Source organism: Plecotus auritus (genome assembly GCF_963455305.1).
Source record: "Plecotus auritus genome assembly, chromosome: 10".
Lineage (NCBI taxonomy): Eukaryota > Metazoa > Chordata > Mammalia > Chiroptera > Vespertilionidae > Plecotus > Plecotus auritus.
In genome coordinates, this window is record NC_137785.1 from 24,877,127 (window position 1) to 24,948,861 (window position 71,735).

The 71,735-nt window shown below is 46.2% G+C and overlaps 1 protein-coding gene across 1 annotated transcript; it reads left to right on the plus strand.

Annotated features, from left to right (window-relative positions):
• Window positions 1-25,256: 25,256 nt before the first annotated feature.
• Window positions 25,257-48,297, plus strand: IRF8 (interferon regulatory factor 8). Its single transcript, XM_080645015.1, has 9 exons — window positions 25,257-25,361; window positions 28,744-28,918; window positions 33,323-33,506; window positions 35,949-36,037; window positions 37,424-37,529; window positions 38,643-38,690; window positions 43,480-43,866; window positions 45,065-45,180; window positions 45,772-48,297. Exons 2-9 carry the CDS (start codon window positions 28,745-28,747, stop codon window positions 45,946-45,948), a joined length of 1,281 nt encoding a protein of 426 aa, XP_080501141.1. The 5' UTR covers window positions 25,257-25,361; window position 28,744; the 3' UTR covers window positions 45,949-48,297.
• Window positions 48,298-71,735: the final 23,438 nt, after the last annotated feature.

The window sequence follows — 71,735 nt, forward strand, 5'->3', positions numbered from 1 at the left end:
CCCCACTTTCTGTCTTTCAGGAGCCCCCCTTCCCGGTCCTCTGGCCAGAAAGAGAGTTTTTCTTGGGGCTTTTTCTGTTCACACCCCCGTGTTGTTTCAGGATTCAGGCTTCCCTATAGTTAGGTTGGAAATAAGGAGGGAAAAGCTCAGGGAGCTCATCGCCCTAACAGTTGTTCTTTAATTTTTATTTCCTTACAGAATCCACCTGCTATTATTGACCTTTTCAAGCCTCACATGGGGGGAGGGGCTGTGAGACAGGGGGAAAGAGGTGAAGGGATTGAGAAGTACAGACCAGTAGTTACAGAATTGTCATGGACATGTAAAGTACAGTATAGGGAATATAGTAAACGATATTTTAATAACTACTTTGGTGCCAGGTGAGTAGTAGATATATTGAAGGGGAGGGAACACTTTGTAAAGTATATGATTGTCTAACCACTATGCTGTACGCCTGAAACGAATACAAAATAATATTAAAATTGTAAGTGAAAAATATAGTCCTCACATAGTTGCTTCAGGTATCTGTTCAGGCTTTGGTTATAGTCAGGGGAGAGAGGATGGCATGTGTTTACACCATCAGGCTGGATCCAAAGTCCCAAGATATGTATCTAAAGCCACAATAATCCAAATCCTGTTGATAACAGGGCAGGAATAAGCAGACTAAGGAGAAAGAAAGAATGCAGAAATAACTTCCTATCACATGAGAAACATTAGGGGAAGCATTTTAAGTCAGTGGGGGACTAAATGCTGAGACAACTGGCTGGCCATTTGGGATGAAAGTGGGGTTTATACTCTACTTCTCATATCAGAATCAATTCAGGAGAGAATGAAATGTTTACATGTAAATCAAATCATAGAACCACTGGAGGGAAATTTTGGTGAGTGTTTTATAATCTTGAAGTACTAAAGAAAAGGTTTGATAGGTTTGATTTCATAAAAACAAAAAACTGTACAGTAAAACAAAACAAAATACTATTAACGAAGTTAAAAAGACAACCCGAGAAAGCATGCTTGCACCTATGACAAAGAATAAAGGGATATTTAAAAAACCTATAAGATAATAAAGAAAAACATAAATACTCTAATAGTGAGCAAAGACCATAAGCAAGGAATAAAAATAAATAAAATGGCCTGTAATTATAGTGAATGAAACAAATGCTCAACCACACTACTACTCAGGAAAATAAAATAACAACAGCAAGATGCCTTTTGTTTATTAGGTGGGCAAATTGGAGAGCTGCATGGCAATGCTTGAGTTGCTGAGAGTATAGAATAAGGGCACACAATCATGCATGTTGGGGGGAGCATATGATTTCCACAACCTTTCTTGAGGGCAATTTGGGAACATGTTCAAAAACTTCCAGTGCACATTCTTTGATAATCCTAGACCTAGAAATTTATGCTAGGGGGTACCTGGACAAGTTTATGAAGTTATATAGGCTAGAATGATCATCACAATATTATTTAGTGTAGGGAGAAATTGGAAACAACTAAAATGTCCAATATTAGGGGACTGATTAAATAAACTATGGTTTATTCACACATTGGGATATTAATCAGCCTTCTTAAAGTATACATATCCATTCCCAACATCTTGCTGAGTAAAAAAAGAGTAAATATAATTACTTTATTTATGTAAATTTAATCTATCTGATCTTATTTATATATCTATGTCTCAATCTCTCTCTATCTATCTATCTGTCTAGCTATCTATCTATCATCTATCTATCTTATCTATATTTAATCTTTCTACCTATCTACCTACCTATCTATCATTTATTTGTCCCTCTAGTCTATCAACTAATCTACCTATCTATATCCATTATAATAGCAAGGGTTTGGAAAATGTTAACCAAATGATGATGGTGTTTATATTGAGTGGTTAAGTTCCAGGAAATTTTTATTTTTTGTTCTTAATGTTTTCTATATTGTGGAGATTTCCTACAGGTATCTTTTTTTTTAATTTAATAAATCTTTATTGTTCAGATTATTACAATTGTTTCTCCTTTTTCCCCCCATAGCTCCCCTCCACCCGGTTCCCACCCCACCCTCTGCCCTTACCTCCCCCCACTGTCCTCATCCATAGGTGTGTGATTTTTGTCCAGTCTCTTCCTGCACCCCCCATACCCTTTTCCCCCTGAGAATTATCAGTCCACTCCCTTTCTATGCCCCTGATTCTATTATATTCACCAGTTTATTCTGTTCCTCAGATTTTTAATTCACTTGATTTTTAGGTTCACTTGTTGATAGATATGTATTTGTTGTTCATAATTTTTATCTTTACTTTTTTCTTCTTCCTCTTCTCAAAGAATACCTTTCAGCATTTCATATAATACTGGTTTGGTGGTGATGAACTCCTTTAGCTTTTTCTTATCTGTGAAGCTCTTTATCTGACCTTCAATTCTGAATGATAACTTTGCTGGGTAGAGTAATCTTGGTTGTAGGTTCTTGCTATTCATCACTTTGAATATTTCTTGCCACTCCTGTCTGGCCTGCATAGTTTCTGTTGAGAAATCAGCTGATAGTCGTATGGGTGCTCCCTTGTAGGTAACTAAGTGTTTTTCTCTTGCTGCTTTTAATATTCTCTCTTTGTCTTTTGTTCTTGGCATTTTAATTATGATGTGTCTTGGTGTGGTCCTCTTTGGATTCCTTTTGTTTGGGGTTCTGTGCGCTTCCTGGACTTGTAAGTCTATTTCTTTCACCAGGTGGGGGAAGTTTTCAGTCATTATTTCTTCAAATAGGTTTTCAGTATCTTGCTCTCTCTCTTCTTCTGGCACCCCCATAATTCTGATGTTGGTACGCATGAAGTTGTCCCAGAGTCTTCTTACACTATCTTCAACTTTTTGGATTCTTTTTGCTTTTTGCTTTTCTGGTTGAGTGTTTTTTGCTTCTTTGTATTTCAAATCTTTGACTTGATTCTTGCGTTCCTCTAGTCTGCTGTTGGGTCTCTGTATAATATTTTTTATTTCAGTCAGTGTATGTTTAATTTCTAGTTGGTCCTTTTTTATATCTTCAAGGGTCTCGCTAAATTTATCGGCCTTTTCTAGGATATTCTTGAAAAGCCTTATAACCGTGGTTTTGAATTCTATATCCAGTCGTTCGTTTTCCTCCATTTCTTTCGTTTGTGATCTGTTTCTTTGTCTCCGCATTTTCGCTGCTTCCCTGAGTTGGTAGGGTAGCTTTGTGTGCTAGGTTTCCTATATGGCCCAGTGGGTCGGCCTCCCCAGTTAACCTGAGGTGGACCCCTTTGTGGACTGTGTGTACAGCCTTGTTGTAGTTAAGTCTTGATTGTTGTTGGTATCACTGGGCGGAATTGACCTCCAGGCCAGTTGGCTGTGAGGATCAGCTGTGTCTATGCTGGGAGAAGTTCGGTGCTGGAGACAGCCTTATAGGATCAGACTTGCAAAATTGCAAAAGCCTCTGTGCTCAGCTTGGATGGGACAGAGTCTCAGGGCAGAGCAGACAGTCTTGGCTTCCCATCAGCCCTGCCCTTGCGCACGTGCCTCCAGACCTCTGCCTTCCGTGGCTCCCCTGAGTTTCCACCTGACAGTCCAGATTCCCCCCATAAGAGCGTGGGTCCCCAGGGGCTCGCCTGGAACTGGGGTTCAGTGCACTCGGAACTGGGGTTCAGTGCAGTCAGGAGCTTCCGACTCCCTTCTGCTAGGGAAAGCCTGTGGCAATCTCTGCATTCAGTCTTCTCTGCGAGCACTCGCATGCATGCGCACCTCCAGACCCCTGTCCGCCGCAGCTCCCCCGAGTCTCCAAGTCTCTGTGTGCTTTTCTTTCTACCTGACAGTCCAGACTCCCCCTGTATGAGCCTGGGTCCATGGGGTTTCGCCCGGAACTGGGGTTCAGTGCAGTCGGAACTGGGGTTCAGTGCAGTCGGGGGTTTCCTTCCCCCTCCCGCCAGAGAAAGTCAGCCAGGCACTCAGCCGCCCTTCCTCTCTGCGCGTGTGTCTCCGTACCTCAGCCCTTTGCCTCTCCTCTGATTCTCCATGAGCTTTCCTCTTTCCTTCTAGTTGTAGAATTTCCACTCAGCCAGCCTTCCTGTGGTTCTGGATGATGTCCGTTCTGTCTTTTAGTTGTAGTTTTGACATTGTTGTGCGAGGCAGCAGTTTAGGTGCTTACCTATGCCGCCATATTGGTTTCTCCCCCGCTACAGGTATCTTTTATCTTTATAAAAATTAACACAAATTTTAATAGGGAGATATCCCAAAATAAATCAATGGTGAAGTGCAGGGAAACAAGGAATAAGTAAATGAAAACAAGCTATTTACATGGAATTACATGGTAATTGATTTTTATGTTCTGTCTCAACTCCTCAATTTTTTTTTTCATTTTACAGAAAAAGCTAACCCTTTACTTCTCCAACAGAAGGGAGATATATTTACATCCAAATTTATTTATTTATTTCTGCATAAGTTCCAGGAAATAGCTATTTCTTTTTTCCCCTCATCCCACATTATTTGGTTAGCTGCTGATTTAACATTTCAGAATTGGAAAGTTTTTGTTTTTATAAGGTTAACATTTATCAATTAAAAAGTATATCTAACCTATTTTTTCCTGTTGCTAATAATGACTTTCATTTTTTGATGAAAAAGTATACATAATATAAAATGTAGCATTTTAACCATTTTCAGGTGCACAGTTGAGTGGCATTGCGTGCATTCACATTGTTGTGCAACCATCACCACCATCTAGCTGCAGAATTGATCTTCCCAAACTGGAACTCTGTGTCCATCAAACACTAAGACAGATGCATACCACGTTAGCCCTATGAGGTAGTGGCAAGGAAAAACTTCAATATATTACAATATACAAAGGCTTGACGGCAGAGCCATAACTTGTAAACAAATAATTTCGGTTCTCCAATGTAAGAAAAACTATAACCTGCTTGTCAAGACCTTGGAAACTAGAGTGTACACTTTGTTTTTTCCTAACACACAGCTATCTCTTGTTTGGTCATGTGACTCTGAAGGAAGCACATTCTGCTGGGCCAGCCCAGCCTACGCTGGGATGTTCAGGAAGGAGCCCAGTTCCTGCAGCCACAGTCCATGTCAGAGACGTCAGCGTGCTTGGAACAATATTTTTGAGAAGTAACAAAGAGTGTCACATGTTATTACCCCAAACCAGTATAGACCAGATCTCAAAACATGACCCTGGAGATTCCCCCACCAACACCATTCAACCTCCCCCAGCCTCCTCCCCCGAGAACAATCATAGTGGTCTTCAGGGAGGTAGTTTTGCATCCTCGATGACAGGCCTGGCAATTATAATAGCAGTTTTTCTAAGGGAGGAATTTGAAACCAGCATCCTCAACACAATAAATACTAAATTGTAAGTGAATTAAAGTTTTCTAAGAGGAGTGAAGATTGAATATAAATTGAAATGGGACACTAAAAGATTGTAAAGTATGACAGAATGTCTTGGGATTAGTGACAGAGCAAAACTGAATGAACAGTACGTGATTATGAGGGATAGGGCCACATTCTTAAATCGCAGCTTTCAGAATGGTTGCAAATATGCCTCGGTTTCTCCTGGTGTTAAGGATGGCTCCTGGCCCCAGTCACTTCTGGGCAATCCAGGGTATGCTTTTCTACTCCTTGCTAGAGCTCAGGCCCACTGCCCTCTCTGTTCCTGGATGGTGTCCACAGTGGAACGGAGGTGCAGCACGTGCCCCTCAGGGGCAGGCTCACTGGGGGTTTGTTTCAGGTGACTGGAAGGATCTTGGTTTGAACTTACGTAGAAAACCAGCATGTTTTACCACTATTAGTAATTCAAATGCTTATAAAAGGCATTTATAAAAATTGATCATGTTGTATGGGTCATAACCTTTCTTTTCTTTTAAAATGTCTTTAAATATCATGGGGAAGGAGACCAAGAATCCCAAAATTTCCCTAATGATTGCTTTATTACTCCCTGAAAAGACCCAGTTTCCTGGGATTATTGGAGCCAGTTCCCAGAGTATAATTTGAAGGGTGATAAAAGGTCTCTCACTACCCCAAAATACTTCCCTAAATCGATCAGCTGTGGTCTTGTCCCCACCCATAGCCATTTGTTTGGTTTAAGGTATTAGAGGCCTCTGCTGAAAATGCAAACTTTTATTGTTGTTTGGGAGGATAACCCGCTAAGCAGTAAGAGAGAAGAGGGCTTTGGGCTCGGATGACCCTGCGTTCCTATCTGATTCTGCCACTTCCGTACTGTATGACATTGAACTATTAACTTTTCTCTGCAAAATCTCCATTTTCTCATCTGAAATATGGGGTAGCGCCAACCTCACAGGGTTGCTGTGAGGATTAGGTCAGCACTGTCCACTTCAAATACAATGCGATCCACAGCCTGATTTTAAAATGTCTAGAAGCCACAAAGAAACAGGTAAGCCCGGCCGTGTGCTCGGTGGTTGGCCCCGAGAGGTCACTGGTTTCATTACTGGTCAGGGCACATGCCCGGATTTGGGGTTTGATCCCCAGTAGGGGGCGTGCAGGAGGCAGCTGATCAATGTTTCTTTCTTATTGATGTTTCTGTCTCTCTATCCCTCTCCCTTCCTCTCTCTCTCAAATCAATTAAAAAAACCCATATTAAAAAAAAAGAAACAGGTGAAATTCATTTTAATATATTTCATTTACCCTCAAAAGAATCATAAAATTATCAATTCTACATGTAATAAATACAAAATTATTGAGATATTTAAAACAATTTTAAATCTTTATTGTTGAGAGTATTACAGAAGTTGCATTGAGATATTTTACTTTTTTTCTCTCATATTAAGTCTTCAAAATTTGGTGTATTTTACCCCCATAGAGCCTCTCATTTCATACCAGCTACATTTCAAATGCACAGTGGCCACATGTGGCCAGTGGCTGCCATATTAAATAGAGCAGTAGACAGGGCCTGGCATGAAGGGAGTGTTCAGTACCTGGTGCTGTGTGGACTGTTTTTGGCACTTCTTATGTGAATTTGCCAGCTCCAGGTGGCCAACCTGTCAACACTCTCCCAATGGAATGTTACCTGTGTCAGTTTCCTAATGTTATGTAACAAGTTGCCACAAACTTAGTGGTTTCAAAAGCACCCATTTGTCATCTCACCCTTTTGTAGCTCAGAAGTCCAGGTGGACTCAACCAGGTTTTCTGCTCAGGGTCTTACTGACTGCAGTAAAGGTGTTGTAGGGCTACATTCTCACTTGAAGTTTTGACTGGGCAACACTGCTTCTATGCTCATTCAGGTTGTTGGCAGAATTCAGGTCCTTGTGGTTATAGGACTGAAGTTCCTCATTTCCTTGAGGGATATCATAGAGGACTGTGGGGAAGCATGGGACTTGGTTGGAAAGTCTGTAAGGAAGATTATCTGAAAGGTCAGGGGCCTCTTAGGGGGACCTTGCTGAAGGCGGCAGCCCCTGCCTTGACTTTTCCAAACAAGTCTGAGCCCCCGGGTGTTTTGCTGGAATCTCTATGTTTAGTCTTTTACACCCAACCTTGTAGAAGCACATGCTTTCTCAAGGATATTTACCTGGCTGATTGTATCTAGAGGTTAATTTTAGTTCAAGCTGTTGTTATAATAAAAGCCTAATGAGGCAGGCAATCGAGGCTCTTTTGGTGCCTCCTGCCAAACAGCCCCTTAGCCTTCTCTTTCACAAAAATGTGTGTCAGAGTAATCTATTCATCCATCACTCAGGGTCTGCTGGTCAGTCTTTTCTCTTAGAGGCCATCCACATTCCTTCTCATGCTTTCCATGTGGTCCCATTATGCTTTAACTCTCTGACTTTCCTGTCTTGTACCACCTGGAGAAAACTTTGCTTTTAAAGGGCTCATGTGATTAGATTAGATGCACACAGATAATCTTCCTTTTGATCCACTCAAAGTCGACTGATGAGTAACCTACAGTACACCTGCAAAATCCCTTTTGCCATGTAACATAACATGATCAGGGTGTGATATCTCATCACCTTCAGAGTCGCAGGAATTAGGGTGGGGAATCTTGGAGGCCATTTTTGGGTTCTGTTCACCTTGTTACTACAAGTAGGGGTGGATGGAGGCATGAGGCTCTCTTGTCTACCTGGTTTGGATGTCACAGTAAGGTTTAAGGGGCTGTTTGAGGCCATGGCTCTCTGGGTAAAGGCGTCTGTAGATCTTGCACTTCCATTTGATCTAGTGCTCGTTCTGATGATTGCTCCTGGGCGTTCTCTCTTTTTCTCTGAATGAATGATCTTCCCAATATTTGACCAAGGCCAATTGGTGATTGGTCCCCCTGTTAAGTACATAGATAAGAGGATACTGTGATCTAATGCTAACATTTTTTTGTCCTTTTGGCAATTGTAGGGCAATATTACTGTGAATGTTTTGGGAGCAAAACCAATATTTGTCAAAAGGCTTCCCAATTGTGAGGGTTAGATCCCACTGAGGGGAGAGGAAACTGATCCACAGAGGCAGTACAGACTCACTCAAGGCATGGCTCAAACGAGCAGATCCTTGTTGGAGGACCACCTGGGCTTCTTAAAGAGCCTGCGGTCAGTGTGCCCACTCCCTGAAATAAATGGGGTGTGATACTTAGTGCCTTTTATACACAAGTTAAATAGAAGATTCTACCAGAAATGTTTTGTATTCTTTTACCTCTGTTAAAAGTCAGGGCTCTTTTAAACGTTTGGGACTTTACATTTCATGTTAGTCACTTGGCACTGGTGCTAGGCATTGGGTTATAGTCTGAATTTCCCAGGAAAGGAGCCTCAGGACGTACTGTGTCTATGGCAGAAGGCACAAATAAATGGCCATGAGTGACAGATGGCCCCTCCCTGGCCAGATCCATGGCTAGATCCATGGAAGTGGCTAGATATGTGGAAGTCATTGAATTAGCAGGGTTCCTGGGATGTCTTCTGCTATCAGATAGGGATAAGCACCAAGAAATCCTAATGGGACCTCTAGAAGTTTCTCCTAGCTCTTCACTGGGGCCAATGGTTTCTTTTTCAATTCTGTACATTCTATTATATGCATTTCAAAAACATTATTCTTGACAAGGGGCGCAGTAGCCTCACCAGATTGCCAAAGAAGTCTGCCAAAGGAGTTTCCATGGCTGCTCTAACAAATTGCCCAAAACCGGGGGGGCTTAAAAGAACGGAAATCCATCTCTCACACTTATGGAGGCCAGAAGTCTGAAATCAATGCATCAGCAGGCTCTGGAGGGAAATCCGTTCTGTGCTTCTGTCCCACTTTCTGGTGGTTCCCGCCACCTGGAGTGTGACTTGGCTCGGGCTGCCATCTCCACCTCCGTCTGCACGTGACCTTCTTGTGTGTCTCTGTCCTCTTCTTATAAGGACACCCTAAATCCAGGACGATCTCATCTTGAGGTTCTTAACTTAATTACATCTCCAAAGAGCCCTTTTCCAAACAAGGTCACATTCACAGGCGCTGGGCTTTAGGACATGGACATATTTCTTTGGAGCCCATGACACAAAAAGGTTAAGTGCCTTTCCCCACCCCGTGACCTTCCTAGAGGATTACTGATCTTTCCTGTCAAAATCTCATTTTTTCCTGATTTTTTTGCTGCTGTTACTTGCTTGCATTCCTGACTTGCAAATTGAAGATAACAATGCACCCTCCCCCTGCCCAACCCTTTAAAAAACTTCTGAACTAGATGAAGCTATGGCGAGAACTGAAAAGTACTTTTCTTTTCTTTTCTTTTCTTTTTTTTTTTTTTTTTAACTCTCAATCATCTAAGCAGGAAACCACTGAGTGAAGATGACTTAAAATCTCTCCCATGTGCATTCTGCTGGTGATACTTACTAAATGCTTTTGGGCAGGAGGAAACTCCCAAGTGCTTGGGGTGATGCTTCTCAGCTTTGGGCTCATGTTTCATATAATTCAGTTTCAAGGTTGACACCCACGTGCCCCTGTCCCCTGCCACTTCTCCCCAGACGCTGGGAGCCGCTGCTGGGTCAGAGCTGGCTGGAGCTTTGCAGCTGACAGACCACTTTCACCCACATGACTTCATGTGGCTGAAATGCCTGTTCCCCTCCAGCTCACATGGCCGGTTGGTTTCTCTGCTCTTTAGGTCTCAACTTAAATGTCATCTCACAGATGCCTCACCACCCTTTCTGCCCGGAGGTCTCGCGTTTTCTCTTTTGTTCCTGCTTTGTCTTTTACGGATGGCATTAACATAGCAAGGAGACAGGCAACCTCAATGTCTTTGGATGACATAATTTTAAAATTTCCTCCTGTCAAAACCAGAAGAGAGAAGTGGGAAACCTCAGGTGAAAACAGTTGTCAATACTTAGGAGACATGTAGAGTAACATTTTGGTGATTTTAGTCAATTATAATTCTTCCTAAATAGCACAGTAGCTAAAAATTGATCATGATACCGAGCGTGAAATGTTTCCATCCCCAGACCCACTAGCGCTATTTTGTGCTTGTTTTTCTTCACTGCTTTTTATTGAGTTAGAATTCACACACCATAACACGCACCATTTAAGAGTGTACAAGTCAGTGGATTTTAGTACCTTCACAAGGTTGGCCCAAGTGATATTTGGGATGCTTGGCTACTTCAGAGGCAAAGAGTTAAGAGTTAAACACCCTCCCACCCCCCCCCCCCCCCGCCCCTTCCCGGGTATGGAATCTATGTAGTATTTTTTTAAGGTACACAGCATCGAAACCACATTTAAAAAATCCGAGGATATGAACATGAGTATTTTCTGTGCAGAGCCTGTGATGAGCCTGCATGGAGTCTCTGATTCGGAGACGTGTGAGGGATGCCTGTGGGTGAGGCGCTGCCAAGCCAGGACGGCCTCAGGGAGCTGGGAGCCAGGGAAGGAGAAGTGTTTCTCTGGAAACCCCCAGGTTCATGGTCAGGGAACACCAACCACCCACAGAAAACTTTTCTGAATGACATAATGCATTCTTTCATCCTGTCGCCAACCTGATGTGCAGACGCACAGCGGCTCCCTGCCCCGCCCTCTTCCTAAGGGACACCTTCCTCTGTGTCCCAGCCCCACTCAGGAGGTCACCCAGCACTTTATCCCAGTTCTGATGCAGGAAGCCCTTCTCAGCATGGCCCCCGTTCTCTTCCCAGTGTGTACCTTGCTCTCCTCTCTGTAACCTGGACACTAGCCTGCTGTGACTCTGCGGTCCCCTGGCATGCTCAGCGTGTCCACCATCACACTGCTTCTTAGCTGCACCAGGTACCATCAATTCTAAGAAGTAAACCCAGGTTTTCTACCCTCCCAGGGGTCTCTGGAATGATTTCTTCCCCTCCTTGGGTCTTTTCTTCCTGTACAAGTAAAAAACCTTTCTCAGCCAGGTCCATTTCAAATGCTGCTTCCTCCAGGAAGTTTCAGTTGGTGGTGAATTCAGTGCAGGGGATAAGCCCCACTTCCTTCCTGTTTGTTTTTTTTTTCTCTTCCTTTTCTTCTATGCCTGGTTGGTGGACTCTCACGGTATCTTAGTTTCTGCCTGTGTACAATGGGGGTGCCGGGGTTCACCTGCCAGACAGACGGGAAGCTCCAGCAAGAAGCCTGTGGGAAGGAGCTTTGCAGGCTTTTCCGAAGCGCACCACGCAATGCCTTGCTGTCCTTCCCTCTGGGTTCCCACTGCTCGGGTCCTTCCAGGGGTGGGCAAACTTTTTGACTCGAGGGCCACAATGGGTTCTTAAACTGGACCGGAGGGCCGGAACAAAAGCATGGATGGAGTGTTTGTGTGAACTAATATAAATTCAAAATAAAGGAGCGGAGGGGAGAGCAAGAGAACCCTCCGCTCTTTCGGCTCCGCGGGCCGGATAGAACAGCCGAACGGGCCGGATCCGGCCCGCGGGCTGTAGTTTGCCCACGGCTGTATCTAACCACATGTTATGCTTTGAATTGCAGTGATTTGTGCACCTGTCCATCTGCCCCAATAGGCGGGCTCTGGAATCCTGAGGAAGAAGATGTGGTTCCTCTTCTGTCTTCCTCCTGGTCATTCACCGTACACCGCGTGTGTGCGTTTTCTAAGCAGGTTGAAAGCCAGTCCTGGTTCTTTCCTTATCCTAGATGTTCTGGCTGCAATATTTGTGTGGTCTCTGTGCTTCCGTGTGAGCGCATTGATTCTCGACCGAGTCTCTTTCTTTTCTGCCTGGGTCCCACCTCTGAGTTCGTCCTTCATCTGACTTCTGCTTTTAGTTGAAGCTATTCTGTCTGCTGGCTGGGCTCTTGCTCCCAGACACACTCCTACCCCCACATTATATGCCCTGGGGTCTACCTGCTGGGTGCCCTGGCTCTAGGTTTCCTGTATTCACTGGCTTTCAATTCTAAATCCCCCCCTTCCCCCGCCTTTCTGGACCCTGAGCCTTGGCAGCCAGGCTTCCAAGCTTTCCGGACACCACCTCAGGGAGCCTACATACTAACCTCCATGTTGACCAAATGCATGTTTATGTGAACATTTCAGGCTAATGATACATACCAATGCGGTTTCTCATAAGCGGTTAAATTTTGAAGCATAAAAAAGAAGAGAATAACTCAATGAACATTACCTCCAGTTCTATTGATCTTAAAACAACGAGTATTCGAGTATTTGCTTCGGGTTGTTTTTATTATATAAAATGTAACAGATTCAGCCAAGGCTGTTGCACTCTCCTCACAGGCGGGTCTGATTTCACTCCCTCCTCACAGGTGATGTTGCCATGCTCTAGCATCCCTGTGCCCTTTTTCATTTTATTTCTACACTGGAGGCCTGATGCATGAAATTCTTGCACGAGGATGTGTGTCCCTCAGCCCAGCCTGCACCCTCTCCAATCTGGGACCCCTCGAGGGATGTCCAACTGCCCATTTAGGCCTGATCCCACCACACCAGCGGGATCGGGCCTAAACAGGCAGTCGGACATCCCTCTCACAATCCAGGACTGCTGGCTCCCAACCACTCACCTGCCTGCCTGCCTGATTGCCCCTAACCGCTTCTGCCTGACAGCCTGATCACCCCCAACCACTCCCCTGCCAGCCTGATTGACGCCTAACTGCTCCCCTGTAGGCCCGATTGCCCCTAACTGCCCTCCCCTGCCAGCCTGGTTGCCCCTAACTGCCCTCCCCTGCTGGCCTGGTCAACCCTAACTGCCCACCCCTGCTGGCCTGGTCACTCCTAACTCTCCTCCCTTGCCAGCCTGGTCATCCCTAATTGCCCTCCCTTGCCAGCCTGGTCCCCGCAACCGCCCTCTCTCCCCTGCAGGCCTGGTCACGCCCAACTGCCCTCCCCTGTACACCTGGTCCCCCTAACTGCCCTCCCCTGCTGGCCTGGTTGCCCCCAACTGCCCTCCCCTGCTGGCCTGGTCGCCCCCAACTGCCCTCCCCTGCTGGCCTGGTCCCCCCCAAGTGCCTGCCCCTGCAGGCCTGGTTGCCCCCAACTGCCCTCCTCTGCTGGCCTGGTCACCCCTAACTGCCTTCCCCTGCAGGCCTGATCGCCCCCAACTGCCCTCCCCTGTACGCCTGGTCCCCCTAACTGCCCTCCCCTGCTGGCCTGGTCGCCCCCAACTGCCCTCCCCTGCAGGCCTGGGTCCCTCCCAACTGCCCTCCCCTGCTGGCCTGATCACCCACAACTGCCCTCCTCTGCTGGCCATCTTGTGGCAGCCATCTTGTGTCCACATGGGGGTGGCCATCTTTGACCACATGAGGGCGGCCATCTTGTGTGTTGGAGTAATGGTCAATTTGCATATTAACCTTTTATTAGATAGGATTATTAGATAGGATATGTGTGATTCAATCAACAACACATAATTCTGTTGTGCATGCTTTCAAACTTTATCTAAATGACATGATATTTGCATGTATTTAGTTTGCAACTTGTGGTTTTGACTCAAAATCATATTTTGAAGGTTTATCATTTGAACTGCAGTATAGTATTCCCATGTATTCAGATACCACCATTTAGCCATTCACCTGATGATGCACCTCGAGGTTGCTTCCACATCTCCAATGTAACAGACATGGCCTGCATTCATCTTTATGCTGTGTCTTTTTGAGCACATGTGTGAGGATTCCTCCAGGGTCTTTGCCTAGAAGTGGAATTCTTGACTCATTGACTGTGAGTGACGTCACGCTTTTTGGACATGCACAGAGTTTTCTGATGAGGTGACATCAACTTCACTCCATCAGCATGTTAGATGCTCCTATTTCTTTACCTTCTTGGCCCGACTTGGTAATGTTGGACACTGAGATCTTGGCAGCTAGGATGAGTATGAAATTCTGCCTCACAGTTTTGACTCACTGCTATTGTAGGTGAACATCTTTCTGCATGCTTATTGGATTTTTCTCTTCTTTAAATTATCCACTTAGATGAAAATATTTAAAAACAGCTTTATTGAGATATAATTTACATACCATACAATTCACCCACTTAAACTGTACAATTCAAAGCCTTTTAGTATGTTCATAGAATTGTGTAACCATTATCACAGTCAATTTATTATTATTATTTGTTTATTTTTCATGTGCCTCAGGCATGAAACAGCTCTGGTCACCAATGCAGGCATCAAGATAGGAAGAACTAAGGACTGTACATCTGCTTTGCCCTGACTGGTAAGAGCAATGCCACCAATCAGGTGTCTTCTTGCTCATTGCCAGGGAGTAAACACAGTCAATTTTATTTTATTTTTAATAAATTTTTATTGATTTCAGAGGGTAAGGGAGAGAGAGGGAGGGATAGAAATATCAATGATGAAAGAGAATCATTGATTTGCCTCCCCTTCTATTTCCTCTATTGGGGATCAAGCCTGCAACCTGGGCATGTGCCCTGACTGGGAATCGAACTGGCGACCTCTTGGTACATGGACTGATGCTCAACCACTGAGCACACGGGCCAGGCAGAATTCTTATGCGTCCTCGGTAACAGTCTATATGCTTCGTTGCATATATCTTCTAGGCTGTGGTCTTGTTCACATTTTCTTTTTCTCATGGTATAGAAACTCAAAATGTATAAATCATCTGCTGTATGGCTTATGCTTTTTGTGTCTTGTCTAAAAAATCCTTTCCTACTTTGAGGTTAGAAAGTTATTTCCCTATATTTTCTTCTAAGAATTTTTACTTGTTGCCTTTTATAATTAGATTTTTAATCCACGGGATTTTGTTGTATGCTTGTTGTGCAACATGAAACTAATTTCTTTTTTTTTTTCCTAAATGGATAGTAAGTGTCCCTGCACCTAATGTTCCTGTACGTTAACCAGCCCACCTTCCATTGATTTCTTTTTTTAAAAATTTTATTTTATTGTTTAAAGTATTACATTTGGTAGTACATATATCTCCTTTTTTTCCTCATTTACCTTCCCCCAGCCTCCCCGCCCCCCCCCCCCACCCCCGTCGCATGCCCTCATCCCCCGCCCCGCCCCCCTCCAGTGTCTTGTGTCCATTGGTTGTGCTTATATGCATGCATACAAGTCCTTTGGTTGATCTCTTTCGCCCGCTCCCCAGCATTCCCCAGTCTTCCCACTGTAATTTGACAGTCTGTTCGATGCTTTACTGCCTCCATAGCTATCTTTTTCTAATGGCTCCTCTCTCATACACCGGGTTTTCATATCCCCAGGGGACAGTTGTTGGGCTGATCTTGCTGCTCCATTAGTTTCAGTCTCTTATTGTGTTACTATTACATTCTCTTAGTTCCAACAGATTTATGACAAGACTGGACATCTGGTAAGGTAAGTCCTCCAATTGTTCTTCAAAATAGTCTTGGGTCTTCTCTATGATATTGTATTTTCCAATCCATAAACATGGTATAGTCTCTATTCAGTCATGGTTTCTTTGGAACTTCTAATAACTGGGTACTTTCTGGTTCATAGATGGTGCATTTTGCTGTAAGCTCACAATGTAGGAGGGGTCAAGGGTCTCTCTGGAGCCTCTTTTATACCAGAATTAATCCCATTCATGAGGGTTCTTTCTTTATGACATAATCGCCTCCCAAAGGCCTCACCTCCAAATACCATTACATTGGGCATTAGGCTTCCATAGCAGCATTCAAGGACATTTATGCATTGAAACAGTGAATAACCTAATGCAAGCAGCCAAGGGGGAGAGGAAAGCATGAGGAGTCTTTAGGGAAAGAAATCTGACAACCGCATCTTGAAAGGGTAAGCTCACCTATTCAGTGATGGGGAGCTCTCCAGAATCCTGCTTCCTGATGAAACTATCAGGTTGTCCATTTACCTAAATCTGGAAAAGAGTCCCAGAAATTTATTCTACGAAGACTTGATCCCAAACTTTTCAGGGCCCCAAAAGTATCCCAACGGGCTGGAGCTGAGTGAGGAAAGAGAACTTATGCAACTCCCGGGCTTGGTGTGAACTTAGGTGACCCTCACACAAATAGAGCTTTTATTCACATTCCAGGAGCACAGCCTGAAGCAGGTGTTGTTTGCACATACCTCTAGCTTGACTCACAAGTGATGATGCATTTATTTGCATGAATGGGTGATGAGGGTAAAATGAAGAGCCAGAACAAGTAGGCTGTCAGGAAGGAAATGACTAACTCCTAAAGGAAGTTCAGCTATTTGTCCTTTCCTCAGCCCCTCCCCCACCAAGTTCCCAGTTGGCTCACTTTTTGGTTTGTAGAACAACTCTGCCTGGAGAAATTAGGCATTTATTTAGATCTGGAAGACATTTCAGTGCCTAACTAATTCAACCCTTTACTTTTCCAGAAGAGGAAATAGAGGTGTGAGTTATATCCTTCTGCTCTGGGCTGCACCTCCATCCCCTGAGTAAAGCAACGTGGAGGAGTAGAAAGAGCCTTGGACTTAAGTCAAGAGCCTTTAGATTTCCTGACCCTTAGTTTTCCCATCTGTCAAATGGGGACAGTTATACCTGTCCCTCCTTTACAGGGTTGTTTTGAGAAACAAATGAGAAGATGTGAGAGCAAGAGTTTTGTAAAAGAGAAAGCAAATTGCAGATGGAAGTTGTTCTTGCTAATCTCACTCAGGACCACACGGCGAATTAGTTCTTCCCCTTCATTCTCTGTGTTGGGTCCATAAAGCAGTGCTGGGAATGAAAGGATCTTGCTTTATGTCTTGGCCCAACTCTGCCTGCTATCCTTCTTTGTATTTCTCCTGTCTAGGTAGTTATGTGGCACATCACAGCTAACCATGCGATTACAGCAAAAGAAATTAGGACCCAGGGTGAATGTAACTGCCTCAGTTCAGGAAATATTTGCCCAAGACCCGTTTAGGTGACAGGAAAGTGGAACTGGACTCCCAGGATCTTAAAGTTGGAAGGAACTTGGACCTTACTGATTAAGTCGTGAACTCTCCCAGGTGCCGCAGGAGCACTTTCTGCAAAAATCTTCCACGGGTGATCAAGCTTCCGGGGAGAGGCAGCTCCCCACCTCCCCAGGCACCTCATCCCATTTTACAAAGGTTATTAAAGCACTGCTCATTATTAAGTGGATTGAAGTCAATACGGGAGCAAATTCTGCCCATTGATGCACAACTGCCATATGCCACAGGAGTGTGACGTGAAGAGTGCTTACAAATAAATACCATTACAGAGTCCCTGGTCTTGTTTCTTAGGACCAATGTAAAGGCGGAATTCCAGCATGCCATTTTAAAAGTCTCTTACAATTCTCAAAATGTGTTATTTTATTTAGAGGGAAATAATTATTATTGCACTTTTTTTTTTCCTGTGCCTCAGCCATACATTTGTTACAGACCAATTTGTTGCATGTCTGCGAAGGTCATGGGAGATGGATATGGGTAGACCCATTTGGGAGTATTTCGCCTTGGTGTCAAGCACACCGGTTTCTGAATTCTGCGGATTCAAATCTGTGAACAAGGGCTTCTAGTTACGCATCTTAAAATTTAAAATCACTCATCTATGCTACATATCAGAGTTTATATTTTTGGTAAACCAGTATGTCCTAGCAATAGCCCCAAATGTTATAGATTTTTTAACCTATGCTTAGAATCCTTGTATTCCAAGGAGTTCTTTCCCTAGTAAAACTACGAATAAAATGTACATTTTAAAAAACAAAAAAATAAATAAAAATTAACAAATGCTTAAGGCATTTTTTTTCTTTTCATTAAAGTTTTATATCCTTGGATCCTCCTTGGAGGATGGTAATGAATTAGATATATAGCGCATTACAGGGATTTTATAAATATCCACTAAATGAATGAACAATGTGTGTGTGTGTGTTTTTTTTTTAACAATGTGTTTTAAAGTAATGATGTTTAGTATATGCACAAACAGAGACTTACCTCAGGTTTTTCATTTACCTTTCTAGAGTAAAGAAATAGATTGGGGCAATATTAGCAACTAGTACGTTACCATCTAAATCCACCTTGAACACCTAGAGCAATTAATTCAGTAAAAGAGAAACTACACCTATGCAAATAGGGTCAAAGTTCACATCTTTAGACTAGATAGGTTTTACCTAGTTTCTGAATATTTTCCTTTCCAAGGCTCTTGAGTCAGCCCTAATTCACCACCTTGAAAAAAATCTCCTTTATATTAAAAGATAGCCTCTTAACATGAAAATATGGACACACACACACACACACACACACACACACACACACACACACCCTGTGTGTTTAACTGCCTGATAAGCTGTAGCCATTTGTTCTGTGTTGAGTAAACTAATGAATTAATCTTTTCCTTATCTGCTAAGATAAACTGCCGGCTTTCAAGTACAAATTGTTTTTCCCAGATGAATCATATACCTTCCTGCACCTGTGGGCCCACGGCTGCCCATGCATGTAATTGGGTCTCAGTTCCTGACCTGGGGAAGGAGTATTAGGAGACTTTGCTGGAGCCAACATCTTTGTCAGTTGCCCTCAAGTTGTCAGTTGCCAGCTGCCATTGCTTTCATTTTTGTTGTACAAACCTTAAGTGAACAGCAGCAGAATGACTTTTCCGTACATGCACACCATGTATATACCTCCAGATCAAGATGTAGAACTCTCCAGCCCCGGGACGCTTCCTGGTGGTTCATCCCAGTCAATCTCCTCTCCCCTCCCCATTCCTGGAAATGACCTCTATTCCGACCTCTGTCACCCAGTTTACCTGTTCTTGAACTTTGTGTAAATGAAGTCAGACTCCCAGGTGTTCTTTTGTGTCAGCTCCTTTCACTCAGCATGATGTCTGTGAGCTTCATCCTTGTGGTGGAGGGCAGCCATCATGTACTTTCTATTGTTAAGTAGCATTTTATTGCATGGATGGAGCACAGTTGGTTTACCTGGCCTCCAGGTGATTGATATTTGGGCAGATTCCAGGACAACATTTGGGGTTATTAGGAATAACGCAGCAACTGAGTTTCTTGAATGTGTGTTTTAGGGGACTCCATGCACTCAATTCTTTGGAGATGTATTTAGGAGTGCAAGTTCTAGGGTTACGATAGGCATAGGTTTATCCTATGTTTTCCAAAGCAATTGTACCAATTTGCACTCCAACCAGCAGTGAATGAAAGTTCTAAATATTTCACATCTTTTCCAATATATAATATGGTCAGTCTTTTTTGTTTTGTTAATCCTCACCTGAGGATATTTTTCCATTGATTTTTAGAGATAGTGGAAATGAGGGAGAGACACAAAGAGAGAAACATCAATGTGAGAAAGACACATCAATTGGTTGCCTCTGCATGCACCCTGACAGGGCCCGGGATCAAGCCTGCACCCAAGGTATGTGCCCTGGACTGGAATTGAACCAGGGACCCTTCAGTCCGTGGGCTGATGCTCTATCCACTGAGCCAAATTGGCTAGGTCAGTGGTTGGCAAACTGCGGCTCTTTGGCCCCTTGAGTGTGGCTCTTCCACAAAATACCACGGCCTGGGCGAGTCTATTTTGAAGAAGTGGGGTTAGAAGAAGTTTAGGTTTAAAAAATTTGGCTCTGAAAAGAAATTTCAATCGTTGTACTGTTGATATTTGGCTCTGTTGACTAATGAGTTTGCCGACCACTGGGCTAGGTCATATTGCCAATCTTTTTAACTTCAGCCATTCTGGTGAGTGTGTAGTGCTATCTTATTGTGTCTTCTCTCTCTCTCTTTTGTTGAAGTATAGTTGGCATACAACATTATATTGGTTTCAGGTGTTTTTGTGGGTTTTCATTTGCATTTTCCTGACTAATGATTTTGATCACCTTTTCATACCCTTGTTGGTTATTTGGTTAGTGCAGTGGCTGTTCAATCTTTTTGTTTTCCTTTTTCTTCAAGTATCACAATGTTTAATGATAGACACATATTGATGGTACATAAATCAGGCCATGAACATGACTTCATAACTTAAGCAGATTTAATTTTCATAGTCTTATAAGAGGGGCCAATTCAAATTTACCATTTGTTCTGCACCCACAAAAACCACTTCAACGACATTAACAATCCCTCAAAACTGATCAGTTTTATGCAAGTAAATCATGTTTCTTTTAATAAGCCTCAGGATCCTCCTAGGTTCCAGATAGCACAAGAGATAGAAGTATGGGCAACGTACTATTATAGCAACAGCCACCAATTACCACTGAGAATCTTTGTGAATGACCAAGTGGGTATTTAAATATTGCAACAAGTCAAATATTACTGAGCAGAGTGCATTTCTATAGCAGTCATTATCTTATTGCATTTTCTAACTTACAATGGCCATGCTATCTGGCAACAAAGAAGATCATTGTAGTAAACTCTCTGCTTGAGAATTTAGGGTTGGACCTTTTACTTCTTGATTCACAGGATTTCTTTTATGTTCTGGAGATGTCCTTTCTTGAAAATATGTATTGTGAATATTTTCCCCCAGTCTTGGCTTGCTTGTGCACTGTTACTGCTGCCTTTTAATGAACGTAAGCTCTTGATTTTAATGAAGCCCAATTTATCTATCTTTTATTGCCGGTGCTCTCTTACATCGTTGACCACCTGCCCCCTTATTGTTTTCTGGATGGCTAGATTAATTCTTAGAAAATGTCCTGTTTTTCTACTTGGTATTTCTGAGCTCCCACCTGCCCTGACCCCATCACACTCTGCATCCTCAAAGCCTTTCTTACCCATCCAGTTCAGTGACCTGCTGACTGATAGATCTTCCATTATTTCCTGTTTCTTGGGCCTGTCTGTCTAGTTTTTTTCTGGTTTGCCCATTCAGTTTCAGCATTGGTACCATTTCTTACAATTAACTCTCCTTTCTCTGGTTTGGCATTCTCATTCTTGGAGGAAGAAAATAATGTCATTGTGTTGATGTGGTTTTAAGCAGAAAGTATCTTGTGGAAATATGCAATCAGTAAAAATTTCAAAAGTTTACACATGTCCTTTATCCTGAGTAGTACTTTGAGGGCACTGGGGTCAAACTCTAGCAGAAGGAAAAACCAGAGCAGCACAGTGGGATCCACGTGACCGACTGAGCAGGGAGCCAGCAGGTATAGCAAAGCCTGGGTAATCCAGAGAGCAGATTAAATGGAGAACTTTAAGGCTGAAAATAGGAAAAAGAGCTTTCATTCTACTTTTTTGGTCATCTGATTAAGTCAGCATGAGCACTGCGCCTGGGAAGAGCCGGGGTTTCCAGGTGGAGAGATCACTAGGGAGGTGCCAAGCAGTGAGGAGGGCCCCTCCCCGGAAGACTCTGCCTCTCTGCCGCCCCTTGCCTTATGCACGAGTCCTCGGCCCCAGTGAAGCCGAGACAATCCAACCTACCCTGGTTAATGACAGTAAACACAGGTAGCTAAAGGCAGGAAAAGGCAGCCACAGGCACCTTTGGAACAAGTGTAGCAGGTGTTGCATGTCAAAACCCCTCAGGATGAGGAGCATGTGCAGGAAAGAGTTAACACAGCAAGCCTGAGACTGCGGTCCCCAGAAAGGCCTGCTTCCAAGGTTGGCCCTTGGCTGGCATCTGGGAACTTGGATCTCAGGAGGGTCCCCACCACTCCAGAACTGATCAGTGGCTCCCTGTGTCTAAACTGTTTGTACAAATAGCATGGATGATGCTGACCACCTGCCCTCCCCCCGCCCCCGGGGGGGGGGGCGGGGTCAGGGAATTGGATTTGTGGAAGGCAGAGGGTGCTCATGGCGAGCCCCCATTGAAAACCCTGGGCACTGAGTCTACCCGGTGGGCAACATTTCATAGTTCAGCGCGCCCTGGGCGACCACTGGGAGGGGACGCTGGGAGCTGGAGCCTGGTTCCCCTGGACTGCACCCCGTGCTGCTCCCTGAGCTGATCTTGCTCAGTATCCTCTCACGATAATAAATCATGGCAGTGAGCACAGCTATGTGCTGAGTCCCCCAGTCCTCCTACAAATTACCAACCTGGGGTGTGCTCAGAGAGCCCCAACTCAGAGGAGTATAAACAACAACCCACCTCCTGGAGCACAGATTTCTTGGGGGTGCGTTGGCACGTGTCTCCTCAGCACATACATTTCAGAGCCTTCTGGACCCTCTTATGAAGCCTGGGCTTGCAAGTGTCAAGGGAGTGGTGGGGACTTGAAAATGGAAAAGCTCTTCCTCAGAAATCTCTTCGCCAGTTCCTTTACCTAGTCTCCAACCTCCCTATACATCTCCCTAATCCTAAGAGGTGGGAAGATTAGGTTGAACCATATGAAACTGCCCTTTCTGTAGGTTTTGGGTTCTAGCCCCAGTCAGAACACACACAGAAGGCAACCAATTGATGTTCTCTCTCACACTGATGTTTCTCTCTCTCTCTCTCTCTCCCCCCCTCTCCCCCTTTCCCTCCCTAAAATCAATAAGAATATCCTCAGGTGAGAATTAAAAAACAAAACAGCTGAATATTGACAATTTCACATAATATTATCACCCACACCATTATGCAGATGAGGACACAGGCTTAGGAAGGTTAAGTCATTTGCTGAAGGTCACACATTCTGATGTCAGGGAGCTTGGATCTGAAGTGAGGCCTGACTCCACAACCTGCCGTTCTCACTATGGTGACAGGATGCTATCCACAGAAACAGTGCTTCTTTGGATGATGGTAAAAGATCAGGTTGGTAGAGTATGGCTTTAGATATCAGGATGAGCATCTGGACCTGATGAAGCAGCTACAGGGAGACCATCGGAGATGAAAAGGCTTAACCTGAGGGAGCAACGATTAGGATAAACAGGGACAGGATATGGAGGTAGGAAGGTGAGTAGGCTGCTGTAGAAGTCAGATGACACTTAGCAGAATTAGGAGATCCTGGCAGGTAACTGGCGAGGAAGGAATGACAGGCGAGGAAGGTTACCTGTCCTTGGCACCATTTCTTGCTCATAGTAGTTGCTCAGTAAATGCCCATTATGTAAGAACAGAACTAAACAGAGAAGGTTAGACATTGTTTCTAGGTGGTGAGGAATCACCACAGTGAAAACATGGGGTTTCAGGATCAGTCCTAATGCAAGCCAGTTGATTATGAATGATTCCTATAATGTATATAGTGACACCTACTGCCAATAATATATGTATGTGCCGTCCACGGCTGACTGCTTCTGTATGCTTTGCTCCTATCTTTACCTAAGTGGAGTGTTGAGTGGAAACTTGAGCACTCATCCCTGTGCAGGGACATCTGTAGGGATGTAAATCTGGGTAGGCTTAAGGGGCACATTCGTGACAAGATATGAGTATAAACATACACAGCAGGCTATTTTAAGAACTTCTTACATCCTAGGCACTCTGGGTTCTGGAAGATCATCCCACATCATAACAAATACAGTAAAATACTCCCACATTATCTAAATACTCTTAAAAATTTGACCTTTTTAAAAAAACAGTTTTCATATGAACTTATTTGGTGACAGGGAACTTAGTTAATTTATAATTGCTGTGACTTCCCAGAAATCATGCTATGAGGAAATTCTTACTAAGTGATTTCTAACTTACACGTGGTTATAATGAAATGTTTACCAATAAATAGATTACAAGTATGAAGTTGACATGTTATGTTATGGGGCCCTTTCTTTGAACATTTATAAAGTTCAAATTTGCAGTGTACTTTTTGTAACTTGGGGCCAATAAAATTGTTTCAGTCTCCAACATTTCCATAGGTACTTGAAAAGCCTATTGAATAAAATGGCCAGGACACATTGCTGCTTGTGTATGATTGGCCAACTAGGCAATAAAAGTAAATTAAGCCTGCCGGTGTTGCTCAGTGGATAGAGCCCCAGCCCTCGCACCAAAGGTTCCAGGGTTTGGCTCCTGGTCAAGGGCATGTACCTGGGTTGCAGGTTCAATCCCCAGCCCTGGTTGGGGCTCCTGGGGGAGGGAATCAATCCATGTGTCTCTCTTACATTGATCTTTTTCTCTCTCTCTCCCCTTCCCTCCCTTCCACTCCCTCTAAAAATCAATGGGAAAAAATATCCTTGGTGAGGATTAACAAACAAACCAACAAACCCAAAAAGTCAATTAAAACTCACAATTTTTCTCTATTCTAAGACACCCCAGAACGGAAGAAGGGAAACATGGCTTTCCCTTCCGTTCCCAGGACTTTCGTTCTCATTTCTTTCATCAGTGTTGTTCCCCACTCCGCTTCCATGTGTATAATCAATGCCAGCTAACATCCAGGAGAGCTGGAAACTGAAGTCACAGACACACAGGGGACCCTACCTCAACACAACTGCTTTTCTGGGGGAAATAATTCACGATGAAAATCTCCCTAAGTGGACATTCTAGCACTAACATGCTAGACACTCCTGTTTCAATTTCTGGTCTTCAGAGGATAGTGGTTTCTGACACTGTTTTTTAAAGTTGGGCATTTTTCTATTTTTCTTCTGCCACTCCCGGTCAAGTGCAGGCAACTGGTCTGTAAGTGGCCGGTCCTTTCCGCATCTCAGGTAGACTGTCACTGTCTGGACGTGTTATTAGGGGCTTCATCCGGATGGGGGGTGCCTTCCCTACGGTTCTGGGAACTTGGGCCACACTCGATGAGATAACGGCCTCAGTAGGTACTGAGGATCACTTTGCGGGGACTGCCGACGGTCTGCAGGACTGACCTGTGGACCCACACCACCCCGGCTTTCACCTCCACCTCCGACCCCACCTGGCCATCTGACGCCCACCAACCACCCCACAGCCCTGCCCTTCCCCACTGACCCCCGCCTAAGTCCTGACCGCCAGGCAGCGTCTTGATTTCCGCCACCTGACACCCAGTTTTCGCCCTGACATTAACATGCGCCGGCGGACGCCCCCCCGCCCCTCGGGAATTCCGGCGGGCACGCCCGCCGCGCGCCTCCCGGACCCCGGCGCCGCAGACCCCGGAAGACGCCGGGACCTGAAGTCGCAGTGTGCTTCTCGCTAAGTGATTTCTCGGAAGAAGGCGAGCCAGGCGGGTCACGCCCCTTGGGCCGCGTGGCGTGTCGGGCCCGCCCCCGACTTAACTACGCGCGGGCGCCGGAGTCAGCGGCCGCAGCTCCCGAGCGCGGCGGGCGAGCGTGGGAACGCGGGAGGCGGCACCGAAGGCGAGCGGCGGGCCGGGCGCGCACGGCTGCAGGTAGGTGGCCGGGGCGGGCGGGAGGGGATCCGGCGGCGACCAGGTTCTGGTGGGCCAAGACAGAGGGCCGGCACCAGTGCAGCTGCCGCCCGGTTTCCGAGCCAGCGCTACCGCTTCCCCCAGTGCCCTGTTTTCTCCCATCCCTCTGTTTCTCAAGGTCCAAGTCGTTGATCATTATGCGTGCGGCTGCCTCTAAATGGCTTTGATGCTTAAAAAAAAATTAATTTTTCTTAAAATCTGGTTTGCATGGACGACTTTAGAATGGTTCATATAATGAAGGGAGATATTTGCCCTTTATTATAAAACCTCCGTTGTCCCACTCAAATCCTACTACATGGAATAATAGTTGGAGGGTCATAACCGTGAAACTGTCCAATAACCAGTACTGCTTGTGTGGGTTAGCTTGTGAAGGGGCAGACTGGATTTTATTCTGATGGATGACAGGATTTCTGAGTGGTGTTTGAGATCCTTTGCTTCCATCATAGCCCAGTCTCCCCTGGCAAGAAGTCTGTATGGGGTCACAACTAACAGGAGCATTTTGATGTAAAATGTCCCCAAGGCAAAGGGCAGACTCGACGGTGAGAAGGTGAAATGTATTACCCAGAGCTATGAAGTGCTTCAGGAATGGAAACTAGAGACCACATGTTCCAGGATTTTAAACGATTCCCCTAACATATGGAGGGATATAACACACTTTTTAAAACTGGTTAGGAGCCAGTCTGAGAGTTTCCTTTTGGATTATGTCACGTTCCTCCATGTAAAGAATTAGGGGTGGTTTAGTTATTTTAGCAAGATTAGGGCCAGAGGGAGAAATGGCTTTGAGGCTTTTGGGACTTGTGGTGGCCAGGGCGGATGCCCAGGGGCCCTGAGAGGTGTGGGAGTAGGCGAGTCTTGCACCACCTGTCAGGTACATCCTGGAATTGGGTTGGTTGGGCCAGGGCAACCTCTTATCACCTGCCACCTGGGAAACATGACCCCCGGACTCATTTATAGTGTAGAGATTAGCTCCAGATAGGACTTGGTCCATAAAAAGAATTATTACCTAAAAATCAAGGAAGAGGAAGTTATAAACATGTGACTGGGCTTATAAAATTTTCCTGGCTCAGCATTTGGTGGAATTAATTTGTTAGTGTTTAATAGATCATTTTGGATCTTAATGCTGCTTAGAATCTTGCAGGTGATCTCATTGAAAATTCAGGCAGGGCTGTCCATGTGCTGAGGTCTTATAATCTAACCATGGTTTTTCTCTGCAGAGTGAGTAAAATAAGACCCCTTTGCTAGGGTCCGGGTGCCTTTCTGGGCCTCAGTTTTTCCATTTTTGAACCAAGAGCGACTGGATTAGATGATTTCTAAAGTTTGTCCAGCTTTTATATTCTGTGATTTACTCTCCCTCTTAATGCCAACTCTCTTACTTTCTTTTCTCTTTTCTTTTCCTCATAAATCACCAAGAGAGTTGTCTTTAACAATTTTGGGGCTATAAATCCACTAAAAATCCCTACAAGAAGGTGTTGATCACTGTTTGGAAAAATTCCCATACAAACAAAATATTGCTTTTCATTTCAGGATATTCCGGGAACATGAACTCTAGTTGATGAACCTTGTACTAAGGGGGTGAGCAAAATGCTAGTGAGCAGGAACGTGTCCTTCAATAGACAGATCCACAGACACTAACCTTTCTCTTGTGCTCTGGCCCCTCTCCTTGTCCCCCACACAGCTCCTTCCTCAAGGAGTGGACAGTCTCCTGCCTTTCCAGCAGGAAAGACCCGTTAGGAACTGACAAGTTACTTTCTGGGGGGAACCTGGTGGTGTCATTTCATTTCTCTCATTAGGTGCTCCTCCCAAACTTATCCCATGTTTATAAACACAGGGGACTGTTTTAGAGTTGTGGGACACTTGAGCTCCATTCACTCTGCAGGTGAGGAGAACCTCAGAGAGAGGTTCAAACAGCTCAGCCAAGGTCTAATTAGAGAAAAGACTTTGCTGGAGCCTATGGTTTTCAAATTGAAGTCCAATTTCACACACATCACCCCTTTTAAATCCACAACTGGGCCGTTGGGGTTATTAGATGAAAAAGTTACATTTGGTGCTCACAGAACCTCACCTCCTTCTCAGGACCTGGATGCCCTCTCTGCCCCATAGCTACCTGCAGAATTTTCATAACTTGTTGCTTTATGGACCAGCATGGCTCTAGATGTGACCGTATTCTTGGGGACATTATGTCTTGTCACTGCTGATTGTTTCAAACTTGTTTGCCAGAAGAGGTCACATTTTAATCAGAAGAATAGAAATGCCTTTTTTTTTTTTTTTTTTTTTTTTTGGGTGGGCGTCTGTCCAACTGCCTAGGGGATTTCCACCCCTGTTCTTGTAAATGTGGGCTGAGAGTTGATACAGCATGACTGCGTTCTCTTTTCTCTGTGCTGTTGGGATAGCTGTCTGCTCTGGCAGAATGTTCTTCCAAAGGATGTCTTTGGGCACCTTGGGATGGTGAGGTCCCCTGATTTTGGCACCTTCTGGAAGAGTCTATCTGGGCTAACTTTGTCTGTAGCCACAGCTAATTTCCTCACGTTTGTCTGCTACCTCCCAGTTGGTCAGAAGAGTTCCTGAGGAAGAAAGTTGGGATAATAATAACATCTGTATTTAGAGAACCCTTCAAAGGTCCAGATGTTTTATACACATTGTCTGAGCCCTCATTACAATGATGCCAAGTATTGATAGTTGTCCCCGAGTTTCAGCCAGTGTGGCTGACACTTTAGTGTTAAATGATGCTCCCAGGCCACCCAGCTGAGAGATGGCAGGATTCGAATGGGACCTCTGCTCTGCCCTTCCCAAACTCATGCTGTTACCACTAAACCAGCTGTGAAGGAACAATCTAGAGGGATAGCCTGAAACTTTCCTCTTTCTTGGAGATCACAAATGTCCTATTTGCTCACAAACACTGGTCAAACTGGGCATGGAGCAACGGAATTGGCTCTTAGAGTGATGGGTGCTCATTGAAGGGGCCTGGAAATGTAAAAATGACTTTTCCCTATCTCGTGCTAAAAATGGAATGATGCCATGAGATGTGCCTGAAAGGAAACCTGGGGTCAAAGCTGGAAGGACACAACCAGAACAGTAGGTGGGGCCAACATCTGGGTGAAGGGCAGCTGCCGAGTTCCCAGGGAGCTTTCAGTTTTCATTCAGGGCTCTGAGTCCTGGAGGCAGGCATTGTCCTCTCAGGGCAGGCGGCCCAGAGTCCTGGATCTGTGGTTCCCCCCAGCTGGCACCTGTGTTGCCACCCTCTGATTTTCCTGTTAGTAGTTCTGGGCTGCTAAGTACCTGGGGTGCTGTGATGAATGAGCCTATGCTTGTAATGTCTTAGAATATGTGTTTTTTTCTTTCCAAGGATGTGTGACCGGAACGGAGGCCGGCGGCTTCGGCAGTGGCTGATTGAGCAAATTGACAGCAACATGTACCCAGGGCTGATTTGGGAAAACGACGAGAAGAGCATGTTCCGGATCCCTTGGAAACACGCTGGCAAACAAGATTATAATCAGGAAGTGGACGCCTCCATTTTCAAGGTAAAGGCTGGGCTTCCCTCCCCTGACCGTGAGCGTAGCTTCTGTCTTCCCTCACCGGCTGGTGGAGGTGTTGAGTGACAACTTTTCTTATTTTCTTGAAAATTAATCCAGTTTTTAAAAACAAACATTGATTGAGTGTGGAATGTGTCTAAAAAATATACCATGTGATTTTTGCAGCTATTATGTGGTTTAATCACTTTGCGGTCAGTTGTAGAGTGGTGCATTTTTTGATGAGATTAAGGATACCTTCTTCATTCTTGCAAAGTTATAACTTCTGTTTGGCAACGTAGGGTCAGCTCAGTGAGAGAGACACCATCTGTCACTACTTCCGGGCTGGGTCAGATGGGATGTCCTGCTGCAGGTGTCTAGAAATAGTCTCCTTCCCTTGAGAATAGTGAGTACCCCAAGCGCTGAGGGACTTGCTGTTTGGTTCTACCCTTTGCATCGTGATTGCCAGCATTGATGGAGGGTTTGCTCTGTGGCATGCCTGGCCCCACAGGGTTTGTGTTTTCCTCTCACACAGTCCTCTGCAGGAGACGCTGTCCTTGTCCTTGTTCTGTAGAGGCACTGAGAGGAGAAGTGACTTGTTTAAGATCTCACAGCTCTTGGATGATGGAGCCAGCATTTGAACCCAGGCAGCTCCACTCTGATCCCATGCTCCCAGCCTCTAGCAGTACTGATAAACAGATTTCTTGCCATTACACCTACTACACCCAGATTCAGGCCGAGGAGCCGGGAGCCAGGGCAGCGCAGCTCTGCAGCCTAGTGAGACATCAGACCCCCCCACCCACCCCCCACCCCCCAGGGGACTTCTCTAAGACTCCAGAAGTGCAGCCTCCACCCCCTGAGAGATTTGTAGCCCTAGTCAAGGTGAGCCCAAGCTTCCATTTTTGCAAACAGATGCACTACAGGTGGTCTGACTCAGAGCCCAGGTTGCAAACTGCTGCTGCTGTGTGCTGGTTCCGTGGGCCTTTGGGCCTTTCCCTTTACACTGCTCGCTGCTTCAGCTTATGCTCTGGGGGTCATGCCCACAGAACCGGGACAGCGAGGGGACAGCGAGTGATATGGAGGAGGAGTGGAGAGGTTGAGCTGTGAAGGGCCAGAACCAGACCGGAGACCTGGGATGAATGAGGGGAGTGAGGCCCTGTGTGACCCCGTGGCAACACCAGACCCAGCCAGGGATGACTGTCTTCTGACACAAAAAGCCCAAAATGACCAGAGATATACCTTGGCCTCAGAGTGGAGTATAAGTAGGTCAAAGTTGGCTTATGAGGCATTTCCGTCCTTCATTTCTCTTTCTGACGTTTGCAGTGGGGCCACACATGTAGCAATTTTATTAAATTTGTCACCTGGGGTTGCAGGTCTCTTTGAGAATCTGATGCCAATTACTGGCCCTCTCCAAGAAGAGTGGGCACATGTGGATGTTTTGCACTCACCTTCCAGGGGCCCCATGTGGTCTGAATGTCCAGCAGATTTTTTTCCACCAAGGACCCCAGGTCAGGAGCCTGGATTCTGCCAGGTGTTTGAGCTGCTAGTGCATCCTTTCTCATTCGTGGGGGGATGTGGATTCCTCTCTTATAGAGGTTTTTACCTTTAGCATTACGGTGAACTTCTCTTGGGAATGACTCTAGCTAAATTTAAACAGTGCTAGGGTCCTGTAGAGAGCGCCTGGGAAGGCACATGGGCATTTCTTTAATTATTGTCAGCTGAACCCAGTGGCGTCGGCAAAGCCACGTCCTGGAAACAGACGTCCTGGAAACATGCTTTGCCAAAAGGCAGGAGTGTTCTCAGCTTGACCTTCAGCCCAGGTGCCAGGGGGTGGGTTTTATTATGTAAATCCAGCCAAGCACCAGGAATGGATATGACTAGGGCCCACCCAGAAGGGCCGATTTACAAAGAAGCTACAAGAATGCACATATTCCCCTTCCCTTGTCCTTTAGGAAAACTTCCTGGTATTTGGGGTATAAAATAAACACGCTGTATGGGCTCTGGGTCACTGTCTCTCCATCGGAAGAGGACAGTGGTCCCACCTGGCCCCAGCTTTCCTTCCATTTCTGTGTCTGTCTCTTTCTTTCACTTTCTCAATCCCCAGCAGCCCCTACTCAAAGAACCAGACCACTCTCTAGTGGCGCTGGATGCTGAAAAAAGAGAACCTTCCATAGGGTCCACCTGGTCAGCTAGGAGTTCTAGATCAGCGATTGCCAACCTTTCGGACCTCATAGACCACCAGTGGTCCGTTGGCGACCGCTGTTCTAGATTATCAATGGCTATAAGCCAGGGCTCCTCAACTGTGGACACCTAGGGCCAGATTGTTCCTGTTGTGGGGTCATCCTGTGCACTGTGGGGTATTTGGCAGCATGCCTGACCTGACTGACTAGATGCCAGCAGCACCTGCCCCCGACATGTGACAACCAAAAATGCCTCTGACATTGCCAGATGCTCCCTGGGGCGTGCTCTCCCCTTTCACATTGAGAGCCCCTCTAGGAGCTGACCATGGCCAGGAAGAACAGATTGAAGCAGAAGTGTGGGGTGCTGAGGGCACAGTCGCAGGTTGACCATCAGTAAAACTTCTTCAGGAGGAGAGTAGAGGGGGCTGGACCAGTAGGCTGCATAACCCTGGGTCGTGGCTTGCTGGAGGAGATGCAAGGCCTTTCCCTTCACGCTGCTCCCTGCTTCAGCTTCTGTTCTGGGGGTAATGAAATAAAGCCCCAGATTTATGCATCTTATGCAATGTTCTGCATGGCCGTTTCAACAGCGTTGAGAAAAATGTGCAAGATTCCCAATGTTTCCGTTGATTACGCAGTCGCTCAGTGTGGCAATCTGAAATGAGTGTACAATCTCAGCAGGAATGGGGGCGGGAGGGAGACATGGCGCCCACCCAGAGCTGGGCGGCCACTGGGAGGGCGACAGCCTGGGCTGGTGAAGTACAGGTGGGAAGAAGCCATCTCTGAGTTGCGCTGGCTCATGCCATCCTCTGAGGGGCGTTTCTCTGTCCACCAAATGTGCCTGCTATTGGAAGAAGTCAGTAGGCAGGTCTTTGTTAGATAGAGCCATTTAGGGATTTTCTGGTGAAGTGGAGAACCCTTTAGTTTCATACAAAGACAACCTTTTACAAATGTATGAGTTAAAACCAGTCTGTTTTTCTGCCTTAGTAAGTGGGCCTTAAGAACCTACTTATACCAGAGACCCCTTCACTGTCCACAGGTGTCATTCTGAGGTCAGCTTCATGGTGTGGACCAGAGATGGGAGATTGCAAAGGACATTGAGCGCAGTTTGTACTATCCCTGGTATACTGATGAGGCCCTGATATCAGCTCATACTTATTTTAAAAAAAGTATTTTGCTTCTTTTTCATAATGTTCAGGGTGGAAATCGAGTTAAGGGGTTTTTGACAGATCTCCCAGTGGGGTGATATTTTAGAGCCAGCCTGAGAACCCTGGAAAGAACTCAGTGCAGGCTGGAAGCTGGGTCTCTGCATTTCTTGAGCTCCCAGGGAATTGCCATTAAGTCGAGAACAGCTGGCATTTAATCCCATACAGGGTCACCTTGGGAAAGTTACCCCTTGGAATTACATTTTCCCAAGTGGGGTTGAGAATTTCCTCTAGCTCTGGTATTATTTTAGGTTGGAAGATTTTGCCTAATGCCAAAGGTTATTTTCACCTGACAGTAGTGACCTCCTAATTGGTGTGTTCTGTATTCCAATTTGAAATTAAAACGATGCCCTTTCACATGTTTGATTTTAAAAAAAAGAGTAATGCCCCATTCTACCTTTGACCTTAAGTTTCCAGTTTTGCATCTTTGTTCCTAGTTCAGAGTCTAAGGTTTGGAGAGGTCAGAAAACAGAGCTGTGAAAAACCCAACAGAGTGAGAGAATATTTCATTGCACTTTAAACAGCGCCTGGGGAGGTGGGGGGAAGGCTAGAATAAATGCCAACATGCAAAACACAATTTCTATTAAAAGTAGTAGGGCAGTCAGTGGATGATCACACTCAGAATTTTTGCAAATGTTTCCTTTTCATGCTAAATTTTCATGCCAGGGGTTGATTAAAAAAACACACACACACAAATTGTTCTTTGTTTTGAACATTCTAGTGAAACCATGTGCACTTCCTCCTTGTGCTACTTGACCTCAGGCTCCTCCTGGCTCGCTGGTCCAGGGAAGGATTTGTGTTGGCCTGAGTTCCAGTTTCAGCTCAGCTGAGAGATCTTGGGGGGTCTGCTTCCTGGCCTGGGTCTTTTTACATCTGTCCAAGAAAGTGGTCTGATTGAGCCCTGAAATTCCTTGAATGAGAGTTGATGGCTAAAAATGACTTTCAGGAGGGCGAGCCAGTGCTGGTGGTGACTGGCCATGGATATCTGTGGCTGAGGGGCTGACGGTTTCATGTGCTGCTTTCTCTCCTTTCAGGCCTGGGCAGTTTTTAAAGGGAAATTTAAGGAAGGGGACAAAGCCGAACCAGCCACGTGGAAGACAAGGCTACGCTGTGCTTTAAACAAGAGTCCAGATTTTGAGGAAGTGACAGACCGGTCCCAGCTGGACATTTCTGAGCCATACAAAGTTTACCGCATCGTCCCAGAGGAAGAGCAAAAATGTAACTATCCTTGATGGGCACTCAGTCCAACAGAGGCTGCAAGGCCCAGGCTTGGGGTGGAAGCCGCCGCCCACAGGGTCTGGGACAAGTGGTTTTAGCTAAACAAAATAGTTCTCTCCTTTGTATAAGCGGACATGGAATTCTCTTTCCGCTGACCTCACCCACCATCTGCTGACCAAGTGGCAGCTTCCAGTTGAGTGAGAGGTGGCGCCGATGGAAGGAAAGGGCGGGAGATTGGGTGGCAGCCAGCTCTGCTGACCTGGAGTGTTGCAGGATATCCCTGGGGTCAGGGATGAGATTAGGCAGGAGCAGGGATCCTCTGACAGTGTGGAAGGGATTCCTTTTGTTTTCTAGCAACTTTCAGAAGAGGCTAGGGGACAATCAGGTGGACAAAGAAGGGATGGCTAAGGTACAGAGTTAAGCTCTTGAATGAATTTTTGGATGATGACACTGTTAGTTTCATTGCTATGACTCAACATTGTCAGATCCTGATCATTGTTTGGGAATTCAGGATGTGATAATGCCTGAACTTTCTTCCAGCTCTATAATCCCAGGAAAGCATCTGTGAAGAATTTAAAGCAGGGATAGCAACAGCGTGCTGCACATCTCCCAAGGCCTGATACCCATGCTCCAGTCAGACATCACCAATCAACCAGGATGTGTGGAGCTCGGATCTGGCCCCAGAATCCTTTCCAAAGTGGTGTGCTGTGCAGCTGCTATGAATCAGAGCTGGCCCATGAGATAAAATCTAATTGCCACCACTGCTTTAAGACATTTGTTAACACATTGATTTTCGTAGCCATTAGATGTAGCAATTAGAATATTGGCATGGCATCCTTTTCTCTTTCGAAGAAGTCCAGTAAGGCCTCAAAGAAATAGAACTCTCTGGTAAGGGCTCAGTAGAAATTCTGAGTTTGAGTTCTTCCCACTGTGGGAAAGGTTAAAAATGTTGATGTGTAATTTTAAAGAAGTTAAAATTGTGACCCTAACAAATGTATGGTGAGCCTGGATCAGAGAGTTACTTGACTCATCAGTGAGGGATGACAAAGCTTGATGACAGATCATTTGACAGAATATGACTCACTGGCATACATGGTCAGTGAGGGGCAGAAGGCTGAGCCTGGCACTACACCACAGTTTGGGAGTTATCTTTTCTGCCGGTCATTTGTAGCTTAATTGCCTATACATTAACTCCTGGCTTTACCGAGTCTGAAGGCTAATCGATAGTCAGTACGAAGTCAAACAAACTGACCTGGAAAATCGGATGACCCTTAGGGGAGACCTCTAGGATAATCCGCTGGAATGGTTTCAAAAGGCCAGTCATCTTTTTGCTTTATTTCCCAGTTTTGGAAATATGTATATATTTTCAATATATAAATATTTTTTTTTGTCACTACAAAGTAAATTGTGATTTGAAGTAATGGAGAAGTTTCTCTTACTCCCCTACCCCCAGGATCAGCCAAGCTTGAACTGGCAGGTGACCCCAACTTGTTTATAGTATGGGGCACAGCCAGCATCACCTGCAAGGGTGGATGTTAAAGAAGCAGATTCTCAGGGGGGCAAAGAGGCATTGCATTTGCATAAAGTCTACATGGACCCATTGTCCTCTGTACTTCAGTAGTTTGCAAGCTACATTGGGGGTGCCCCACCTGTCCCCTACTTCCCCCATCAGCAGCTTCTAAGTGAATTCTTGAATCTATCAAAGTGGAATAAAAGTTCAGCGAGGATGAAACAATAGGCCATTTTGTAGCTCATTGGGCTAATGTTATAACACAGCTCATACTGATACGCTTAACGAGGTCAGTTTCTGGCTGGGGAAGAGGCATAAGAGCAAGGAGGATACTAGCCTGATCCAGAGAGCTTGTTGTGGAAATGCTCACGTGCCTTTAGTGATCCCTGATGAAGGCAGGTTCAAACTGGGCCTAGGTGAGTCTTTGCTGTGAAAGTGTGTGTGTGCGCGCGCGCGTACAGATGCACACGTGTATATTTGGAAAGGCTAAAAGGAGATTTCCTGCCAATTAACTTAAAAAAAAAAAAGAATCTAACCTGCAAACATATTTTGCCAGGAAACTTTGAGTGTCTACAAGTGCCCTAGCCTGTAAATTTAACCTCTGCAGGGGGTAGACACCTGGGGTAAAGGGGATCTGATAGGCATTCATTTGAGATCTCCACAAACAGAAGAAAGAGACCCAAGTGCTCTTTGGCCTCTAAGTGTTAGAAACAACAACAACCAACTTCTCTCTTTTGATTCTGCTGATCAGATGACTGAAGAAGCATGGGAAAAAAATTTCTAGGCCTTTCCCAAACCAGGGAAGATACTGACTGACTTTTATTTCCTTCAACTCAGCATTTAGAAACACACCACTGATTATGGCCTCAGTGATGGTAGGGATGCCTCAGTGCTGTGGCCACATTTTGTCATGTCTGTCTGCTTTTCCATAGGCAAGTTAGGCATGTCGACTCCTGGCTGTGTGAATGAAGTCACTGAGATGGAATGTGGTCACTCTGAAATTGATGAGCTGATCAAGGAGGTAAGTGGGGGCAGCATTTCCAGAGGTGTGGCCTGACAGCGGAAGGTGAGCAGTGGCATTGTTCTTGCCCTGCCAAGACATCCAGAGCCTCGGGCTTTCCCAGCAAACCTTGTCTCTACCCCAGCAAAGATAGAATGTGAGGACTGAGCCACCTCTGTGAGGCCAGCCTCCGCCAACTGGTCAGCCCGTTCACCCGGTGTCCAGTCCTTAATCCCAAGGGCTGGGGAGAGTGCTTGCTCTGTCAGTGATGTTCCCTCAAGCTCTGGATTTTCATACTTAAACAGTCTGAGTGCCAGTCTTTTGTAATGCACCCTGTATTTTCTTACCTCCTTAGCATGCTGCAGTGAACAATATGGAAACTTTCCTTCCTGCTTAGGGTTGTCCCTATGGCATGATTATTGTACAAGCTTTCATGACTGGTGGGCTGCCTGTCTTCCAATACACAGCTTTTCATCCTTGATGGATTGGAAAGCCATATAACCAAGCTTGTTAGAATTGTACGTAAAGTCATAGTTAATAGGCTATCATTAAAGGCTTAATGGGGTCCCAGGCAATGGGTATTTGAATACCAATTTTAGCTATTTGGATTCCATTTTTTTTTTTTTTTACTTTTAGCCTTTAAACTATGCTTTTATGGCTATTACAGGGTGGACATTGCATAGCTGAAATAATCCCACACAGCCCTTGTAAAAGGTGGTGGAGGTGCTATATAAATTCTTCTTAATTCACATAGCAATGCTAGAATCCTTGACAGTAGCTTGATGGTCAGGAAATACAGATAACTAAATATAATCTCCTCCAAGCTGCCTGACTTTGCTGCACATGGCAGCTGTTACACATCTGGGTGGTCTTTGGCAGCAGGTCAGCAGAATTCCTGGTTTCCTGTCACTCCAACAATGTCCCGTTTTCCGTGTGAGGCTTTTCTGCTGACTCAGTGGATAGAGTGAAATAACAGGATTGGTGCCCCAGGATCACAGGAAAAGCAGATTTCAAAAACGTCTCCTAACTGGATTTACCAACCTCCTTTAAGAAATGGGTTAGAGATGGAGCGCTGAGATGTGATGTATTGAGTGAGACTCACGAAAGCATGGCAGAGTCCATTCAATGTCAGGTGCACTGGGGTCCCAGAACCAGCAACAGGCAGTTTCAGTAAAAGGTCAATAAACTTATTAAGGGCCCCGAAGAGGCTAGGAATTCAGTTACGTAGTTTGATCACTGAGCATCCTGGATCTTTCAAGATACAAAGTAAAACTTCCCTCTTGTCTTATGAGCTAAAGGTGACAATATGGTCTTAGTTAAGCACAGCCATTCACCTTTACAACCCTGGGTCCTGCTTGGGAAGCCTAGTGACTGTGCTGCTCTTCTGTCTTGTTCCCGGTCGCACAGCGTCCTGTGGATGAGTACATGGGGATGGTCAAAAGGAGCCCTTCCCCGCCTGAGGCCTGCAGGAACCAGCTCCACTCAGACTGGTGGATGCAGCAGCCCAGCGCAGGTGAGGATGGGAGCCCAGGACCACTCCCAGAGCTTGGGGGTGGACTTGTTTGAATGGTTTCAGCCTGATAGCAGCCAGGGTCGGGTGGGGACGGGGGTCCTGCTATGATCCCTATTTTATTGATGGTGACTGCCTCCCAGGAAGACGCATGTGTCCTTCCTATACGAGGTGTCTGCCTCCCACGTGGCTCCTGGGAAGGTCGGAGGGGAGGGAGTGCAGTGAACCACTCCAAGACCAGAGGGGATTCACAGGTCTGGGCCACGTTCGGTCTGTTAGGTCCTCCATCCAGTTTCTTCAGACGTTAAGGACCTCCCAGAGCCACGCACAGTCCAGAGCGGCGGCTGGAGAGCAGAAGAGCTCAGGAACGGGCACTTGCTCACTCAGAGCCCTGGATTTGAATCCCCTGTCAGAAGTTGCATATCCTATATAAGGCTCAGTTTCCTCAAGAAAAATGGAGACACCAGGGCTGACCCTACAGGGTCTGGAAGCTAAGTGAGGCACGCACCCTCTTATTAGTTTCTGATGACCCGCCCCTCCTCCACTGCTTGAAATGACCCTCCTCCGGGAGCATGCGTGCCTTTGCTTCCTTTCTTGGCCTCTCCCCCACTGTCCCCTGTGGGAGACCAGGGGGCCGTCGCTAGCCTAAAGGACCTCAACGGTTGTGGGTGTGGGGTGGTGTCATATCAGGGGCCCTGGGGAGCCCCCCTCCCTGTGCTCAGCAGCACCTCTGAGAAAGCTAGCTCGGCCCGGCTCCCCTTCAAGTCAAGCCCTGGATAGTGGACACGCAGTCCAGCGGTATTTTGGGAGCAGGGGGAAGGAAACGTGGCCCCACAATGTCACACTGACACATGGTCAGAAATCCCACAGCACAGAGGAAGTCTCCCCCCTCCATGCTGGTTGGGTTGAGGTCTGGTTTTCTGCGTTTATGAAACATAGGTCGCCACACTGAGAGGGAAAAACACCGAATTCAGCGGAAGCCTGTGGCAGGGCCCCAGGAGCACGCCATATGCGGCTTTTTAAGAAACTTTTGGAGAGGGGGGGCATTTGGGTTGCTTCCCCTGCACACAACTGAGTCTGGCTGGGTCTGAGTCTGCTTTTCTCTTCCTCCGGCAGGCTTGCCGCTGGTGCCGGCTTACTCCGCCTATGATGCACACCATTCAGGTACGAAGTGCTCTGGGCCGGGCCGGGTGGGGGACGCTCTGAAGACAAAACTCGAAGGACCTGTGGGGGTTCTTGAGGGCCCTGGATGAGCACGATCTGGTGTCAGAAGTCGGGCACCTGATTCCTCCTTTTTACTGTTTGGTTTGGGAGTGAGCAAGTGGCTGGCCTTTCTGAGACTCTTCTTGGACTGGATCAACAAAGAGATCTGAAGAGCTCTCTGCAGGGGTGCTTATATGGGAGAAAGAGTGTGAGGACAGACGCTCAAGGCCCAGCTCTGCCCCTCTCACGTGACCCCAGGCAAAGTGATTGAATCACTTGGGACCTCAGGCTTCTCATCTGTAGAGTGGGGACAACAGTAGCAACTACCTCATGGGAATGTTGTGAGGGTTAAACACAGTGTTATTAAACTTTCTGGTAGGGACATATAGGTCAGTGGATGTCACCAGTGACTGTTTTACTCTCTCCCACCTAAGTTTATAACAATAACAGTGCTAATAACGATAATGGTGGTGATGATGCTGGTGGTGATGATGGTTATGATGGTGATGATGATGGTAATGATGGTGATGAAGATGATGGTGGTGATGGTAGTGGTGGTGATGGTGGTGGTGGTGGCTGACATTAGTGAATGCTAACTGGGTCCAGGATCATCAGTGAGACTTGCATGGCCTAATCTCATTATCACTTCCCACCACCCCTAGGTAGGTGTTGTTATTTCCATTTGACCAGCTCAGAAACCCCTGGTCACAGAACTTGTGGGCCACAGAGCTGGGGTGTGGCCCCAGGCTGTTCCATCCCTGCTCCTGCCCCAGATGTCAGAGGTGGTCTCTGTGCCACATTGTTGTCTAATTACATTGAGGACTTGGACCGTGTTCCTGCCAGTGGCTCCTGGAATTTACATTCAGGTTCATCATCGATGGCATCTTCAGAGCAAAGGAAGCTGGTGTCTTCCCCCAAAGTGGCAGGTTCTGTGAGAAGGAAGCCTCCTGACTCATCAAGATGGGCCACATAATGTTGGGGCTGGGGACCCGAGGCCTCCAGGCACAGGGGAGGAAACGGGACACAGAGAGAGGTGTCTTGACCAAGGCCCTCATGGGATGAGTGTTTTTGGGTGGTAGAGGCAGGTTCTCACCCAGGCAAGAAAATTTTAAAGCAAATGATGCTCCCATTCATTGAGCCCTTACCCATTGCACAGTGGCCCTGGGAGCTGGGGACTGTTATAATTCTGGCTTCACAGATGAGGAAACTGAGGCTTAGTGGTTAAATCTCTCACCTCAGATCACACAGCTGGTAAGCGGTGTTGCTGAGTTCAAACCCAGGCATCTGGCTTCAAGTCTGTTTTTAGATTTATGCTAGACAGCCACCGTGCTCACCAGAGGCTCAGGTCCTGGAGGCCCTGGGTCATGGGACCGGGCCTTTGACCTGGTTAGCTCTGGGCTATGGCCCTGGGAGTCTGCTGACCAGTGCTTCCCGGGGGCAGGAGAGTAGTCTGGCACATGCTGCAGTGTCTGGGCGAGAAGACATGGTCTGAGGAGGAAGCTTCCTCAGTTATTTTAGAGCTGTCTCAGCACACAGGTGGAATGACTCGCAAAGAAAACCCTACATCATTCCTCTAGAAGTTGTGGACTTTGGTACCTCTGCTCGGTTCACACAACTCCTCCCCCCATGTAAGTAAGTTGTTAGGGGTCCCCAGTTCTTATCCCTGTAGGGACAGGTAATGTAATGGTGAAGTGTCAGGAGAAAGACAACAGGGAGTATCGGAGACTGTGGCAAAGTGGAGGGGCCACCCTCCTCTGGGCTGCTTGTGGTTCCTGCCCTGTGGACTGACAGACCCAGCCAGGCTCAATTTTCCCATTTTTCTAGAGGAACCAGAGGTCTGTATTTTTAGGTGAAAATTTCCCATATAAAAGGTTGGCAGCAAATTTGTGTTAACAACACCTCACTGTGCTGGTGGATCCACACATGTCTTAACTGTATGTATTTGTGCTCTTAACTGTATGTATTTGAAATAATTGGGGTGAAGTACAATGTTTGAAACTGACAGTGTGGCTTGGTGCTTAAGAATACAGATGTTGTGCCCTGACTGGTGTGGGTCAGTTGGTTGGGCATTGTTCCATGCACTGAAAGATCACTGGTTCAATTCCCGGTCAGAACACATACCCAGGTTGCAGGTTCGATCCCCAGTCAGGTTGCATATGGGAAGCAACTGATCAGTGTTTCTCTCTCTCCCTCTCTGTCTCTCTCTTTCTCCCTCTCCCTATCTCTCTCTCAAATCAATTAAAAAAAAAAAAAAAAGAACTCAGATGTGGAGCCAGTCTGCTAGGAAGGGAGTGCATCCAGGCTCTCCAATTAGCAATTGTGCCATTGACAACAAGCACCTTAACCTGTCTATGACTCAGTTTTCTCACCTGGAAAATGGGTATAATTATTAATAGTCTCTACCTCATGGGATTGTTATGAGGATTAAATGTGCTAATAGGTGTAAAGCCCTGGGAACAGCACTTGGAATGTACTGTGTAGACCAAGGACTATGGCTTATAACTTCAGGGGTCTCATCTATATAGCTAATCTTTTGTCCTGTTACCCCAATTTATTTAATAACCACTTATATGGTGCTGTCATATGCTAAGTACAAATGCAAGCTCGTTTAATCCTCACGGTCACCCAGTGAAGTGGGAGTATTATTATCTCCACCTTGCTGATGGAGAAACTGTGGCACAGAGTAGGGAAGCTGCTGCCCAGGGTCACACAGCTGGGATAATGCATCAGGCAGTGGGTTCCAGAGTGTGTGCTCTGCTGCCACTGTGGTCAGACTGTCCCCTGGCAGGGCTGTCCTTGGTGGCGAGTGGATGTCACCGGAGCAGGACAGGGTTGCCCCGGGGCTCTTAGGATTGCGAAGGGCTGGACTGAGTAACTGGAGGCCCTTGATGAGTGGCTCCTGCTCTGTGGGTCTCCAGTGCTCACCTGTAGGGCACAGTGAGCCATGGCTCAGGCCCTGCTGGCTTGAATCTCCTCTGAGCTTAAGCTGTCCCCTGGTGCTGGGGTCACTAGGACAGTCCTGCCTGGACATCTGGAACACCTTGTCCGTTGCTCCTGAAGTTCATACAGTCAAGAGACACTAGTGTGAAATAAGGCCACAGCCATGACAGGGCAGAGGGGCAGAGTGGTGGCAGAGTCATCTGGCGTGTTTCATCCATTGGGACAAAGTTCAGAATTGTTTCAGAGTGAAGGAAGTGGAATGTGTCAAGTCATCAGGCGATGTGGACATTGCAGACTTGGAGGGTGGGAGGATGGTGAGTGGGGGTAATGAGACAGGGAGTCGGATGCTAGTGCTGCTCCTTACCTGCTGGGTGACTCCACCCGGGCCTTAGTTTCCGCAAATATCAACTAAATGAGTTGGACTGGAGCCCCTGCAGCTCCGATTCCCGGCCCTGCATGAGTCTAGAGTAGACTGTCATTTAACGCCAACGTGGGAGGAAGTGGAGCCTGTGAACAATAGTGGGGAGTCTTAGTATTTGAGCAAATGAATCTTGAGCGAAGCCCATAGGAGCGTCCAGGGAATTGTAAGTGCACAGCAGCATGAATCCAGCTGAGGTAGGTGGCCCCCCACAAGGCTGCCCCTGACCATTGTGCAAGGGTGCGCTGCACAAGTGTAGGGGGGCACCATGGAGTTGGGCAGCTCACAGCTCATGTGGCTCAAGGGATCAGCCCCAGATTGATCTTAAAGGGTTCCCCAAACTCACCAAGCTCATTGATAGTGCATGTAATTCTCAGTTTAAGGCTATTAAAATGCGATGTCTCTAGGAGTATCGCTGAATTTAGCTGTTGTCTTTATTCCTACCTTAGTCACTTTAGGCACTTGAGCCCCACCTTCACACTTTGGTTTTCATATCTGGGTACCACCTGGACTATCATGAATATCCTGTTTTTCTCTAAATCTAACTTTTTAAAACGTAAATTGACTTTAAAATGGGGGCCATCTATCATTGCCTGGAAAAGGAGAACCAGGTCACTGCTATAAGTAGGAAGTCAGAGGTCAAAGCACATTCACTGAAGACCAGATATTCTGGTTAGAGATTCTGGCTAGAGCCTGCCCCTTGGTTAAAGGGAGGTTGTCAGAATGAGTGTTAAAGATCTGCCGGCACCAAAGCGGGCTTTGTTTCTTGGTGATCAGAGGTTGAGAGGATAGACATACATGTATTATACACGGTTGCCTAGTTATATAGCTGTACTACTCTAGAGCAATGTAGCCTGTAGTGTCTGTGTTCATAATGGACGGATATGCTAGGTCTGAATTCGAGGTTAGTGAAAATAAAGAGATATCTTTTTTCTTGACAAATTCTCAGTTCCCTGGATTTCAAATTAAGAATTAATGTTACCTATTATAACACTGAATTATATATAGTCTAACGTATAGCAGTGGTATAGCAGTGCCTGTGACGGGAAGCCAATGTCCTAAGAAATTAAGTTGTCAAAACCTCGTCACTCTCAGGGTGGTTGATAAATTGTGGCAGCTGTCAGCCCTTCCCAGCAGTAGGGAGAGCACTATAATGGTTTTCTATATTTGGAATCATTGGTTTCCTTACAATTCTGTATACTTATTCATGCTTTTAAAATTATTACTTCTAGAAAGAGTGCATGAACTTCCCAGAATGACAGAAAGGTCCTGGACACACAGACAGTTAGGCTCCCCCAGTTTGGGAGGAAGAAAGGCTCTGGGCATTTCCCCAGGAAGGACCAGGGAACCCTTTTCCCCTCAGCCCCTGACCTGTCCCCCTCTTTCCCACAGTCTTCTCCCAGATGGTCATCAGCTTCTACTACGGGGGCAAGCTGGTGGGCCAGACCACCACCACCTGCCCTGAGGGCTGCTGCCTGTCCCTGAGCCAGCCGGGCCTGCCCAGCACCAAGCTGTATGGGCCTGAGGGCCTGGAGCTGGTGCGCTTCCCGCCTGCGGACACCATCCCCAGCGAGCGGCAGAGGCAGGTGACTCGGAAGCTGTTCGGGCACCTGGAGCGAGGCGTGGTGCTGCACAGTAACCGGCAGGGCGTGCTGGTCAAGCGGCTGTGCCAGGGCCGCGTGTTCTACAGCGGCAACGCCGTGCTGTGCAAGGACAGGCCCAACAAGCTGGAGCGTGATGAGGTGGTCAAGGTCTTCGACACCTGTCAGTTCCTCCGAGGTCTGTATACTGTCCCCTTGCTGCCTGTGTCTTTTCCCCCCAAATATATTTTTATTGATTTCAGAGAGAAAGGGAGAGGGAGAGAGAGATAGAAACATCAATGATGAGAGAGAATCATTGATCAGCTGCCTCCTGTACGCCCCACCCTGGGGATCGAGCCTGCATCTCAGGCATGTGCCCGGACTGGGAATCAAACCCCAACCTCCTGGTTCACAAGTTGACGCTCAACCGCTGAGCCGCGCTGGCTGGGCTGCTGCCTGTATCTCAAAGATCACGCCTTCTTCCCAGGGCGATTTGTCGCCCACAGTCCCCAGGGGGATAAGTAGGGGCTAGAGCAGGGGTGGGCAAACTTTTTGATTCGAGGGCCACAATGGGTTCTTAAACTGGACCGGAGGGCCGGAACAAAAGCATGGATGAAGTGTTTATGTGAACTAATATAAATTCAAAGTAAAGGAGCGGAGGGGAGAGCAAGAGAACCGGATAGAACAGCTGGATCCGGCCCGCGGGCCGTAGTTTGCCCACGGCTGGGCTAGAGGCACAGCCGCAGCAGGGGTGCCCCCTTGTACTTGAATTCTGCTCTGCACTTTTTTTGCTCGACGATCCTGGGGAAACCTCTCCGTGCCTGGACTTCTGGCGTGTAGAATCGGGGGAGCAGTACGGCACCTTCCTCACACAGCTGTCGGGAGGATTAAGGAATTTAGCACCCTGCGGCTCTGTATGGACTGTTTCTACACCCTGGGAGCTGGTTAGCAAGCATTTCCTTCCATATGCCTTTGGGTCAGAATCTGCATCTTGGCCAGGCCCCAGGGGTTTGGTGTGAGCTGACCTTGTGCACTGAGTCCTCGGGGCCACGCCCCCACACAGGAGTGCTGCACACCAGCCATTGTTATGCTGTCAGGCATATAATTAGGTTCCCACTGTGTGTGTTCCTCCCAGAGGTCAGGGTGTCTGAAATCCATCAGTCAGGCTGCCTGCAGCTCTGTGTGGGAACCCTTCTCTGTGCTCCAAAGCTCTCTGCTTCTCTCCCTGTTACAGCCAGGAGCTAGTGTCACATCTGTCCTGCCACCTGGCCTGAGTACTCCTGGCGGCTTCCTGGAGAAGGGGCCCTGGCAAGGTGGGCTCCCGAGGCATGTGTAAGCTCAGGTGTGAAAGCACCGAGGAGTTGCCAACACCCCCGTTCCTCCTCGTGTCTTTCCAGAGCTGCAGCACTTCTACAACAACCAGAGCCGGCTTCCCGACAGCAGGGTGGTGCTGTGCTTCGGAGAGGAGTTTCCAGATATGACCCCGTTGCGCTCCAAACTCATCCTCGTGCAGGTAAGAACAGGCAGCTTCAGGGCTTGCGGCCAGATCTCCCAGCCCACACCTCAGGACCCAGTTTATTCTTGGGCTGAAGAACAGGCAGCAGGGACTGGGGTGCTCCACTTGTGTGCAGAAGCAGGCCTGGGAGACCTTCAAGTGGCAGCAATGGGTTCTTGTCACTGCTGAGCCATCTTCTCAAGTTCCAGGACTCTCCCAATCTGTGTGTCTCCCCTGCCCTTTCTTTGTATGGCTTGTTTTTCAAAATCAAAACCTCCTTTCCAGAAGGATTCCAACCTGCCTTAAGGCCTAAGTGACCTTAATAAGGATTTTACAAGCCCTTATTTAACAGTCGTCAAAGGAATGAAGCTCTGATAGTGGAATTCTGGACACTGGCTAGCCAAGTCGGGACAATATTAAAAAAGCACACATAGGAGTCTTCGTAGGGATACTGCTTGCCCTTTCTTTGCATCTCCTCATTCTGGGTTCATTCATTTGGGACCCAACTGCTAGCTTTAGACTGGAGTAAACAAAGAGTCTGGGTCGGGTCAAAGGAAGTCCCACCTCACTTCGCATCTCCAACTCTGACCTTGTGCACCATCCCTCTAGATTGAGCAACTCTATGTCCGGCAGATGGTGGAAGAAGCTGTGAAGAGCTGTGGTGCTGGGTCCATGATGCAGGCTCCCGAGGAACCCCAGCCAGACCAGGTCTTCCGGATGTTTCCAGATATTTGTGCCTCCCACCAGAGACCCTTTTTCAGAGAAAACCAACAGATCACAGTTTAAGTCTCTCTCTTGGGCACCCCACCCCGCCCACATCTCATATTTCATTATTACAATTACTGTTGTAATTATTTAAGGATATAGATCCCTCTGACCTGGGGTGGGATGCCTCACTCTGCCCTTAATTTAGTAAGGGCATTCTCTGGGGACTCCTCGTTCAAAGCAAAGTTGTGTCCAAGTTCTATTGTTCAGATGTAAACATTGAAGCCCACACCACGTGGTCTGAATGGTGTAATTAGAACCTCTGATTAAAACATGAATTTCCTGTATTGTCCCCTAATTATCATTAGTTGCTATGATTCTTCAGCATTTTGGGATAATTGATATTTCCAAAGGCTTTCATTCAATTTGACTAGCACATAGTTGCTTCCAGTAAAGAAATTTGGGGATCAGTTTGTGAAGACAAGTCTGCTTTTCGTCTTTATCTTTTGTTAGAGCTATAGATTTATGATTTCATGTGCTTGATTCGATGTGAAGTGTTTTGTACTTTTAAGCATGTTAATAAGATTTAAAAATACATTAATAAGTACTTTAATAAGTATTATTAAGCCTCCCTTTAATAAGTGAAAGCAAAAGCTCTTGGCGAGTTTGGAGAACGTATATTCTTTCCAGAATTTGGTGCTAGGAAAGTGTTTCCATCACGGTGTGAACTGGTGTGTTCTGATTTTCAGACAGTGAAAGTTTTCCCTTCGGCACATTGTTGCAGGAAGCTTAGAGCTAAATTTATTTTTTCATTTCTGTAATGAAGACATCCCAGATAACCTCTCTGGCTGCTTCTTTCTAAATGGTTTTGAGCTGTTTGAAAAACATTTGTAATTTTAATTGTCCAATTATAAACTGCTTTGAAGCTTTTCCTTTTTCCCTTCTTTTCATAAAGTGGGCAGGATAGAAATCACAAGTTCCAAGTAAAGGGTGTTCCCCTAAAATGTCTGCACACTTTAACAGCTGACAGCTCAATTGATGTTTCTTTCTTTTCAGATTTAACGCATTGGAATCAATAATTATTCAAAGTGTGTATACATTTTTTGGGGACACCCTGTATAATTGTGGATTTTATGAGCCTTTTGCTTGTACCTTGATTCAGTTACTCCATTCACCAGCCGGTGGTATTTAGTGTGTAGGCATGACTAGAGTGGATTGGGTATGTGGATGACATGTGTTGCCTATATGGCTTGGGGTCTTGGGGTGAGCTGTGGCTGGGGGAATGCCTTCCCCTATCCCTACCACTCCTCAATGCCCACACTGCACACCAAATTCTTCAGTAGAGCCATGTAGTGGGATTTCCATGGAGAAGCCCCAGTTTTAGCCATGGAAGAACTTACCCTATTTTTCTAGCAAATAGGATGCATTTACTAGCCAAAATGTATCAACATGTTTACCCTAAATCCTGATGCTAATCAAAAGCCAGGGACAGAAGACAGAAACCAATGGCCTGGCTTAACAGAGAGGGCAATTCACCCCACCTCAGACCCTCCAGTGAGCAGTGGACCACATCACCACAACCCCTCTAAACCACTTGCAGGATCAAAGAGCACTTGAACATTTTTTTCTAAATAAATGTTGTATTTTGCTCGATTGGGGTGCCTCTGGTCTGTGTGGCCCCTGTGTGGTGCACCGGGCCTGGCAGAAATTGGCACTCACGCATGTGAGGAGCACCTACCCCACTTCTTGGTGGTGCAATTTGCTGGTCTGGCCGAGTCAGTCCCACCATGGGTGCAGGCACCAGGCGGGTTTGGGGATTGGGAGGGTGCAGTTGCTTTGCTTCCACTCTCTTGGGTGCGGAGAAGAATCTTTTCTGTATTCTCTTCCCTTCGTCACACAGCCTGGGTCATCACCGCCCCTGACTCAGAATCTTACCATGAAAGGACAAGAAGGGGCTCACCTGTCACCCCTCATTTTGAGAAATGGGAAGAGTGGAATTTGGGGGACAAATTGCCCCCGCTCAGCCAATCTGGTGGCCTTGTAATAACAAAAGTCTCCGATTTCAAATCTGAAAGGCCAAGGAATGCCTGTTTATTTTCCTCATCATTGCTGCGAGGGTGATGCAGGTGTAGCACTAGCCAGCTTAACCCTTTCAGGGCCTTCAGATGTGCCGAATTCACGTGGGCGCATAGGGAAACTTCAGTAAAAGCGGCTCGTTGCCTTTGGCCAACAAAGTGAGCATTACATTTTTAAGGATAACATCTGTTTTCTGAAAATTTGTGAGATACTGGTAAATAGGCTTTAGTTTGTAGCTCAAATGAATGTCAAAATATACATCTTTAATATGCTGGATGAATATTTATTTTTGTATGCATTTAAAATATATTGATCTTTATTCTTTATTAAAATAAAGTGCTCTTTTTTAAAGTTGATGTGTGCTCTGTGTTTTTTTTAAAGTTACTGTTAAATATGTTATCATTTTCACTAGATTCTAGGTACTGTAAAGGGGGAATTAAAAAATAATACCACACTCTGATTTTAAGAATGTTTTGCTTGTTTGTTTTTCACTCCTCCCCAGGAAAATAGAAAAAATATATGGAGACTTGCAGATTATGCAGAATTTCCTGGAGAGATGTGGGGCACACCCTGTTTTTACTAAAACTGAGGGGCTGTTTGGGTTTCTGTGAACTGATTAATGACTGCAGAGGGCGTGGAGGAAATAAGAGGTTGGCATTGGTAGCACTTCCTGGAAGCTGCTGGAAATGATTTGTAGGATGGCCTCCTGGGTTGGGTCAATTACATGTGATGGGAGTGTGAATCCTTTCATTCATACACATGCTCATTGTGCTGTGTCCTGGGACCAGAGTGGGGACACAAGGGACCCAGTTTGCTTCTAGTTTAATGGGACATGCCTGTTGAACAACCCAGGGAAAATTGTTAATTGCAGGGAGGCACAGGCTCCGGCCAATGTAGGTAGAGATGATACCCAACACACTCATCTCCATCGCAATGGGTATTACCTCTCCAGCCTCAGATGAGCCCAGGGCAACTGGGGCTGTTCTTGTTCTCAGGTTATAGATGAGGAAACTGAGGCATGGCCCATGTTTGACTGACTGTGGGTCAAGTCTGAGAGGCTTTCTGACAACATTTTGCTGCCATGCTGAAGCCTCCTAGCTGATAACACCACATGGGAAAGGCAGCAGCTGGGCAAATTGCTGACTTTCCCAGAAATCTTTGCAGTGAGTCATGTTCATTCCCGAATGCTGCAAGTAGGAATTTTGTTTATAAGCAAGCCTGTGGGTTTATCTGTCCTATGAATTCAGGACCAACTTGATGAAGTCTGCCTCTCCCCAGAGTTCAGCACCCTTGTGCAGATAGTTGGCAGATTCTTCCCACTCAGCTTCTTACAGCATCCTCGGAGGGCGAGGAGGGAATTCAGGGACAAGATGCATCAGGAGTAACTAGAAGTTCTAGAAAATGCTGTTAGGACCATGCATGTGAATTAACTTTTGAGAGGTTGACTCTTCTCCAGGACCTGAGGGGCAGTTAGTGGGAACAGGCTGATGAGATATTCTGGAAAATAAACAGCCTTCACTCTTTGTATTTGAAAACATTCAAAGGAATTAAGGTATTTCAACAGTCACTTTCTGAGTGCCATTTAGCACTTTAACTTTGGCAAAATACATCTAAAATGGGAAATTTTTGTTTTCTTTGCAATGTCCAAATGGATTGAGATCATGACCCCAGGGGTTAGCATCCACAGACTCTGCTGGGCCCTCGGACTCCTGGGAGAATTTTGCCGAAGGGCAGGCATTCCAGTGAACTACAGGGATAATTCTCTTCACAAAGAAGCAATTGTGGGAACTTATTTGTACGAATGATTCAGACTCTCCACAATAGAAAGTTTCATAACTCAATTACTCAGAAATATTTAGAAAGTCTTTCTAAAGAATAATCTATAATTAATGACTGTAATTGTAACAGCTCAGTAGGCTGGGAGTTGGGGAGGGTGTGCTTTCTCAGTGGAAAGACTGGCTGCTTTTACTAGAAGTAGGAGGGAAGCAGCAAACATCTTGACCCACTCAGAATCTATACCTCCTTCTTGGACAGGTGCACGGTACGGCAGCATGTTAAAAGCTCTCACTCATGGTCAGAATCTTATTTAATTCAATGTTTCCCAAAGTCATTTGCTCTAATGTTATGCCTTGCAATGTGTCTATAGATGAGGGTGCCTAAGTGTGCATATTTCTATCTTGTTCTTATTGGCCTTTCAGTCTAAATGGAGGCTGCCAGGGTGGGATAGCTTCACGCATCTCTTTCTGTGTAATAAAATACCCCCAAACTTACGGGCATAGAAACATTGTATTTTGCTCATGGATTCTGTAGGCCAAAATTTAGACAGGGTACAATGGTGTTGGCTTTTCTCTATTCCATAATGTCTGCAGCCTTCTGTGGGAAAACTTGAACAGTTGGGGATGACTGGAGTGCCTGGGGGTGGAATCACCTGAAGCCTTTTCATCCACATGTCTGGGCCAGGAGGACTGGAAGGCTGGGCACAGCTGGAATGTTGACACGTGGTCTCTTCATGTAGTTTGGGCTTCCTCACAATATGGCGGCCTTGGGGGAGACCACTGGGAAAAGAAGAAGCCGAAAGTCTGTCTTTGGTCTGGCCTCAAACTCCATTTAGCATCGCTTCTGCCACGCACTATTGATCAAAAGCAGTCACAGACTGCCCACATTCAGAACAGGCTGAGCCCCACCTTCTGATGATAGAAGTGTCAAGGAATTTGCAGTCATATTTTAAAACTGCCACTGGGGCCCGGAAGCATCTTCTCCTTTGCTACTCATCCCATATGCCTTTTAAAGTCTTCTGCCCTCTCCCTGGAAGTCCTTTCTGCCCCAAATCTTGAGTCCCAGACAGGTAGATCCTTTCCTCATTCCAACTTGGCACTTGCCTTCTTCAGAATGTAGCCCTTTTCTGGCGAGTACTGCTCACCTCCCAGGGCATGACTGTGTGGAAGAGATCCCCTTCCCACCGGGGTGAGGAAGGGAACTTTCCAGTTAGGGTTAACTTTGGTTGCTATGGTGAGAGCCTCTTATGGTGTTTTCCCGTTTCCTTCCATTGTTATGTTCATTATCCTAAGGGTGAGGCAGGGCCACCTTTCCCTCCTCTCATCCTCAAGTCTATGGCTCTTCCAAAAATTTAAAAGATGATGCCACTGGTTATAGTTATTGTGGGGCCCAGGTTGAACTCACCTGTAGCTGAGTGAAAAGAGGGCAGGTTAATAAACCCCCCATGTCTCATTTTCCCTATCTGTAGGCTTGTTGTGAGGATTAAGTGAGTTAACATATTAAAGCAACTTAGAACAGAGCTTGGCAAAGAATCAGCATTTTATTAACACGAGCTGTCATTTTTGAGAAGCTGTGCATGGTCCTGGTTTGGATTCCCCCAGTGGCATTGCCAGGAACAAGGATTCCAGTGGAAGTCTATTTGGGAGGTCATCTCAAGAAAGGCTGGTAGGGAAGGGGAGGAGTTGATGATGAGCCGGTGATGTTGTGGCTGCTGGAGTGTGATCCTGCTGGACTCTGGGAAATGACGACGCACAGCCTGCAAACCTGGCCCTCAGGGATGAGGGAGCAGGATATTCATACACTTGTCTCCATCAGGTGCTGGGTGAGGGCTTTTTAAAGCCTGCCAGGGGCGGTTAATTACTTGGTACTTCTGGCCTGCCTTGTGTGCAGGAGGTGTGGGCTCTGGTGGCCAGAGAAGCCTCAGCCGCTGACGCAGGTGCTGGCAGCTGGAAGTCATCTGTTTCAGAACGTGCTGCCTTGGACATGGAGAGGGAGGATGTGCAGCGCCAGAGAGCAGCCTCCAGACCCTGAAGGCCCACAGTCAATTCCAGCTCAGTGCTTATTAGCTGTGTGTCCTTGAGAAAATCACTTACACTTTCTGTTCCTCAGTTTCCTTATCCGTAACATGTGGGTGATAATATTACCAATTGTGAGAATTAAATGACTATATAAGTATAAAGAGCTTAAAACAGTACCTGGCACAGAGTAAGTGCTAAAAGAAGCATACAGCACTTATCATTCATGTAATTAAATTACTCTATTATAAAATATTGATATCATTAATAATTACTTTTTTATAATTTTTATCAACTATAAACAATTATATAGTTATTTAATAATTGCTAATTATTAAATACATAATAATATGATACATTATATATTTATACAATTATTTGGTTATCTTTCATGATAATTAACTTTAATTATATTAAGAATTCAATTGATTATATAATTATTAAATTATTTATATTGTTATTATGTAAATTTTAATTATGCAAATAATTAAACACAGGAATCCCCCATTATCCTTAGGGGATAAGTTCTAACACCCCTAGTGGAAGTCTGGAACCTCAGGTAGTACTGAATGCTATACATGCATGTGTTTTCTTAGACATATGTGCTTATGACAAACTTTAATTTATAAATTAGGCACAACAATAACTAGTACAATAGAACGAGTTAACAATGTATTGTAACTGAAGTTACTTGCGTGTGGTCTCCCCCTCTCTGTACCTGAGAGTAAGTTTCTGTAAGTGACTAACAGGCGGGCAGTGTCTATAGGGAGGATTCACTGGAGAAGGGGGTGACTCACGTCCTGGGCAGGATGAAGTGGGACAGTGTGAGGTTTCATCACACTACTCAGAATGGCACACAGTGTAAAACTAATGAATTGTTTACTTCTGAAATTTTCCATTTAATATTTTCAGTCCATGGTTGACTGTAGGTAACTGAAACCACAGACAGGAAAGCTGCGGATCCTGGAGGGAGGGGCGGGTGGGGGCTGCTATAATTATAATGCAATTGTTAAACCCTTGTAATGTCATCTCTCATGTACTGTCTGCTCTCGGGCAGGTAAGGGCCATCTGCCCTGTTACCACTGATTTCAGCACTCTGACCAGAGCCTGGAACATAATGGTGCTCAGTGCTTTGCTCAGTGAGTGGCGGGTGAATGTGTGCAGGTCAGGGCTCTCTCTGGAGCTGAAAGCAGCGCTGGGTGGGAGAAGCCACCGCAGGACACACAGGAATAAAGGGCTCCAGGGAGTAGCGTATTCAAAGCTGCCTGGCCCGAGGCAGGTGCTCAAGACATGTTAGTTCCCTTCCCATCCCCTTCTCCCTACAAAAAGTGAAAAAATGAGAGGGATTTCACAGGGTTTCTGTGAGGTCAAATGAACTCACAGAAGTCTCACAGCAGAAGTTATTGAGAGCGCATTCACAGATCGCTGCCCTCCTTCCAGTCTTCCAAAGAGAAAACTCAGCTTTTGCCTTCTCCTCCCTTCCTAGACGAATTGCTGGAGAGAGATGAGGTTAATCTCTGGGATAAAGAAAGGGCGGGGCCAGGAAAGGAAAGAGCGCTAACCTGAGTGCTGAGGGGGTTTGGGGAGTGAATGGTGGTGCATAGGAGAGGAGAAGGCTTTTCACAAATGCTGTGATGGGTTAGCTGTGTGATCTATCTCCTGGTCTCCAAGACATGAAAAATAGGGGATTTGAGCTAATTTGAAAGTATGTCTGGTCATGGAGCTCCTTTTTATCAAGAGGGACATTTCTGAGTCTGAGCCCCATGGCTCCTGGCTTTCTAAAGATTGTGGCATATATCAAGTGCCTGGTACCAAGTAGTCATCCCCTCCTTCACAAATCATAAGGACCACAGGGAGTTAGAAAGAATAAAGACTCTTGAAACTAAAAATCTCTCAGAGGAACATAAGAGGAAGGGACCCTGACTGTTTTGTTGAAGAGCTTTTGGGGGGAAAAATCACAGTGCCTTTAGCGACTCAGACGTTATCTCTCCCTCCCGCATTTCCCTTCCTGCAGCATCTTCAGAAGCCGCTCTTCTCTCCTCCTCCCTGCTCCTCGTCTGCACGAGGCATTGAGCAATCCAGCCAGTTTGAAATCCGGAGCCCAGAAATAAAGTGACTGTTGCTTTGGTGTTCATGCACGTTTGCTCTGGTCCCAGCAGAGGCAGAAGGCAATGTTTGGAGGAAGCAGATGGCCTGGTCTACTGTAAATTTCAGAATATTTCAACTGCAAGGTTGGCTGGAGCTATTGCATCACTGGGCCAGACAGAACGGAGGCAGGGACCCCTGGGGGCTCTGGGCCACAGGCCCGGTGGTCCAAAGGCAAGCCGAGAGGGGAGGGAAGCGTCTTGTTTGGAGAGGAGAAGGAGAAAGGGGGAAAGGTTGGGAAAAGTGCCTGAATTCTTACCTAGCTCCAGTATGGGCCAATGCAAAGGGCATATAAATGGGTGAGAAGTCAGTGAGACCTGGGATCAAATCTTGACTCGGTTGCTTATTGATTAGCTGTGAGACACTGGTGAAGTGGCTCGCTTCTCTGAATTTCAGTGTCCTTGGCCATGAATTATCCATCACTCCCATTTCACATGGATGCTGTGAGGATGCATTGCCCTGGCCTCCGGGGGTAGGTGAGGGATTAACTGTGCCAAGTGCTTAGACGAGCCACACACACTGTAAGCGCTGTGGGATGGTCCTAATGACAACGTTCTGATGGCGTGATGAAGGAGGCTGCAGCCTAGCACCCGAGGTAGAGTTTATGGATCAGCCTTTCCCTGGGGCAGGTGGCTTGGGCAGCAACTCGGGAGACCGCTTAGTCGGCGTGGAATTGAACAGAGGATGCTAAGAGATTTTCAAAAGGGCCTGTCCAAGGAGGTGATTTAATACCATCTGAACATCTACTGAGCCGACACTGTTCTCAGCTCATCATGCTGGATGTCTTCATTTTGCCCAGTGACCACCCTGCTTGCTCCCCAGGAGACTGACCTCCATGGGCCACTAACAGGCTCCCTGCCCTCTGGCTTCCAGCAGAGCTCAGGCAATGGGAGCCCCTGTAGGAGATCAGAGGGAGGGAAGAGAGAGAGGTCAGGGTTGCTTACACCCCAGGTTTCTCCCACAGCCTCCCTGAGTCAGCCATGTTCCTCCCAAGGCAGTGGACTCTACCTGGGCTCTGGTAGCCACTCGCTCCCCTTGTCCCTTTGGACACAACCACCTTTTGTTGGTGACAGCACTGGTTCCTGCGCTGTCCCTCTGGTTCCCTTAGACCAGGTGTCAGCAAATCTGGCAAACCTGGCCCACCACCTATTATCATCAATAAAGTTTTATTGAAACATAGCCATGCTCATTCATTTACATATTGTCTGTAGCTGCTTTTGTTGCTGTAGTGACAGACCTAAGTAGTTAGAAAGAGATCACGTGACCCCAAAGCCTAAAATATTTACTATCTTGACAGCTTTTCATTCATCTTCATAGAGGAAGAGTGTCTGTCTTATTATTACATTTTCTCATTTAGTATTTGTTCAAAAAACAGTTTCTGGTGAATAAGCAAATGCTTTCTGCCAGTAGGAATCATACTTCCTAAGGCACTCACTGTTTGAGCATGTGGCAGGGTGTGGCCTGGACACTGGGGGCTAAGGAGACCGAGACAGAGGGCTCCAAGTATGTGTGGAGGTGTTGGCGGACCCCTGAGGGGAAGGAGGGTGGAGGTGGCCAGTGGGGAGATGTCTTAGCTGGGGCCTGGAGACTGGGCTTGGTGTGGGTGAGAGATGGGGTGAGACGCTCACCATCATGTGGTGTCACCCCTGCTGTTGGGTGCGTGGGGGGAGTGGGGCAGGTGACGGCCAATCTGCAGGTCTCCAGAAGCCACCAGGGCCTTTGTACACGGGTTGCTCTTGTGCAGGAAAACAACAGATCCAAACAGCTGACTCACCTGGCCCAGCCAAAGCTGCAAGATTTCCAGCCAAGGCAGAGCTGTATTCAAGATGAGCCTGCTTTTCGGAAGTCTTGGCGAAGGTGTGGGACTCGGGCGGTTCTGAAACTCAAGGTAATTCCTTAAAGGGCGCCTTTCATTTCCTGAGTGTGAAATTAGCTGAGAGCACTTCCCTCTCTCTCAGGTGTGAAAACTTGTGGGCACCGAAGTCAGCAGCGGCCACCCCTTCAGACACTGCCCGCAGCCCAGTCCAGTGCCCTCTGCCCACCGCTGCCACCTTGGTGATAGTGTGATCTCCTACTCCCAGTTTCCTTACCTGGCAAATGGACTGAGATTACATTTAGAATTTTAAAAAATTTTCAATTATAGCTAACAAAATATTATATTAGTTTCAGGTATACAACATAGTGACTAGACATTTATATAACTTATGAAGAGATCAACTGCATTAGGTACCCATCTGACACTATACATCAAGCATATCAAACTCAGAGGCTAACACGGGCCAAATAAACAAGGTTTAAGTTTATGTGGGCCACAAAAACACAAAAGCTTCAATTTTCATAGAAAGGTAGGTTTATTTCTTTTATTTATTTCTTTTTTTAATTTCTTTATTGATTAAGGTATCACATATTTGTGCTCATCCCCCCTTTCCCCTCCCAAACCCTTCCCCATGCATGCCCCCACCCCCCTGTTGTCCGTGACCACTGGTTAGGCTTATATGCATGCATACAAGTCCTTTGGTTGATTTCTCCCCCTATCCCCACCCTCCCCTACCTTCTCTGAGGTTTGACAGTCTGATCGATGCTTCCCTGTCTCTGGGTCTGTTTTTGTTCATCAGTTTATGTTGTTCATTATTTCCGCTAGATGAGTGAGATCATGTGATACTAGAAATACACTTATAAGAACCGAAAATGGGACAAGCAATAATGGTTATGCTGAGAGGCAAATGAATCAGTCTGTAGTGAGTTTCTTTCTGGGCCAACAGTTCTTTTGAGTCCCAATTTCAATGTCAAACAGTTCCCTATGTGTACATGTCAGCAATGATATTTCAGTTCTGGATGGTGGACAAATGGTGGTAATGCAGGTCCGATCCTCTCTGGTTTGGTCCTGGGCAACCTGCTGCGACGCACAGCTGCTGACTGCTAGTATGGCAAGGCGTTGTCAGCGTCTTCCATTTCTGGACTGTTTCTCTTCTGTCTTCATGGCTGGAGCAATTCCTCTCTGTTGCAGGAATCCACATGGTCTTGGAGGTGTTTTCTGAAAATATACAAACATATTCTCGACCAAAAGTTAATAAAGGAATCTTTTCTATAAATTTGACTTGGGATCATTTTTCATTTTTTTGCCCAAACGATTTTCCTTTGGCTTGTTTTGACACCATGTGTGTTTTCATGGGTGTCTTGCTGTTAGCATTACAAATGAAAGTTAATTTTCTAAAGTAAAAATTTTCTAGATGTAATTTACTTACAGGATATTTTTCCTTACATGATATTATTCTACCTTCCCCCCTTTTTGATTCAAATATTAGGAGGCTTTTGGAAATTTTATAATGTAGTCTTGATAGCTCTTAAATTTTAATTTTTTGCACTAAAATATAACTGCTTTAGGTTCATTACATGTTATGCAATTTTACTATGAGATGGACTACCAATAAAAATTTTAGTTAACACTTTAGGAACAGCTTTTTGTCTAGTACCATTAATTTTTCTAGAATATTTGCTTATTTCAATTAGCCAATTTAAATTAGTCTGAGAACTTGACTACTATTTTACTGTCAAATTTAATATTCTATCAACAATCTTATTTTACCCTGTAAATATTAGTGGGAAGGATTATTTGCCTTCTTGAGTAGGCCCTGAGCATTCCTGGTGCTAGGCTGGATTTAGATATCAAAAATCCACTTCCCCACACCAGGGGTACAAGACAACTCAAACAAGTCTTGTTGCAGTGAGAGGGCAGCTGCTGTCGGCCAAGTCTCTGTCTGTTACCTGGGTCCTGATTTGAGCTGGGCATGGAAAGCGAAGCAGCCATGGGGGCAGGAGATCTCCCTCAGAAGGGGTGAGGGTTCAGGCCCCTGCAAAGTTGGGGGGGTGAGGGGTCTGTTCCCCACTTCTGTTGACTCCCAAGTTCTCTCCTGATGGCCCCTCTGCATCTGTGCCTGTCTTAGGTTGTTCCTTCCCTGAGGAATCTTACCTGTTTTTGGCTAACCAGCCATCCTCCGGGCCAAGCAGGGTGATGTGAGGTTCAGTTCTGTCTCCTTGGTGGCCTATGCCCCCGTGGCCTCCACGCCCAGCACCTGCCTTGGGATCCCCTCTCCTGCTGGCGGGGCCCCCAGCACTGATCACATATCTTGGGGAACCCAGGTTTCTTCTCCAGGGAGGGCCCAGCTCACCCCACTGGGCGAGAGACAGATCCATGGTACCAGCCACCACGAGGCTTCAACCTCAGCATGAACAAAAAGTTCAGGCAACAGCTGTGGGCAACTGGATTGTAAAAAGAGGGTCCCTCTTGGCCAAAGGGGCAAGAGGGGCCAATATCGAATGCTCTGGTGCCTTCCCAGGGGGCCCTCTACACAGTGGAAGGGATTAAATCCCTTCGTGTCCTTTTTAAATTGCTGCCAGCCATTCAAAGAATTAGTTTGTAAGTTTGTTTGGGATAATTGTACATTATGCTGTTGTAATTCTAAAATATCAAGATATGTTACCTTTGTCTCTAAGCACCAAAAAGATGATTTTTTATTGATTCCCAACGGTGCGAGGTACTATTATAGGTAATGGGGGTAATACAAATCTGGGAAAAATTATAATGAGATTGTAGAATAATATCTTGTAAGGATATTCTTTGCTCTAGGCCATGACAATTCCATTTCAAACTGGCTGTCAATTTCTTTTTGTATAGACAAGATCTTAGTTACATTTTCTGCACCTCTCCCAGGAGCAAGTAGTGATAGTCCATTCCTTTGGTGTCCACGCAAGCCAGAAACCTCTCTTTAATTTTACGCACAAAGGAGCAGTGGTTTGATTTTGTGTCATACAAAAGGGAAGCTGGGTGGTGACCGCTGTGTAATTATATTTCCTAGCCCCACCCATGGTCCTCCTGGATGACCAAGGTGTTTGGTGTTATTGGTGACTACATTAGGCAGGGGATCAGCCCACGTAAGGGCTCTTACCCATGAAGGGTCAGGAACATAAGTCCAAAATACTTCCCCATTTGCTCCAGGTAATATTACCGTACAGCTGATGACTGCTAGCATGGCAAGAAAGACGTTCTCAGGCGTTCTTGGGGTTCTGGTTACCTCACAATTTCTTTTCTATTTTTTAAATTATTTTTTATTTTATTATTTTTATACATATGTGTCCTTATTCCCCCATTACCCCACACCCCCCACTCATGCTGCACCCACCTGTTGTCTGTGTCCTTTGATTAGGCTCATATGCATGCACACAAGTCCCTTGGTTGATCTCTCCCCCTTACTCCCACTGACCCCCTCCTTCCCTGAGGTTTGAGGTTCTGATCGACGTTCCTCAGTCTTTGGTTCTGTTCTTGTTCATCAGTCTATGCCGTTCATTATATTCCACAAATGAGTGAGATCATGTGATATTTATCTTTCTCTGCCTGGCTTATTTCACTTAACACAATACTCTCCATCTCCATCCATGTTGTTGCAAATGGTAGGAACTCCTTTTTTACCGCAGCGTAGTATTCCATTGTGTAGATATGCCACAATTTTTTTAAATATATTTTATTGATTTTTTACAGAGAGGAAGGGAGAGGGATAGAGAGTTAGAAACATCGATGAGAGAGAAACATCGATCAGCTGCCTCCTGCACATCTCCCACTGGGGATGTGCCCGCAACCAAGGTACGTGCCCTTGACCGGAATCGAACCTGGGGCCTTTCAGTCTGCAGGCTGACACTCTATCCACTGAGCCAAACCGGTTTCGGCAGATATGCCACAATTTTTTAATCCACTCATCTGCTGATGGGCATTTAGGCTGTTTCCAAATCTTAGCTATGGTGAATTGTGCTGCTATGAACATAGGGATGCATATATCCTTTCTGATTCGTGTTTCTAGTTTCTTGGGATATATTCCTAGAAGTGGGATCACTGGGTCAAATGGGAGTTCCATTTTTAGTTTTTTGAGGAAACTCCATACTGTTCTCCACAGTGGCTGCACCAGTCTGCATTCCCATCAGCAGTGCAAAAGAGTTCCTTTTTCTCCGCATCCTCGCCAACACTTGTCGTTTGTTGATTTGTTGATGATAGCCATTCTGACAGGTGTAAGATGGTACCGCATTGTTGTTTTGATTTGCATCTCTCTGATGATTAGTGACTTTGAGCAGGTTTTCATATGTCTCTTGGCCTTCCTTCTGTCTTCTTTCGAAAAGTGTCTATTTAGATCAGTTGCCCATTTTTTGATTGGGTTGTTTATATTCTTTTTGTTAAGTTGTATGAGTTCTCTGTAAATGTTGGAGATTAAACGCTTATCGTTGATATCATTGGCAAATATGTTCTCCCATGCAGTGTGCTTTCTTGTTGTTTTATTGATGGTTTCCTTTGCTGTGCAAAAGCTTTTTATTTTGATGTAGTCCCATTTGTTTATTTTCTCTTTAGTTTCCATTGCCCTAGGGGCAGTATCAGTGAAGAAGTTCCTTCGGCATGTGTCTGAGATTTTGCTGCCTGTGGATTCCTCTAGTATTTTTATGGTTTCCCGTCTTATGTTTAAGTACTTTATCCATTTTGAGTTTATTTTTGTGTATGGTGAAAGTTGGTGATCTAGTTTCATTTTTTTGCATGTATCTGTCCAATTTTCCCAGCACCATTTGTTGAATAGACTGTCTTGACTTCATTGTATGTTCATGCCTCCTTTGTCAAATATTAATTGGGCATAGTGGTTTGGGTCGATTTCTGTGTTCTCTAGGGTAGGTTTATTTCAATAGAGACATGCTGAATGAATACCAAGGGCTGAAATAAATGAGTAATCGTTAACATAAAATAATAGAACATTTTAATAAAAATAATATTTTTTCTTGAACATTAACTTACCAGACTCAGAATAACTGCACAAATTAATAAGTGTAACGCAAATAAACCTATTTTTCTTGTTCTCCGAAAGCGAGATATTTCCTGTTGGGCACACCAAACAAGTCAGTACAAGACTAATGACGTGGCCATCGGCTGCTAAAATATCCGCTGCTGGTATTAGTGGAGAGAAATGGTGCGCCTGCGCGTAAGGTGTGTAAGGGAAATGAATGCAACACGATTATAGTAATCAGCATTAGCAAATGTTGTAGTTCGTTATTAATAATTATATATAACAGGATCATGTAAAAATTAAGTTACAAAATTTTTATTTAAGTGTTTCTTACATACCGTTATATATTGTTTGGGCTGCAAAAATATTCGTTGTGGGCCGCATGTGGCCCGCAGGTCGCCAGTTTGACATGCTTGCCATACATAGTTATTACACTATTACTTAATCCCTTCCCCGTTTTCACCCCTCCCGCAGCCCTGCTCCCATCTGGCATTATGTTTTGTGAAAGGACCTTGGGGGCTGCAGAGTAAGCCCAGGAACAATGCATCCTCTACTCCCTGGGCTCGCTGCCCTTACCTCAGGTGTCTGTGCCGGGTTGATACTCTTTTCTCCTCCACCAAGGGGGGAGATGTCGGTTGGAAGGACAGCCCTCTCTTGACTTTTGGGGTAACCACCTCCCTGTTTTTCTTTACGCTTTTACTACCAAGTAGCAGCCCCTAAATGCACACCTGCTTTTGGGATGTTACACAAATAGGATTGTACGGTAAGTGTTCCTTTGTGTGTGACTTCCCTCGCTCCCCATCATGTGGTGTCACCCCTGCTGTTGGGTGCCGTGGGGGTCAGGCATTCATTTCTGTGGCTGAATTGCATTCCGTGGTGTGACTACATCATGACTGCTCCCATCTTCCATGCACGGGCACTTGGTTTGTTTCCAGTTTGGGGCGTCACTGATCGTCTTGTGTGAATGTTCTTGTCCACGCACCCTTTCAGGGTTCTGAGCTGTAGGTGTGCGCATGTGCAGCTTGGCTGCACGCTGTCTCCCAGTCTCCCACATTCCTAATGGAGTGCCCAACGGAGCGTGGGCATTTCTGATGCTTTATTTCCTCACCAACACTTGGTGCTTTATGTGGTACACATTCTGTCTTTGACTCGTTGTGATTTGATTAGTAAGTGTTTTTCCGGCCTCTGACACCAGGGTGGCCATATATCTGCATAATAAAGGGCTCAGGTTCTGGCGAGATGTGGATTCAATTTTCCAACTTTGCTGTTCACTTCGGTGTGAATATGGACACATCAATTGCCACCCTTTACCTGTCTTACTCTCCTCTTCTGTGGACAGGAGATAAGGATGGGACCTAACTTGTGGGAATGCAGATAGATCAATTGGACACTGTGAAATGAGGGAAGGATGGCCTCGATGAACATTAACCACTGTTGTAACTGACGATGAGGTTTGTAGAAGACTCATCTCTCTAACCCAGACTCTTAGATAGTTCAAAAGGGAAGGGATTGTGGTAAACAAGATGTCCATATCCTAGTACTCAGAAGGAACCTGGGAGTATGTGACTTTCATGGCAAAAGGGACTTTGCAAATGTGAATAAGCTAAAGACCTTGATCCTGTATTGTCCGGGGGGCCCTATGTCATCCCAAGGACCCTAATAAGGAGGAGCAGGAGGGTCAGAGAGAGACCGGAAGATGCTACCCTGCTGGGTTTGAAGATTGAGAAAGGGGCCGTGAGCTAAGGAATTCTGTGCCCTCTACAAGCCGGGAAACAGAACCTTCCTGGAGCCTCCAGAAGGAACTGGCCCTGCTGACACCAGTGAGACCTGTGTCAGACTTTTGACCTCCAGACTATAAGAGAATATGTGTTGTTGTAAGCCACTTAGCTTGTGGTCAGGTGTTACAGCAGCAAGAGGAAACTCATACGGAAGTTTATTTATTTTATTTTTATGTTTTAGTGAGCTGATGAAGACATTGCATGTCACCACATGTACCCCTCTCTCTCTCTTTCTCAGACCTGCCTTCTCTTTGGTCCTTTTTGGTGAGTCCAGGGCCCTGACGGTGTCGTGCGGGAGCTATGCTGCCCAGAGCACTTTGGGGACATGGGGTAAAAACCCCAAGGATGAAAATAGCTCTGTGCTCTGCGTAGTTAAGTTTCTGCTTCTCAGCCTGCGTGAGGTCGACGACACACAAAGCCACTTCCTCCTGACTCGATTCTGCCAGCCGCGTCTTCTCTGGCATTTTCCTTCTCTCCATTCCCTCCCGTTTCAAGCCTTCTGTGTGCCAAGCTCTCTGCCCTCTCCAGGTTGGCCTTGAAGTATCTGTCCTGGGAAAATCTGACACATTCCCAGGCCAGACTGTCAGATTTAAATCAGAAGCTAGGAGCTTCTGGTTTAAAATATTGCTTTTTTATTTTTATTTTTTTTGGTGACTATTATGGTCTTCCTCCTTTTGAGGTTAAAGTTGGTGCTTCCTTTCTCCGGTGTAAAATTCAACCATGATGCTGTCACAGTCAAGAAGATAGTTCCACTCAAAACCACTGTTAGCACAGTGAGTTAAGAAATTTTCCTCAGCTCCCATTTAGTTCTTGGGCTTGACCTAAAGGCGACTTGTAGCTGGAAAGTCTGAACATCATCAGACTCGTTGTGTTAGGCTGTGTGGGAGGAAAGGAATTACTTTCTCAGTGAGGCTTCTCATTTCTGTTTCATTTCAGACAAAGTGCTTCAAAATGCCAAAAATCATTTTAAAAAAGCCGGTGCTTACTATAGAAACCTGACCTCACGGTTGCCAACAAGGTGCTTATTTACCCCCTGGCACATAGTGGGAGCTCAAGGGTGTTAACTGAAGGAACTTCTGAATGAATACAGGGTGAGCTATACATTCTGGAGCAACCAGAATGTTTCCGATGCTCGGCCTCTAATGCACATCCTGTGTTCTCACTTTGAACCATTTGTCAGGTGAGAACTAATTACCTCAAATGTGACGGTGGCCATAACATTTGGCGAATAACATGCATTTCACTGTGACCCGAGCTCCCTGAGCCAGAGGCCCAGGCTGAAGCAAGCTTCCAGGACAAGCGGCTTTGCTGAGTTAGAGGAAACAGACAGCCGACTTTGGCTCACTAAGATGCCAAGGCTCCGTGGGGGATTTAGTGTGTAGGGGAAATAAATGTCTATCATATTGACAGTAGAGTGTCTTCCCAAGTTACAGGAAGTACATCTTCTTTCCTTTCTATGCTTGTAGCAAATTTCACCACGTGCCCCTACAGAACACTTGTTTTATCTTACAAATATTTGGCAACTTATTGAACAGTCCCATGGATGGTGACTACTAGTAAATACCCATGTGCCTAGCGTGATCGAGATCACTGAGTAAAAACACAGGGTTCTGTCCAGTGGAGCCTGTGTGCTCGGGGACAACAGTTTGTAGAGCATTTCCTGTATCATCTCTAGTTGCACAACAACACTGCAAGGTCATTATTATTGTCAATGCCCTTTTACAGATGAGGAAACCGAGCCCCAGGGAGGTTAAGCAGCTTGCTCTAAGTCACACAGCTTGTTAATAAATGGCACAGCCATCAGAATGTAGGGCTCCTGCACTCACTTTATTCTCCTCTGATGCTCACTACAGAACATCTTGCTATTACAGCAAAACATTGAACTTACCATTAGTCAAAATTTGGCAGCCCAGCCATGAGAGGGGTGCTGTGTGCTAGCGTGTTGTGATGCTCTGTCTGAGGAGCACAGCTTTAGCATGCAAACCCAGGCCTCTCTCTGTAGATATGGAAACTGGAGCCCCGACATCACTAAGCCGAGGACATGTTTCTTGCACTAGAATCCAGGTTCCCTGAACCTGGTGGCCTTTTCCTTCTAGAGCCAAGGAATCTTACGGGTGACAGGAACCTCAGAGCATCTAGCATCGTTTCCCATCAGGGTAAGGATCCCAATCACAGCACCATGACTGATGGTTACTCACAGTCTTTGTGGGCCCAATCATGGGCCAGCTCAGAATGGCTCCTAAGGCTGGACTGTGGAAAGCATGGCCACTGACTGGCCCCTGGGGCAAGTTGGGGAGCTTTAAGAAAGATCAACCCTTGCGCCCCATCTAGGCCAGAATCAGTATCTCAAGATGGGGCTTGAATATCCAAATTAAAGAAAACACACCTGTATTTTTTAGGGCCATTTTAGATTTACATACAAATTTCAAAGGTAGCCAGAGTGGTCTCATAAACCGCACATCCAGTTTTCCCTGTTATTAACGTCCTCCATGAGTCTGGTAGATTTGTTATAATGAATGAACCAATGTTGCTACATTGTTGTTAACTAAAGTCCATATTTTATTCAGATTTCCTCAGTTTTTACCTAGTGTCCTTTTTCTGCTCAGGACCCCATTGCATTTTTGTCCTCAGGTCTCCTCAGTTTCTCAGACTGGCCTGGACAGCTTTATGGGTGCCAGTCAGGTGTTCTGTAGCATGTCCCTCACTGGGGTTTGTCTGGGTTTTTGTCATGGTTAGACTGGGGTTATGGTTTTGGGAGGAAGATTGCCTTCTCCTTACATCATATCCAGGGTGCGTGCCATCACCATGACTGCTCGTGTTGGCGCTGACCGTGATCCCTGGCTGAAGTGGTGTTTGTCTGGCCCCTCCTCTATACAGTTTCTCTTCCCCCCTTTCTATCCTGTGCTCTGGAAGAAAAGCGAGGCCCAGATGCACAAAGGGACTTTCCCAGGGTAACAGAGACAAGAAGTGGACAGGCTCTAACCCTGGCCTCTGTTTGGGAACCTGTTGTCTGGTCTACACAGAAGAGCAGTGGCCAAGGCAGTCTCTCTGGTCCTTCCAGCACTGGTTGTCCAGGGATTTTGACACAGGCAAAATGCCCTTCATTTAGCAGCTATTTAAGGTGTTATTAGAAAGTTAATCTGAGTGATCTTTTCAAACGCCAAGGAACATGGTGCTCCGTTATTTAAATCCCTTCTGTGGCTTCCCATTACTCTCAGGAGAAGGACCCAAACCCTTTGTGTTGTCCGTAAAGCTCTGATTGCTCTGGCTCCACAAACTGCTTGAGCCTTATCTCCCTCCATGCTCACCCTTGCCAACCAACCTCCAGGTACCCTGGACTTGCCCCAGCATATCCCAGCCCCTTCCATCAGCTCCTGGGCCTTTGCACAGGCCATTGCCTCTGCCCAGAATCTGCTCCATTTCCTCCTGGACTGCTTACCTCCTGATCCCTTTAGATTCTATCTTAAGTACCACTGTTTAGCAAAATCTTTCCTCATCACCCTCCAGGTTAGGACTGTTTCCTCAACACACACTCACAGAGCAAAGCATCTCAGTTAGCACTTACACACTCATGTGCCAGTTTTTCTTTTTCATTAGCATGTCTCCTCTACAAGACACTATGTTCAAGGAGAACAAGACTATGTCTGTCTGTGTTCACTACTGCATCCCTAAAGCCTGTATCACAAAGCAACTGGCATACAGCAGGAACTTAGCTCAGTAAATATCTGCTGGATGAAATGAGTGAATAAGGAAGACTTGGGCATTAGACATCTTGGAAGCTAATATGAACATTGGGCATTAAGTGAATAAGGAAGACTTGGGCATTAGACATCTTGGAAGCTAATATGAACATTAGAAGGACAAGTCTCATTGTTAATGTTCTTATTAGCTTCCCCGCCCCTCCCCTTCCATCCCTTGGGGGACATTTAAGAGTACATTTCAAGTGGGATGAAATAAAATTTTTGAGTCATTTAATTTGGGATTTCCAATCTCTGGTCTATATCCCAGTCTGCTCATCTGGATTTTATCAAACCAAAATGGGAGTGAAATTCAAAGGGTCTGACCCTGTTAGTCTTGTAGCCACAAAATACAGATTCTCAGTGTTGCATGGACCACTCAGGCCACCTTTTCTTTGCCAGAACTCCCCTCCATGGTATTCCTGACAACTGGTATACCAGCTCTTCATTGCTGCAAAATACCCTGCCCCAGGACCAGCGGTATAAAACCACCACCACTTCATTCTGACATAACTTTGTGGGACAGGAACACAGGCAGGGCTCAGATGGTCAGTTCTTCTGCTCCACATGGCATTGACTGGGGTCCCTCAGTGGGACTCAGCTGGCTGATGTGATGCTCTGGAGGACCCAAGGTGGCTTTACTCACTCACCTGCCTCACTGATGGGGATCCAGGAAGGCTGGCTCAGTCTCCTTGTAGTCTGAGAGCCTCTCCATGCAGTCTCTCCAGGAGGGTAGAGGGACTTCTTGCCTGGTTGCTCTAGAACACCAAGAGCCAGTGTTCTGAGAGATAGGAAGAGGGCTCAGTTCTGGAAGTAGATACTGTCATTTTTTCCTACTCTACTGGTCAAAGAACGCACAGTACTCACTAGATTGAAGGAGAGGTCATAGAACTCAGTGCGTAATGGGGTGGGTGTCAGAGAATTCGTGGTCGTCTTGAATCTGCCACAGTTGGCCATTCATGACCTTGAATATGTGAAGTGATGGGGAACTACTTACTACTTGATACAGAGCCTGGTCTATTGTGGGAGAGTGGATGTTGAAAGCTTGTCTTTTCCGTTGACTAGATTCCTGCCTCCCTCTGTTCCACAAATGTACCTGGGCCTGTCCTTCTGAATCCCAGGAGGGATTCCTCCTCCCCAGGACAGCGATTTGGAATACTGCCTCACCTGATGACCCTCTTTTGGCTAATTACAACCATTCCCTGTCTTGAGTCTCACACAGGGCCCCTGTGCTCTCAGGCTGCACACATTATCTCAGCTTTCTGCGGCAGGAACTACCAGGATTAGCAATTCGATCCTCCCAGTGAGGGAGTGGGGGCTCAGCAGGTTGAGCCTTTTCCTAAGGTCACCCTGCCAGTGAGATCAGGGTGAGGGCCCATGTCTAGGTCTGGGTCTGTGTGAGTCCCAAATCTGACATGATAAGCATTTGGCTGCATTCCCTTTCAGATTGGTTCTGCTGGCTATCAAGTAATGGAGTTTTCAGACCAGTTTGTTCATTCACATATTTATTCACCCACCCATCCATCATCCATCCATTCACCCATCCATAATCCATCCATCCACCCACCCACCCATCAACCCACTCACCCACCCATCCACTCATCATCCATCCACCCACCCCTCAACTATCCAGTAATCAATCTACCTACCCATCCATTCATCATTCACCCATCCACCCACCTACCTATCATTCACCCATTCACCCATCAATCTATCAATTGAGCCAAGAATGGTGCTAAGCTCAGGACACATGGTTAAAGGAGTTGCCCTGCCCTAAAGGAGTTCACAGCTTTGGTGACCCCAAACAATTCTAGTCAGCTCCCATTTGGAGCTTCCGTGACTCTCTCTCTCCCCTGAGTCTCTTTGTGGCCTTCCTGGGCTGGGTACATAAGATAATTGATCAAGGTTGGGCCATCACATTTGCATTTTTTTTACCCTTTTGGTCTCAGTTTTGCAGAGAAAACTTTTCTGGAAGTCTTAAAAAAAAAAAAAAAAGCAACTGAAGAAGAAGAAGAAGAAAAAACCCCAAAACACAGGAAACTGTGTCTTGTGTTATTTGTAGCGAGACTAATTTTGCACCAAGCTTTATTTTTCTTTATTTTTAAACTCTGATTCTAGAGTGTGAAGAGAGAAGCTTCCTCCAGTGAAGTGTCAACTTCAGCCCTGGATCTGAAGTGGGAGGTGGAAATGAGGGGACCCCTCTGGGTGGGGCAGCGAGGATGAAATGCATGCAGAGAGCATGGGGCAGGGTCTGGAAGCAATAGCTCAAAACTTGCAGCCATTACTATCCTGACAGCCAAACGTCAAGGTAGGTGAATTCTATGGGCCCATTGCTGGTGTCATAATTGAGGTGTAACTAGGTGACAGGCATCCTGGCTGGAATCCTGGCTCTGCCACCTACCAGCTGTGTTACTTTGGGCAAGGGCCTCCATCTCTGTGTGCTCTGGCTTCCTGTCTGTAAACTGGGGGTGATACTGACAGTGCCAATTTCTCAGGGTGATTGTGAGGGTGAGAGGAGTGAACACATATAAAAGTGCTGTTCCCAGAGGGTGTGGATTCCCTGGCACTTGTGGCCTGGACAGCAAAGCAGACACAGGTGGTCAGAGAAAGCCATCAAGTGGAGAAATGCAGGGCATCCAGCTAGTAATGAGGGGTTCAGGTGAGGAGTATGGGCGTTTGCAGCAACTGCTACCTGGGTGCTTAAGATAGCGCTCCCAAGGTCAAGAGAAACTCCCCTTCTCGGTCCTTGAACATTTCTCAGGTGTGTTGGTGGCATCATCAGGTGGGAATTGTTACTTCACCTGCTATCTCTCAGGATCTTCTCAGGTGACCACAGCTACCCCCATGACACAAGCCACTGCCATTGGCTGGTGACTTCTGAATCAATGTCTTTAGCACCAAAGGAATAGAAATGCGATAGATTTCAGAAGTGTCTAAGGAACACACCTTTGACTTCTCTGCCAAGATGGCTCACAGGCACCTCGCTCAAAATGTCTTAACCCAAATTCCTTATTTCAACCACTGCCATCACCCCTAAAGCTAGCTGCACCTCCTGGCTTCTGTATCTCAATTAAGGACAGCTGTAGAAGCTAGAAAACTGAGTGCCACCTTTGCCACCTCGCTTCCTCCTGGCCACCGTCATCTCTCGTCTGGATCACTGCCATAGTGTGGTAACTACTTTCCTGCAAACCTTCGGCCACCCTTCTAATTGCTCTCTCCATAGCAGACAGCCATCATTGAGCCACACAAATCTGATCGTGTTACAACCGCACTCCAAACCCTATAATGATTTAGCACTGTGTGTCCATATGGAGGCCAATAGTCCCATGTGGCTAATTAAAGTGAAATTCATTAAAAACAAAATCATGACAACCTCCCAACTAGTCTCCTGGCTGCCTGCTTTACTTCATTCTCCATACAAGAGCCAGAGAGAATGTTCTATAATCTGTCTCTTATGGGGCCAGTGCCCAACTTCCACCCTCTGCTTAACCATCAGTGGCTGCCATACTGCATGGCTCACGCTCCTGGCTGACCCTTATCCACTGTCCAACATCTTCCTCCCTGACTCTCCGCCCTGTCCCTCACTCTCAGCCCCATGCTCCTGCCTTTGTATTCTCTTGCCACCTCGATACTTCCATGTCTGTTCTTCTCCATCCTCTCCCTTTCCTTACTCCTCCTGCAAGAACCTAGGGTGACATATTTGCTGGCTGCCCCAGGAAGACAGAGGGCTCTGTCCTCCGCATGTACTCAGCGCTTTGGGTGTTCTTGGAGTCTCCTTGCATGTGCAGGAGGTGGAGGCCCAGGCCCTGGGATCACCCAGTCTAGGGGGATCCTGTCTCAGCTGCAGATGATGCCCCATGGGGCTAAGCAAGCTTACGCTCTTGCGCTGGTTCTTTACTGGGCTGGGTGCTGAATTTTACACTCTGTCTTAAGGAGCATCAGGCCACAAACCGAGATTCAATCTGGACAGGCTCCTTGGCCCTAATAACCTCAGGAATAATAAAACCTTCCTTACTGAATGGATTGCTGCAATGATCACATGGTAGGGGTGGAATTCCCAACTATTAGATCATATTGTTGGACTGATAGAATAAATAGGTGCTCGGTAAATCATAGTTATTATTATAATTAATAGTACCAACTCATGTGTAGACATGCTGACTCAGTCTTTATAACCTGGTGGGTTGGGTGTTATTGTTGCCCCATTTTACAGATGGGGAAACTGATGCTAAGGGAGAAGAAGCGATTTTGTGTCAGGCGGCCACCCACCGGTGGAGCCAGGGGTGGGTCCACATCTGAGACCACGCTGCTGCCCAGCGGCCTCTGAGGTGGGTTCTGCTTGTGGGACAGCCCAGCGCCATGCGGAGACCCCTCCAGGTGGGACAGTCTCAGCGCCTGGAGCCATGTGACCGGCTCCTGTCCCCAACTCTTCTCGTTTCTATTTCAGCTCTTCTCATTCTGAATTTCGTTTTGTCTCAGGCCCCTACCTTGACACACACATGCGAGATGGGCAAAGTTTCAGGGGACGTGAACATCAAGGTAGTTCCACAGCGACGAGGTGCCCGGCTCGTGAGATTAGTCAGACACCTTTCTGATAAGAAAAGTGAAAACGCGAAGTTGAAAACTGAAGACTTCCTGAATCCAGCTCTCCGCGTCCTGCCCTAAGGAACAAGCGACCCCCAAAAAGGAATCATTAGTGGAAGTCCCATGTTTCGCTGGCGATGGAAGGGGAACTGGTCAGGAGGTTGGTTTCAGGATCTCACCTCACTGCCAGTGGGGGGTCAGGATTGCTCCCCCCAACCCCTCCCTGCTATGGAGGATCTTGCCGCCCTGGGCTCCAAGGCCGGAGTCCACACTGCGCTTGGCTGGGTGGCCTGTCCCTTTCTCGGGTACCTGTGTCTGGCAGCCAGAGGCTGCGTCTTCCTGAGCAGCTGCCAGCTTTGCCACGTGGCAGGGCCACACTGTTGCAACATGAGCTGCTGAGGTTTCTGCGGCCCCTCCAGTAAGAAGGCAGCCCAGGTGCTGTGGGCAAGGCATGTGTGAGAGACTGAATTAGACCCCCTTGAAAAAACCCCACCCCGCCTATTTTTCGGCAGGGTTCATCTCTGGACCCGCACCCCATAACTGACATCTACGCCTGAAGCTGGCACTTGGGTCTGGCCACTTCAATAGCGAAGAGTCCAGACTCTTTGGTCAGACATCCTGGGTTTGGTTCTGCCTCCTCTCCTTACTTGCTGTGTTATCTCAACAAGCTACTCAATTCAGTGGGCCTCAGTTTTCTCATCTGTACAATGGATAAATGACTAGAACATCCCTCACAGGGAGGCTGCTAGGGCTGAGCGAATTAATGCATGTCAAGTGCTTGTTATAGTGGCAAGCATGGTGCAGAATAAATGCAAAGCAAATACCTATTGAATGAGGGAGGGAAAGAGGGATTTCTAAAATCCTGTTCACTCGAGACAGGGGATTTGATTCATCCATTTAAAACACGTATTGGGGAATAATTTAAAATGTACAGAAAATTTATAA

What these genes read in the sequence shown, in the direction of transcription:
- IRF8 (XM_080645015.1), top strand. Translation starts at nt 28,745, where the DNA reads ATGTGTGACCGGAACGGAGGCCGGCGGCTTCGGCAGTGGCTGATTGAG. An exon ending in TGGACGCCTCCATTTTCAAG is followed by an intron (nt 28,919 to 33,322) that starts GTAAAGGCTGGG and finishes CTCTCCTTTCAG; the next exon opens with GCCTGGGCAGTTTTTAAAGG. An exon ending in CACCTGTCAGTTCCTCCGAG is followed by an intron (nt 43,867 to 45,064) that starts GTCTGTATACTG and finishes GTGTCTTTCCAG; the next exon opens with AGCTGCAGCACTTCTACAAC.